Source organism: Patagioenas fasciata, chromosome 27 (assembly GCF_037038585.1).
Source record: "Patagioenas fasciata isolate bPatFas1 chromosome 27, bPatFas1.hap1, whole genome shotgun sequence".
NCBI lineage: Eukaryota > Metazoa > Chordata > Aves > Columbiformes > Columbidae > Patagioenas > Patagioenas fasciata.
Window position 1 is genome coordinate 1,380,126 of NC_092546.1, and position 68,714 is coordinate 1,448,839.

At 50.1% G+C, this 68,714-nt stretch overlaps 1 protein-coding gene and 1 long non-coding RNA gene across 6 annotated transcripts; both read right to left on the minus strand.

Moving 5' to 3' along the window:
- Positions 1–5,073: 5,073 nt before the first annotated feature.
- On the minus strand, positions 5,074–17,763 carry LOC139825679 (coiled-coil domain-containing protein 42-like). 5 transcript variants are annotated; one of them, XM_071799523.1, is made up of 5 exons: positions 17,644–17,763; positions 14,430–16,472; positions 13,466–13,687; positions 12,531–12,781; positions 11,678–12,169 (listed from the first exon to the last, which is right to left on the minus strand). In XM_071799523.1, the coding sequence occupies exons 2-5, from the start codon at positions 14,556–14,558 to the stop codon at positions 12,124–12,126; spliced, it is 648 nt and encodes a 215-aa protein (XP_071655624.1). In that variant the 5' UTR covers positions 14,559–16,472; positions 17,644–17,763; the 3' UTR covers positions 11,678–12,123. The 5 variants fall into 5 exon arrangements, with proteins under 5 accessions (XP_071655626.1, XP_071655624.1, XP_071655625.1 ...); XM_071799524.1 differs by having other exon boundaries at positions 11,718–12,169; positions 12,623–12,781; XM_071799525.1 differs by lacking the exons at positions 11,678–12,169; positions 12,531–12,781 and adding an exon at positions 5,074–5,968.
- Positions 17,764–28,306: 10,543 nt separating this feature from the next.
- Positions 28,307–29,306, minus strand: LOC139825718 (uncharacterized). Its single transcript, XR_011735949.1, has 3 exons — positions 29,236–29,306; positions 28,702–28,784; positions 28,307–28,375 (listed from the first exon to the last, which is right to left on the minus strand). It is a non-coding gene; the product is annotated as an uncharacterized lncRNA (long non-coding RNA).
- Between the last annotated feature and the right edge of the window lie 39,408 nt (positions 29,307–68,714).

A 68,714-nucleotide genomic window follows, 5' to 3' on the forward strand; every position in this document is an offset into this window, starting at 1 on the left:
CCCAGGGCCCATTGTGGCACCATGGGGACCCTCTTTGTCACTGGGGCCCATTGTGACATCCCAGGACCCCACTTTGTCTTAGAAGGTCACTAATCGGACTACTGGTACATCCTGACTCTGCTTTCTCAATAAACATTGAAGAACACCTGGGGTTTGTTTGCTCCAAGGGAAAACTTCCCTGCCACGGTTCCTGGTTCCCGGTCCTGTTTCCCGGTCCGGTTTGGCTTCGCTATCAGAACAGCTGCTGCCTCCACAGCCGCGCTCAAAGTCCCCGTTGTGACACTGGGATGGCGGGAGAAGGGGGGTGGCGGGGGCGGCAGCGGCGGCGATTGGGGGGGGGCAGTCGGGGCTGGGCGGACAAGCGGCGGCTGCTGCGGCTCCTCAGGCAGCGACAGCAGCAGCGATCGGGGGGACGTGGGGGGCGGACAAGCGGCGGCTGCTGCGGCTCCTCAGGCAGCGACAGCAGCAGCGATCGGGGGGACGTGGGGGGGCGGACAAGCGGCGGCTGCTGCGGCTCCTCAGGCAGCGACAGCAGCAGCGATCGGGGGGACGTGGGGGGCGGACAAGCGGCGGCTGCTGCGGCTCCTCAGGCAGCGACAGCAGCAGCGATCGGGGGGACGTGGGGGGGCGGACAAGCGGCGGCTGCTGCGGCTCCTCAGGCAGCGACAGCAGCAGCGATCGGGGGGACGTGGGGGGGCGGACAAGCGGCGGCTGCTGCGGCTCCTCAGGCAGCGACAGCAGCAGCGATCGGGGGGACGTGGGGGGGCGGACAAGCGGCGGCTGCTGCGGCTCCTCAGGCAGCGACAGCAGCAGCGATCGGGGGGACGTGGGGGGCGGACAAGCGGCGGCTGCTGCGGCTCCTCAGGCAGCGACAGCAGCAGCGATCGGGGGGACGTGGGGGGCGGACAAGCGGCGGCTGCTGCGGCTCCTCAGGCAGCGACAGCAGCAGCGATCGGGGGGACGTGGGGGGGCGGACAAGCGGCGGCTCCTGCGGCTCCTCAGGCAGCGACAGCAGCAGCGATCGGGGGGACGTGGGGGGCGGACAAGCGGCGGCTGCTGCGGCTCCTCAGGCAGCGACAGCAGCAGCGATCGGGGGGACGTGGGGGGCGGACAAGCGGCGGCTCCTCCGGCCGCGGCCAGGACGTGGCTTCGCCGGCACCGGGGCCCGAGACCGCGCGCTGTGGGGCTGCGGGGCGGGTGTGGGGCCGGGGGGCTCCGGGGGTCCGAATAGTGACCTTCTAAGACAAAGTGGGGTCCTGGGATGTCACAATGGGCCCCAGTGACAAAGAGGGTCCCCATGGTGCCACAATGGGCCCTGGGAACAAAGAGGGGTCCCCTGAATGTCACAATGGTCCCTGGGGACAAGGGGGGTCCTACCCTGTAGTAATGGGCCCTGGGGACAAACTGGGGTCCTGGGATGTCACAATGGGCCCTGGGGACAAACGGGGTGCCCAGGATGTCATAATGGGCCCAGGGGACAAAGAGTCCCCAGGATGTCACATTAGGCCCTAGGGGAAAGAGGGGTCCCCAGGATGTCACAATGGCCTCTGGGGACTATGAGGGGTCCTGGGACGTCACAATGGGTCCTGGGGATAAAGGAGGTCCCCAGGATGTCACAATAGACCCTGGGGACAAGGGGGGTCTCCAGGATGTCACAATGGGCACCTGAGACAAAGGGGGGGTCCCCATTGTGTCACAATGCATCCCCAGTGACAAGGGGGTTCCCCATGGTGTCACAATGGGCCTTGGGGACAATTGGGGGTCCTGGGATGTCACTATGGGCCCTGGGGACAAAGGGAGGTTGCCAGGATGTCACAATGGGCCCTGGGGACAATGAGGGGTTCTGGGACGGCACAATGGGCCCTGGGCACAACTGGGGGGTCCTTAGATGGGGGGTCCTTATGTGGGGGGTGATGGTTAAAGTGTAAGTATGGAGAAGCTTGGCAGATTGATTATATTACACTTCCACAAACACGCCAAGGTAAGCGTTATGTACTTACAATGGTGGAAGCAACCACTGGATGGTTGGAAACACCTGCCGTACCTCCTGCTACAGCCCGAAATACCATCTTGGGCCTTGAGAAGCAAGTCCTTTGGTGGCCGGGTACGCCAGAAAGAATTGAATCAGACTATGGTACTCATTTCAAAAACAGTATTATAGACAATTGGGCCAAAGAACATGGTATTGAGTGGGTGTATCATATTCCATATCATGCACCAGCCTCTGGGAAAATTGAAAGGTACAATGGTTTGTTAAAAACTACACTAAAGGCACTGGGTGGTGGAGCCTTTAAAAACTGGGATTCACATTTAGCAAAAGCCACTTGGTTGGTCAACACCAGGGGATCAACCAATCGAGCCGGGCCTGCCCAATCAGAAATTCTATGGACTGTAGAAGGAGATAAAGTCCCTGTAGTACACATGGAAAATATCTTAGGAAAGGCAGTCTGGGTTCCTCCTGCCTCAGGCACAGGCAAAGCCCATTCGTGGGATTGTTTTTGCCCAGGGACCTGGCAGCACCTGGTGGGTGATGCTTAAGGATGGAGAAGTTCGGTGTGCACCTCAAGGGGATTTGATTTTAGGTGAAAATATGCAATGCTGAACTGTACGATGTGAATTGCCGCACTAACAATGTTTAATAAGTGTCTTTCAGATCAAGACAATGGTGATGAAACCAGCGCTGGCTTCTTCGAGTGGCGCCCGACACCTTCTTGGAAGTTGGTGTCCTTAACCCACCAACAGGGGTCATGAGATGCACTTGGACCATTTTCCCTGCCCTGGGAGACTGTGGTGACAAAATGAACTTAATGAACTTTTCAAAGGATGGTCCACTGATTAATTACTCCTGTGTATATATGTACATATGTATATATATATAGTAGTAGTGATTAATTAGATTGTATTGATAGATTGTATTGATAAGGTTTAAGTATTCAATGAATGTCATATTATAAGGGGTGGAATGTCCTGGTTTTGTTAAAAACAAGTTTCTCTTTTAGTGAATTTGCGTGTCAGCTAAAGCCTTCATGTCAGCTGCATTTTCCTGGAGAACCCAACACATGTTTTGGTTAAACCCAGCAAGGGAATGCAAACTTATTGATAAGCACGGATGGACATCTCGCGAGGGGGGCAACGAGAAAACTGATGACTGAGAGACTGACCAACGGTGAATAACATTCCGTTCACGTGAATACTTCATATAAAAGTGGGAGATCACGAGGATCTCGGCCTTTTTCCCCTTTTTTTCCTCATGGCCGACATTAGGAGAGGACCTTGCTGGTCGTCCCTGCGAACTGAGGCCAGTGAGAGACTGAATCCAGCTCCAGTTGGCTACAGAGTCTAATCCAGGACTTTGGGTGCTGGCTCTGCAGTTGCTGAGACTTACAAGATTGGTTTTGTATATTTTGTATTATTTTCTCTATTCTTATCAGTAGCATTAGTAGAACATCTTTAACTTTTCCAACTCTCTTCTCTCTGTCCTTCTTTCCCTCTTGATTGCCTGTCCTGAGTGGGAAGGGGGGAGAGGGAGGGGCAAAAGGGGGAAGTGGGGGGGAGAGGAGGTTAACAATACATCTGCCAGGGTTTGATTGTCACCCCGCAATCCTAACCCTCGACAGGCTGGGACAGAGAACAGGATGAGAAGGAAATAAGGCAAGGCAAGGCAAGGCTGGGCCAAAGGACATTTCCTTGGTTACATATTTTGTACCACATTAATCTGGAGACAAGGAGGAAAGCCATCAGACCTGATGGATTAGGCCCAAACAGAAACCCCGGCTACTTGAGACACTTAGACAAGGCTAAAACACAAAGATCCCTCCATAAGGATGGGTTTTATACTCTACTTCCACAATCTGCTGGCAGTACAAAAGAATAAGCGGCAGATCTACTTAGGTTGAGTCATGGTGGTTTTGTGCAGAAGGATATGGAACAAAGGGAGAAAGCAAAGGGAGCAGGACAAAGGGAGGGAAGAGGAAAAACTAGTGCTGAGCTGCAGGACTGAAATGGAGGAGGTTTTGCATTTTCTTGTGATACAGTTGTATAGGTGGCTTCAAGCCTAGACAACACGATTTCACGTTTTTCTTCTGGAGTTATGCATTTGCTGTTCTTTCTTTCGTCTTGTTCTTTTAGCAGGATCATTTTAGCTGAGCATGGCAGTGGCCCTAAAGGCACTTGCTTTGATAGAGCTGTCCAATAAGGTGTTGAACAAGTCCTCGCAGACACGCAATGATGTAGCATGCTATAGAAATCAGTGCTTCTGTTACTTCGATTAAAGAAGTAATTTCTCTCAATATTCCAAACCAAGATTCTAACAATCCCATGAGTGGACTATCTACACCTGAATTCTCAGCCAATTCTTCTGCTGAAGCTGTGGTTAGACATATATCACCTTTTTCTGCCAACATCGTATCTGGGACCATGTTATTTTCCCATGCCATTCTACTAGTAGCATCTAATTGTTTGGTGATTCATTTAACTGCTTGTCTAGTATAACTTATAAATAAATGTTATTTATCCCATCTACATTCTTGTTTGTAGTTACCTACCAAAACAAAAAGGACTCAGAACCCGCAGCTACCTTGACTTCTTGCTTTGTGTTCCTTGGGGACTCCTCTGGGGACCCCAATCTAATTGAAATAAACCCTGTCATCAGAGGAAAGCCCTAAACTCCTTTTTCTGTTGCCCTGATGGATCACAGTGTTCAAATGCCAGGGTAAAAGGAATTTCCAATTGTACGACGTCACAGGTACCTTCCCAGTGGGTGATAAAATGGAATGAAGTGTCATCTTCCCACAGTACCACCAAAGATCCACTCAAGAAGCATTTGAGGACATATGAGGACCAACTTCCCGTGTCTCTGCACACCTACTCATGTTCCTAGGAACTTGGTATCATTCCTGCCGCGTCGTGAGAGACAGGCAGTATGATTTTCAATTATTCCTGAAAATGCCAGGGGGATTTTGATATTTTTCCCTGCAAAGCTGGAAACAGGAGGGAGAGAGTATGACACGACTTACTTCTCCATGCCGTAGAGTCTTGGCATAAGGCTAAGACGCACTCCATCCCCTGTCAATCTTCGCTCCACCCCAGAGGGAAGGGTACCACTTGGGCCACAGGCCTTCCTGCTGCACAGGCATAGCAATTGCTCGTTTAGGCTTTGCACCATATATTTGATCCATTCTACCCAGGCATTTGTACCTCCATATATTTTGAACCTTCCCAGGGCATCTTTTCTACTAATGTCTATTTGTGATCCATAAACCCCACTTACTGAATCATCTGCTCTCTGTCTTGCAATTAGCAAAGGGTTGCACTGCAGAGACTCACATCCTGGGAGAGACTGTCCTTTAGATAGGGTCATTTTTCTTTGCAACTCTATAACCGTTCATTGCTCACTGTCCATCCCCTAAACTCTGTGCTCCAAATAACACTGTACCAGGAGGGGCAATGAGAGACAGTAACAAAAACTGTGCACTTCTTTAAATCATCCTTAGACTCAGTCCCCTTGGACACGTTTCTTTTCATAACTCCATTCTCTTTAGCTCTGTACATCCCCACAGTTAAGGATGTGGCAATCATCTACCCAAATTGTTAGGGAACCTTCAGTTTCAGTGACGTTTGTTAAGTAACCCATTTGTAAATTCTACATACACAGGATTAACAATCCCCAAAGGTTTCATTTCATTTTCATCTCTGTATCTTTAGTCGAAGGGGGTCATCAGTTGTCAATACTTGCCACTCGTCATTGTCCTTTGGAGGTTCGATTGGCTCTTTAATCCGTGTCTAATGAGTCCACCCTTTCTCAGCTGGTCGTACCACTGTCTCGGTGAGCAGCAGAACTTGAAATGCTCCTTCCCAATCTGGCTGAAGCTTCCGTTTCTTTCCAGGATTTGACCAGGACCCAGTTTTCAGGCTGAAACTTGTGAGCTGAAAACTCTAAAGGCAGAGTTTGTGCCAGACGGCCTTGTGCCTGAGAGAAGATAGGCAAGACAACCCGAGTATACAGTTTTTGAGAAATAAATCCTTAGTTTCAAACTGTGGAGGTCCACCTGTTATTAAACTTTTGCTACCACTGCTGCTGCGGCAGTGCTCAGGAGGAAAGCTTCTCCCCAGCTGGCAAGGTGATCAACCAACACTAGTATGTATTTAATTCGACCAGCTACAGGCAAATCACCTTGAATATTTTGAGAGAGTTGTAAACTTGGACCCTGCCCTCCTGCAGGCTGCTTTTTAAGTGCCTTTTTATTTCTTCTTTTACAAACCACCCATCTTTCACAAATTTGCTTGGCTATAGTATAAATTCCCGTATTACGTCACACATTGCTTGTGTTCCCCAATAACTCTCCTGATGTAGAATCGCTAATACCTCCCTCATGATTTGCTTATTTAACATTTCTCTACCATCTGGGAGTACCCATTTCCCACTCTGTTCCCTGGCTCCTAATTCTTGGAGGACTTCTTCTTATTTTTCATCAAAAACTGGAATTTCCTGTGAGGCCAGGACCTCAAGCGTGAGATAACTTACAGTTATCACTTCAGGTTTTAAGGCTGCTTCTCAGGCCATTTCATCTGATAACCAATCTCCCCTGACACAAAAGGAGTTTCCCCTCTGATGTCCCAATGGACATCATGCACTACAGCCACTTCTATTGGTGACATCAGATTATGTAACACTTGTCCAACTGGTTCTTCACAAACCAATTCTTTCCCTTTGCTATTCATTAGACCCCATTCTTCCCAGATTTTCCCAAAGGTGTGCACTACTCCAAATGCATATCTAGAACCGTTACAGATGGTACCTTCTTTTCCATCTAACATTTGCAGTGCCTGATTGACAGCGTATAGCTGGCATGTTTGAGCTGACCAGTTATTAGGTAACCTGCCCGTTTCTTATTTCACCACTCACACCTTCAACGATGGCACACCCATTGTGTCTTTTCCCCTGAATTATCCCTGAAGTCCCATCTATGAGGAGGTGCAGCCCATTGTCATCTCTCCACAGGAAAGCAGCAGGGTTTAATTTCCTGCTTTCTTTCACCAGAAGAGCGGTGACTGCTGCAGTTTGCACACACTCAAGACACTGGCTCTAAGAGCTTAGATAAGTGTGCCACTGGCTGTCGCTTCCCCCCAGCCCACTTGCTGGTGGAGCAGTGTGGGAGGCAGAACAGGCCACCCTGTGCAAGCATTGCTCAACAGTACCAAAAACATCTCTGTATTATCAACACTGGTTTTAGCACGAATCAAAAAACATAGTCCCATACTAGGTACCACAAAGAACATTAACTCCACCCTGGCCAAAACCAACACAAACTTCCAGGTAATAGAATAGCTCTCAAATTTTCTCCTTATCACCCCCCCAGGCAGTAACTGTGCTTCCACACCCAGAGCCTGTAAAACGTTTGTCTCTAACAAATAAGCTGGGGAATCTTCCACTAATATATTCCTTCCCCATACACTTTTAATTCTTATTATCACAGATAGGGCTGGAGCGCCGCTCCCCGCGGCCGCCGTCCTGTCCGCGCCAGAGACCGCCCCGCCGCCATCTCTAGTGAGGGCACAGCGGCCGCGCTCTCCCCGCCCCGCCACAGACACCTCATCAGCCACCGCCCGAACGGCGCCGGTACCCGAGGAGGAGGACTCGAAGGACGTTAACTCCCCCTCCTCGGCGGGGTGCGCCGCCCGCTTCCCAAGAGCGGCTCCCAGAGCGACCAGCTCCCCTCCTCCCCGGCGGCACGGGGCACGGCCTCAGTGCGGCGGCTTCACTGCCCGCGCCGAAGATGGCGGCGCGACGGGAGCGGGAAAGCGTGAGGCGCTGCAGGCGTCAGGCCCGGCCCGGGAGCCCCCAGCCGCTCCTGCTCCCACGCACCCCCCCCGTTTGCTTTACATTTGTGTATCGTATATAAATGCAGGGACAAGGAGCAGCGGCACGGAGCAGGCTGCTGGGTACGAGGTGTTCCCTCAGCACACACACCCACACCCCCCCGTCCCGGGCCGGGCCGGGCCGCTCCGCGCGAAAGGGAAGGTGAGGGAAAAACAAAAACTAAAGGCACAGAGGCGTCCCGGCTGAAGCCGAGCTGTGCTCATCTACCCTTTGAATGACAATTCCAAAGGCACATCCCCACTCACGAAAGCTGGCGGCTCCGCAGGGTCCCCAGCAGACACAACCACCGGCCGGCGGGGCGGGGGGGGCTCTGCCCGGGGAGCTCCCGCAGGGTCCGCAGTCTGAGGACAACGCTCCGCCCGCAGCCCCGCACCGAAACCGCCGGAAGGTCCCACAGCCTCCTTGTCAAGCCCAAGGGAATCCGAGCTGGGCCCGTATACGGTCAGTGCTCCAGAAGCTTCCCCGCTCCCAGGCGTTTCACTAAACGAGGGCCCCGTCTGTCAGCCGAGGGCTGTGGGCGTGACCAGAGCGCCCATCAACCGGAAGTGCCGGGCGCTTTCCTGTGGCTGCAAAGTGCTGCGACATGGGGCTGTGGGCCCCCCGGGGCGGGGCGCGGAGCTGCTGCGTCCCCCCAGTTCTGGCTCCCCCGACCCAGAGCAAAGCGCTCCCCTCCTCCAGCTGCCGACAGTCAGCCCGGCTTCTTGCACAGCCCCCTGGTTACCCCCTCACCCCGTCCCCCCAGTTAGTCCCAGGGGGTGTTTCTGAAGCCCATGGACACCTCAGCCCCACCCGGGGTGCAGGATGGGCCTTTGCTGGCTCTGCCCTGGTGCCCACCGGTTTGCTGCCAGTGCTCCCTCTGGGGGGGCCCTGGGTACCACCGGATCCACCTGGGCACCCCCAAAGTGCCTTTTTAGCGCTTATTTTTCTCCTGAAAAGCAAACACAGTGGGGCTTTCTGCCATCCTGCCCCAGGGACCCCCACTCAGACCGCACCGGCGCTTGGTTGCCCATCGCCATTTATTGCAGCCGCTGCCTGCTCAGCGCCCGGGGCGGTGGGACCGGGGCCGGGACCCCTGTCCTGCCCGGCTGTCAGGGAGTGATTCACTGCGGGGGGGCTGGATGGGCGGCAGCAGACTCGGTGCCAGGGTGAAGCGCCTGGGAGACGGGACTGGTTGGTGCAGCAGCACGGCCAAGAGCAGCGAGGAGGGGGTGCCTGGGGGCGAGGGGCAGGGTCAGCCACAGACACCCACAAACAGGGTCCTTCCCCCACCCTGAAGCACGCAGGCTGTTGTCCCACACTGCCAGCACCACCCGCCATGTCCCCCCAGCTCCCTCCAGCTCCACCACGAGGAGCGGCTGCCCCAGCAGCCCGTGCTGCCCCCACATCCCAGCCCAGACCCCAGACCCCCGTCCCGCCCTGCCCAGCTGCGGGCACAGACCTGTCCCCACAGACAGCAGGGTGTCCTCTGCCCCCCGGTGCCCTGACAGGGCCATACCTGGCCGGCTCCTCGAGGTCGTGGTGTCTGGGGTGGCCCTTGGCGTTGGGGGCGGCTGAGAGCCCCCCATCATGGAGAGCTGCTCGTCCTGCCGGTTCCCATCAGTGCCGTCCTGGCCCGACAGCTGCATCGCGTCCTTCTGGGAAGGGGAGAGCGTGTGACCCAAACACGGGGCCCCGCTCCGCATCCCCCAGCAACCCTCCCCCAGCCAGCTCTCCCTGGAGAAACTGAGGCACGGATGGATCCCCCTGCAGGCTCAGCATCCCCCTCCCCACCTCCGTCATCCCTACCTTGTTGGGGCTGCGGGCGCCGGATGGGGACGGCCGTGGGGTGCTGGGCGGTTGGGGCTGGAAGCGCGGGGGCGTGAGGGTGTGTGGGCCCCCGCAGCTCCGCGGAACAGTGGGGTACCTGCACTCGCCCGTCCGCTCCCTGTGGGACAGGACACGGGGTGCTCAGTGCCCGGCAGGTGGCACCCCATGTGTCACTCGACGCCAGGGAGGGGTCGGGGGCAGTTACTCACGGTCCAGGCGCCAGCGTGTGGAGGGGCCAGTCGCAGGACAGGCAATGGAAACCAGGCAGCAGCTGCCTGGAGAGGGGAGAAAAGGGCTGGGGAGCTCCTGGGGGGCACAGCCCCACCTGCACACCGTCCCCTGCCACAAAAAGCCTCTGCACCCACCCCCCAAGATTGCTTCGGGAGGGCTCCTCCCACACGTGCCCCCTCATTGTGCCCCCTCCATCGCTGGGAAGCTGCAGCTGGCAGGAGCACAAGGCACAGCCACTTGCTCAGCATCCCCAGGGGCGCTGCCCACACGGCTCCCACGCCAGGGTACCACAGCGGCACGAGCTGGGACAGCCAGCAGGAACAGGGCCGGCACTGCGGGTTACAGCCACCCACCTTGATGTCCTTCTGCTCCTGCTGGCCATCCTGCTGGAGGTTTGCAAGGGCCGAGCTGAACTTCTCATAGTCCTTTTGGAGCTGCATGATGCTGGCCTGGAGGCACTTGAGCTGCTCGTCCTGCTGCAGGGACTCAGAGGACAAGGCAGTGCTGAGCCAGGGGGTGGCTGCCCCGCGGGGACAGACCCAGGGCATTTTGGCTGGTGGCCGCGGGCTCTCAGTGCAAGCAGGACATTTGCTCCAAGGCTTTAACTCCCTTCCACGCTGCTGACTCCCACAAGCCAATTAGGGGGGCAGCGAGGGGCTCCCCCACGTTACAGCAAAGCAGAAATGTTGCTTTTTCCATGCAAGACACGGAACCTGACACACCAATGGGATGTTCACAGAGTTCGCTTTATTGTCGGACCGGGCTGGCTTTATAGCAAGGCTGCCCTGTCCACGCGCCTTACAACAACCTGGTTGGTTGTAACTCGTGCTATACAATAACATGATAGGCTGCATGTACTGGCCAGCGCTCTGCACGCATGTGTTCAGCGATTGCTCACTCATTATTACCTTCTAATGGTGCTCCTTCAGTTTCTTTTGCCTCTGGCTTCACCTCTCAGCCAGGCTGGGGACAACCCCATCCCCCCGGGGCAGGGGGGGGCTCTGCCACTACAAATGTCTGTTGGAAGCTTGGCTCCTGGATGATTTCTGCACCTCTGACCTTTGCAGAGAGATGTCTCAGGCTGTGTCACAGCAGGGTGGTTGAAGTGGAACAGAAACAAGATCCTTTGGAGTTCTCTGGTATTGCAAGAGTACAGAGCAGCGAGACATCCAGCCCTTCCATTTCTGGCTCTTGACCTAATGTTTCTCTTTTGGGCCAGGCTGAGAAATCTTTGGAAAGGCAAGAAACTGCCTCCCCAGGTTAATCTCCTTTAATGCTCGAAGCCCTGAAATCTTGATATATTTGTTCACTGATAGCAGCCTTCTGTTCTCAGACTTTCCTGGAGGATGCATTAGCCGAATCCACTGCTCTGGGCTCAGGACAGGAAAAACCACTGGAGAGAAGGGAGCAAGTATGTGATCAATGGTCTCTTTGATGCACAAATCTGTAAGCTTATGTCATTGGGTCTTTGGTGCATTCAAATGTCCTCCCTAACAGACTCTGAGCCCAGCCTGAACTCCACAGTGGGACTCCAGAGCCATTTTTAGGCCTCTTGTTTTGCATTCGTCATGTCAGCCCTCGCCATGAACAGCCAAATGCTCGGTGCAACCGCCCTGGCTGCTTCATCCTTCACCTCTATCCATTCTCCACACCTTCCCAACATCTTGAGGGGGAAGGTGAGTTTTAGTACGCAGCACATGGCTGTGCAGCAAAACCCACATCTGTAGATGTGCTGGGTGGGGTGGTGGAAAATCTCTGAAGCTCTTCCAAAGCACCGGCCCCCCTGCTGTGACGTCCCTCTTCAACATCTCAGAGCTTAGTCTGGCTGGAAGGTCCCAATGTGAACACCAGTACTAATCCTTATTTGAAGCTCCACTCCTGTCCCGGCCTGCTCTCCCTATTTTGCCTGCTTTGCTGGGACACCGTCTCCTGCAACCAGAATCCCACCTGCCAGAAAAGGCACCCCACGGCCTCTGGGGTGAAGATGCTCTGATGCTTCCAACCCTCCCAGGAAACGGAGGGACACTTCAAAATCTTTGGTTATTTTAATAGTATGAACGGGACTCAACAACTGGGCAGGACAAAACAGCTAGAAAGGTTCTGAAACTTCACTGACGTAACACAACATCCATAGGGCTCTCTGTCCTCCTCTTGCCCTTAATGCTCGCGCTTAGCTGCTCGCCGGTGGCTCTCCATGCCCTTCCGTTTCACCTCCGTAACGATGCCTCTGAGGTCCGGGATAGACTGCTGAATCTAAGGTAGGGAAGAGAGATGGTAGAGGTCACAGCAGGGCTGGGAACAGGAGGCAGAGAGGAGCCCATTGGCCCTTTTGGAGTGCAAATTTCACCAACCAAAGTGAGCAGGAGGATGAAGGCAATTGCCCTGCTGGATCTGCACCACCACAATGGGCTTTTACAGGTGACTCAGAGGGGTGAATGAAGCCAGACTATAGCCATGGGTGGATCTGCACCCCCTGCCCCAGCCTGCCCAGCTCCCAACAGGCATCCACCCCCTGCTCTGCCTCCTGGGACGAGACAGGTTTGCCTGGTGTCCTCCGCCCATTCCCCATGCCCAAGAGACAGCCCAGGGGGAAAGGGAAGTGTCTGTTGGGCACCTTGATTTCTCTGGGCTTTCCCCTCCCTTTGGGCAGCTGAGGGTCATTACTGCTCCTCTTTCTGGGCAGGGAGGGGTCTGGCTTGGCTCTACCATGTCCAGCTGTCTGAGGCTGTCATCCTCCGGCACATGCACTTTGGCTTTCAGCTGCGTGTTCACGCACTGGAAGAGGTTGTGGACGGCCATCTTCATCGTCGTCAGCATCAGGGCATTCTTGGCATTCCTGTTCTGGATGTCGGCCCAGCGAGCAGTCTGAGGAGCAGAGGAGAAGGAGAGACACACAGCATGGTGATATGTCCCAGCAAAGATGCTGCTTCAGTGCTGGAGAGCCTGGCTTCCGCACTCCTTTGTTTTGCTAGGAAGAACCTGTCCTCACCCAGGGCTATGCTGGAGCTGGTTCAGCTTGGTGTGGTGGAAGCAGATCCAGGAACTACCACAGCTGCTCCTTGAGCAGCCCCATCTCTCTGCCAGCTCCTGCACCCCTCATGCCAGTGGGTCCTCCAGATACCCCGATAGCTGACACCCTGGGGGCAGCGCATCCCACCACCACCCGCCCAGACCACGCGCTTTCCAGCTTTGCCTGGTGGGACTCAACTCCTGCAGCCTGGAGTATCCAGGAAGGGAATTTGGCAAGGCCCCCTCAGAGTGATGCAAAGGGAACAGAGGCCAGCAGAGCTGCGCGCGTTTCTACACATTCATGTGCCTTGGTACAGCCCAGATGACCACCAGTTGGGTCACTGTTGGACTTGTTTTAAGCCCTGACATAACCTGCTCCAGACCTGGTCTGTCATTTGTCATTCTGCAGCCCCCTGCTGCAGGGATGAAATGAGGCATCTCCTCCAATTACAAAGTCTGCCACTGTGCCTTGCCATGACCCTGTGGCTTCACCCAGCCAGGCCTTGGAGATCTTCCCCTGCCCATCCCGCAGTTCCTCACCCAGAAGCGGACATCACTTTGAGCCTGCGCAAAACGTCGTTGGAGCTGCTCCAGCTCATTTCGGCACTGCAGGATCTCAGCTGCTTTCTCTGCCTCGTACTGATCCAGGAGCACCTTGGCTTGCTCCATCATTTCCCTGTCCTTCTCTTGGGACTGTTGCAGGTCCTTGCGCGTCCTCACCAGCAGCTTGTAGCGGGAAATGACGTCCTGGATGTCCTCAAACTGCAGCACAAGGATCCTGGGTTTAGTAATGCCCCTGCCCTCCCCTCATGACTGCAAGTCTCATGCTGTTTGGCACCCTGTCCTGACCAGGGACAACACCTCCCCCAGCTGAAAGATTTCCCCTCTTGGCGAGCCTGCTGCCCCAGTTGGTTTGTGAGCGTCGCCACATTCCCTGTTTGATGGCCCCATTGTGCCGGTCCCAGAGCTGCCACTGCCAGCAGCAAGGGGAGATGTCGTACCACCCCCCAGTGCTCTGATAGGAAACAAAGCACAAGTGCAGCTGCCAGGGCCCAGTCACCCAGCCATGGGAGTGGGGCAGCCGGGCCGCAGGAGTGCGAGCGGTGCAGGGAGGGACGCCCGCACACCCTTGAGAAGGGCTCAGCTTTCCCGACAGCTGCCTGGGCTCCCATTCTCGGGCAGCTTGGCCCTTCTCCCAAACCATCCATGTCACGTGAAACAGTGACACAAAGGGGTCCCCATGCCCCTCAGCTCTGTGCTGTTCCCCCTTCTAACACTTTTTCTTTGGTTTTCTCAAGCTTTTGTCTCCTTTTCTGCTTTTCCTCCCCTCACTCTGGTCCCCTTGGCTCACCTGGCTTGCAGGGAACCTCCTCCCATCCCACCTGAGGTCTCTGGGTTTGACCAAGTGTCATGATTTCCCTGGACTTGCCTTATCTCCTCCAGGTTTAACATCCACATACAGCCCTCCCTGAGGCCATGATCTGTCTCTCATGTCCAAACTCACCTGTGGGGAGATCTTCACCACATCCTCCAGGTAGTTTTTGAAGATGGAGTGCTTCTGCACTTGGCTGCTGAGCTTCTGGTGTTCCTTTTTCAGGGCTTCGAGTTTCTTCTTAGCCCTCAAAAGCTCCATCTCCTTTTGTGTTTTCTCCTCTCTTTCTCTCACGGCTTTCTTCAGAGCCTGGACTCGCAGCTGATCGTCTTCCTAGTGATGTTTCCCCCACCAATACACACACACACAGAAGGAAAGGAAGGCAAGGGCAGATGGAGCTGGGTCACCCAGCAGCACTGGGAGGAGATACACTCACAGGGGACAGAGCAGTGCTGCAGCACCCCGGGGAACATCTTCCACATCTTTCCACACAAGCAGAGCTGTGGAGCCCTGTGTGTCCTTGTCTGCAGTGGCTGTGCTGCTCTGGCTGAAAACGAGTTCATTTCCTTCCTGCAGTTAGAAACCTTTCTTTATCACAGCTAGCACGCTCATTATTTGGAAGGCATCCAAATGCACCCAAAGCATTTCAAGATGAAAGAAACCTGTGAGCGTCCCCAGGTCATGAGCAAGGGAAAGAACACGTTTCAGAGCCAATATATTCCTATTGCTTCACTGAGGTTATACCGCCCATGACACAAACTCCGTGCTGTCAGACCACAGACTAGTGCAGAGATCATTGCTAAAAATGCAGTTGCAACCAAAGAAAGATTTTCTAAAACTTGATTCCTATGTCTTATCTTGATTTCAGAATTGAAATAGTTGCTTTTAAAGGAAATTATCAAACTTAAAAAAAAACATGTAGGAAGATACATCACAGGTGACAATCTGTCACTACAGTGGTACTAATCAAGGTGAAATTAAGCCGTATTCAGTGTAAAGCACACACACACATATTTATATGAAAAGAATTGCAACCATCATTTCTATGTTTCTTTTTAATGAAATATTTTCTTCTATTTTGTGGTTCTTCTATGTGAGCCACAATCTACCTCCATGTCACACGTTCAATGTGATTTTGTTAGTCTGCAGAAAGACACAGGGCAATACTCATCCTTCAAAATCTCCCCGGAAACATCAATGGCTCTTTCAAAAGAAAAAGCTACTTTCCTGTTTTAATTAAATGCTTCAGAAGCATTCAGCGAGATTTAACCTGAAGAACATGAAAGCATAAAACTCCTTCAGCGGTTGCATAAAACAGATCTAAATCGGCACAGGAAGGGACTTTTCTGCTGTTTGTCTTTGACCCCGGATATCTGAGCATCTCAGAGTCCCAAACGCATTTGTCAGCAAAGCAGCCGCCTGTGCCGCAGCCGGGCTGCACGCGGCTCTTCCAACGCAGGCACACAGATATTCAAGATGAAGGGTCTTTTTTCCGAAGTTTCCCAGTACCCAAGCACGCAGCAGGTGAACTCCGCACTTTTGGGGAACACTTTCCTGCCCTTTTTCATGTGTCTGTGAAAACTCACCCGAAATCTAAACAGTTCTGAAAATCCAGGCTAAAGCAATTTGCTGAAGGTCACTTAAGAAGGTCTGAGAGTACGAAATGTGGAACAGAGCACAACTCTGCATGTCCAAAGCAAAAAGCTTAACCATTTGACTTCTATATTTATCACTGCATGCTACATTGGGATAGATGCAAACAGATATTTTACTTTATATACAGATTACAGCCAATCAGAGAATCCTGCATCACTTCTAGACATACCTTTGTACTGGGATGCAGCTGCCACCAGCTCCACCAGCAGTAGCAGCTTCAACAACACAGAGACCAACCTGCATCCCTGAAGATGGGCAGAGCAGGCAGGATGGTCTCCTGGAGATACAGGCCGAGTCTCTTGGGAAAGAGAGCGGTTCAAACACAGCATCTCCCCTGCCGCTGGGAGGAAGAGCAGCACGGCCGCTTGCCTTTCAGGGCTGCTGCAGGCCCAGGCTGCAGGTCACAAAGCAGGGGCCACACGTTTCAGTGAGTTTTGCCAGGTCACAGGACAGGCTCGGCAGCTGTGCACATATCCCTCACCCAAAACAGGGCACGGGAGGAGCTCTGCACATGAAGAGCTGGTGAGGGGCTGGAGCACAAGTGTGATGGGAGCGGCTGAGGGACCTGGGGGTTCAGCTGGAGAACAGGAGCTGAGGGGAGACCTTCTGATCTCTGAACTGCCTGAAAGGAGCTTGGAGCCTGGGGTTCGGGCTCTGCTCCCCAGGAACAAGCGATGGGATGAGAGGAAACGGCCTCAAGTTGCGCCAGGGGAGGCTGAGGTTGGATCTGGGGAACAATTTCTTCCCCAAAGGGCTGTGGGGCATTGGAACAGGCTGCCCAGGGCAGTGCTGGAGTCACTATCCCTGGAGGGGTTGAATAGATGGAGATGACACTCTCAGTGACATGGGGCAGTGCCAGGGTGGGTTAACTGTTCGACTTGATGATCTTGAGGGGCTCTTCCAACCAAATGATTCTGTGATTCTATGATAATGGTGCCTTTGTGTGCAAGAGGGGGAGCTTGAGTCAGCAGAATCAGCTGCTAGAACCAGCTCCAACACCACCGCCTGGCAGGGCAGAGCTCAAGCACCAGTCAGTCTCCTGCAGCCCTGTTCCATTGCTCAGAGGAAGAACTGGCTCGCTCGGAGCTGACAGCCAGTGCAGAAGCCAAAATGCAAAGCATTAAGGGCAATTAAGGCACTGGATGTGAGCTGGGGCTCCAGCTAGTGTGAACAGAAGCCATCATCTCTCAGTGTCTTATCTGTGAAGTAGTGACAAGGGCATTGCCCCTGCAGAGGACTAGGAGGCTGCGTATTTTGAAGATACAATAGACTGCAATGCATAGCGATGGACTGATAATGGAGACATGCGCTGCTTTTTTAGAGCTTTTCACTATTAACTTTTCATAATTTCTAAACCTGCAAAGCTACTGGCATATTCCTGTCTTTTTTTTTTTTTAATGATACGATTTTTGAGTAATATAGTTTTGGCTCATCAGTACTTGATCAAGCTTTTAAGTAACAAAAAGGAGATGAGACCTGTGAAGAGGGTATAGCAATACGAGCAGTGCCTACCCTGATGTATGAAAACAGCCAATGCAAAATCATTTTCATTACTGAAACTTGCTGCAGTGCAGGAAACATATTCCAAAAAAATGAGAGGATGTAACGTGCTGTGCGCACGTGGTTCGCATCTCAGCAGCACCTGGTACCTCCCATTCATGCCACCAGAGCTGCATCTGCTGACACTCACCAGTCGATTCGCAAGAGCAATGGTACACGCTGTCGCTTCGGCTTCTTGCTGACACTTGAGTTTGTCGGAAGTGGCCTTCTCAAACTTGGCTGTGAGCTTCCTCAGGTTCTCGTTGAGGCGCTGTACATGAGAAAAAAAATAAAAGGAGAAAATCACAGCACAGTTTTAAGGCAAAGGACGGGGACCAAGCTGCCAGAGCACTCAGGCCTTGCACCAACACAGGGGATGAGAAGGAGAGTGTGGAGTGGAATGAGAACAGCTCTGGAAGAACAAGAACTGGTGCTCCCTGAAAGTTCTGCCGTGCTGGACTCCATTCCCTCCAGCCATGCACACAGGAACTGTCCCTGCATCTCCCAACAGGCCTTGGTGAAAGGTTCTCAGGACAAAATACCTGCTGCAAGACCTTGTCATTTGTTTCAACACACATAGAGCCCAGCTCCTCATTTACACAGCCACTCAGTCAGGAAGTCACTGCATCCTTGAGCTCCCGGTTCCTCATGCTGTAGATGAGGGGGTTCAATGCTGGAGGCCCCAATGAGTAGAGAACTGTCATCCCCAGGTGCAGGGATGGGACGGAGAACGAGGGGGGCTTCAGATTGGCAAACATGGCAGTGATCAAAACCAGGGAGGCCACGGCCAAGTGAGGGAGGCACGTGGAAAAGGCTTTGTGCCGTCCCTGCTCAGAGGGGATCCTCAGCATGGCCCTCAAGATCTGCACATAGGACACCACACAAAACAGCCAAAGAACAAAAAGGCACTAATCACAAGATGATGAGGCCATTGCCCAGGAGGGCAGCCAGATAGATGCCCAGGAAGAGCCAGAAGTGCAAGAGCTGCAGCTCCCACGTGTCTGTGCACACCAGGAGGAGGAACTGAGTGATGGAGCTGCTGTTGAACATTTATATGGGCGTTTACACTCTAAGGCTTGATAGCCCATCCACAAGCACATACCTAAGTGGTTTAGATAAGCGTGGTCTTGCACAAGTCACCCTTTGTGTCCCCCGGAGCCATGGACACAGGGTTTGTCTTCCAGAGAGCGGCAGAGGCTGGATCCCCTTCTCAGGACAGACCCCTTGCCAGAAAGACACAGGCACGGGGGTAACTCTGGGTAACTCATTCAGATGAAAAACATCTGAACGACAACGCAGTCATTGGTCCCAGCCAGCGCGGGTTCGTGAGGAGATGTGGGGTTTATGGTCAACAGCAAGTTGAACAAGAGCCACCATTGTCCCTGGCAGCCAGGACATTCTCTGATTCCGTTATTCCACCAGGGCGCAGGATCGGGCCCAGGGCAGGCAGCACTTCACTCAGGCTCCCGGTGACGCAGCTCCTGGGAGAGCTCAAGAAACGGCAACAGTTGCCCATAAGTGCTATTTTCGGTCTCTCCCCAACATTCAGGGGGTGAGGAATCGGGTTTGCAAATCTTCTACACCGATCTGAACCAACACATCATTTTTTATTTTTTGACTTTGCTTCTGCTCTGGTTTCAGCTCAGGCTTTCTGGTTTTGCCGTCTTCCCGTGAACCTGCAGTCGATAAATGCAGGTATACTTCGGGTTTCCCCAGTTGCTCTTGATAAGAAATTTGACATATGAAAAGGCTCTGGGAAGTGCCTGTGAAGAAAAGAGGGAAAAGGAAAGGGAGGCGTTAAGAGCCAGAGTGCAGTCAATGGATCTGCCCCTGCCAGCCCGGCTCCTGCGCAGGAACCAGCTCCCAAAAGTGCTGCGGGCCCCTGTGCCCAGCGAGAAAGCGTTCACGCTCTTCCTGCTGCGGACTTGCGGGCAAACCTGCTTTGCTCCCTGGCACCTTTCCCCCGCGTGCGGACCGTACCTTCAGAGGGAACGTCTGGATGGGCTCTTTCGCCACGTTGTACATGAACGTCCCCAGCAGCGTTTCCTCTTCTCTGTCCGCATCCAGTCCCTCAGGGGCAAAGCACAAGGAGAGCAGCTCAGACTCATCCCAGCACCGCGGGGACGTACGCGCTGGATCAGCCCCGTCGTGTTCCCAGCCTCTCCTGGGACCCCAGCGCCCGTCTGGTACTGATTGGGCTGGAGCTCAGTCTCCGCCTGCAGTTTTGGTGAAGAACCCTGAGTTGCCCTGACCAGACTAAGTCTGGAGAGGGAGGAAACCTCTCGAGCCCTTGAGGTATCACACCAGGGCACGGCCGGGCTCAGGAGAGAGCGGGACACAAACCTCCGAGGATGCACAAAGTCGCTGTCATGGCTTTGCCCCAGGGCAGAAGCGCCCAGCAGACACTTACAAAGACGGCGACGTCTCTGGGGGCGCTGATGACGGTCCCAGAGGGAGAGGCTTCCTTGGAGATGTGCTGCACAGTGACGGCGCTCAGGTGGACTCGAGCTGGCAACCGGATGACCACCTGGCCCTGACGGCCTTGGAAAGGCCAGCAGTTCCCTGGGGAAACATCCGGCTGCAACCAGAACCGCAGAGAAATGAAGCGTGAGAGAGCGCTGGGGCCAACACAACTGCTCCTGGAGCTTGCAGCGCAGGCACCGGGGTGTCTGTGGGGCCTACCGCAGCTGGGAAATGCCCCTGAGCTCAGCCCCCAACTTCCCAGGCAGGAAGGAAGGAAACCAGCACTGAGGATTTCTGCTGCCATACCTGCAGAACAGCCTCAGGAGAGTTGGCAGCACGAAACAGCTGTATAACGCTGCAGAGCCAATTCCCTTGGCAGCCGTAGGTCTGGGAAGTTCTCTGCGTGTCGATGGTGGCACCTGGAAGGAAGCGGGGGCAGATGACTGCAGGCGGAGGACTCGGTGCTCAGACGCGACCCGTGAGGCCGCTGCCAGCCCCTCGTTTTCCAGTCCTGTCCTCATCACCAGTTTGGAGAGCAGCGCCGGGAGCGCGGCTGGGCTGCTTGTGTCCGTACCAGCGCTCTGCAGGGCCCAGTCAGACATCTCCACAGAGACTTGCGAAGCCGCCTCGGACGCTGCCTGGTTGAGGAACAGCACGGTCAGCAGTCCAAGCCCACCAACAACCCCAAGGAGGCTTTCTCGGGGGTTCTGCCCAGCCAAACCTCCTTCCCCAAATGCACGCTCACCTTCCTCGCACCGATGACCTGCACCCTCAGCTGAGCCACCTCCTGCAGCAGACGCCGCATCTTTAGAGTTTGTACCGCCAGCAAAGCCTGGTAATCGCTGAAGGACCAGGAAAGCAGATCTCGTCAGAGAGATGTCCATCCCCTCTGGGGAGCGTCGGAGCTCAGCACGGAGCACAGACACGTGTGCTCGCCCGGCTTTGCCAGCGCTTCCCTCCTCACCAGGCCGAGCAATGCAAAGGCCAGAGGGAAGGACGGGAGCCCTGGCTTTTGGAGAATGGGTGCAGGTAGCATGAGGTGTGGGCTGAGGCTTCTGCACAAACCCAGTTCCAGCTCAGAAAACATCTCTTACCTCCGGATCTTCCGCTCGATCGCAGACCCACATATCTGCTCCTGAAAGGGAACAGTTCCCCGTTAGAGTCTCCACCACCAGAGCTGCTGGGGTTCCCCGGGGGAGTCTTCCCCAGGAGACACAGCACAAGCTGCTCTTTCTTCGGGTTGCCCTGCACGGAAGCAGAAGAGCCCCTGATTTCTCCAGCTGCTGTCAGCACTGCTGCCTTGCAGGAGTCACCCACCTCCATCCATCCCTTTGCCCGTGCAGTCCACCCTGGCATCGAGGTCGCAGAGTGAATGCCAAGAGCCACCATGAACAACAGGAGGATGACTCGGAAGAACCTCGTGTCCCTCAAGAAGTGCATCCTCTGCCTGTCCATCACAAACCACTTCTTTTTTGGGACCATCTTGTGCCTGAAAAAGAGGGAGTCCAGGGGCTGTCAGGGAACCAAGTCTCGAGCCAACCCCTTCACAGCTGGATTTGCATTCTTAGGCTGAAAAGCTGGAGGAAAATGATCTCTGTCCACACTGCTCAACACTGCCGGCAGCTCTTCCCCAGAGGAAGAGCCGCAGGAGCACCTTCTGAAAGAGAAGGAAAATAACCCATAAAGAGCAAATGAAGACACTTGTCAGCAGCCTTGTGGTGTGGACCTTGCTCTCTCTTTGGCTGAGAAACCAGGACTGTTCTCACATAGAATCAAAGAATAGTTTGGGTTGGAAAGCACATTGAGTGCAACCTCCTGCCATGAGCAGGGACATCCTCACCCTGACCGGGTTGCTCAGGGCCCCGTCCAGCCTGGCCTGGGTTGTCTCCAGGGATGAGACAACTACCACCTCTCTGGGTACCTGGGCCAGGCTCTCACCACCCTCAGGGGCAACAATTTCTGCCTCATGTCTGGGCTGGGGAACGCGCCCTGTTCTCCCCTTTGCTTGCACTGGCCCTGGACATCCCCTTTCCCCCGTCCGCAGCAGAAACCTGCACTACGTACACGGCAAAGACGGACACACTCAGCAGACGTGTCCACAGAGAGACCAGGGCTCCTGCCCCACGGCAAGTGAGGCTGAAGACCATCCCTGGGCAAAAAAAAGAGGGAAAAGTCAGGCCTGTCTCTTGAGGTCTCCTCTCCAGGAGTTCACCCCCAAGCACTTCACAGTGAGCAGCAGTGGCTGAGCTTACATGCAATTTTTGTGGCCTCATTGCGCCACGTTGCAAATCCCTGAGTGGCCGAGCCGGGACTTGACTTCCACAGTCGCGTCACCAGCTCCAACCTCGTGCCGGCGCTCCTGCGGGAGGACAAAGGGAGATGCCGCTTGCCCACCAGCCCCACGCTGTGTGAGCAGAGGCCCTGGCCAGAGCTCGGCCTCGGGAAGCCTCGCAGGGGACGTCCCAGCTGCGGGGACAGAGGCAGCCCCTTCCCCAGCTCCGTTTCTCTCTCCAGAAGCCTCTGTCATCTTCCCCACGCTGCTCCCCACCCCACGGGTCGTGTCCGACCGCGTCCCAGCTCCTGCCCCAACCCGCTGCCCCGGGCAGGAGCAGCCAATTCTTACCCACTCGTGTGGCAGCGGCTCGGCCCCGCTGCCTCCCCTGCCGGCTCCTGGTCGGCCTTGGCCTCCAAGGAGCCTTTGGAGGCCTCTCGGCGTCTTCTCTGGGGTGCCTTTCTCCTGGCCATGGCTGGCAAAGGGGGGCTCCCCGCTCAGCGCAGCACTTGGCCTGTCCAGGCACCAACAGCTCGAGCAGCCCAACAGCACGCGCAGCAGGAGCTGCCTGCCCAGGGCCGCAGCCAAATGGCAGCTGGGGCTCCGTCCCCAGGCGAGAAGGCCACGCTGCCTACTCTGACATCACAGTGGCGGCTCTGACGTCACACTGGGGTCCCCAGGGCCTGGGGCTCAGTTTGGCCATGATCTCCCTGGGCCGGGCTGGGTCGGGATGGGCTCTGCTGGAAAACCCGACGTGTGACCTTTGCCAATGCGGACAGAGCCCTCGTGTGGGAAGCAAAGATCCTGCACACCCAGCCCGGCTGGGAAATCAAACTGCACACAGAAACGATCACGGAATGATCCTGAATAATACGACTCCACCACTGCCCTGGGCAGCCTGTTCTGATGCCCGACAGCTAAGACAATTAAATTAAACAGTATTCCCTGAAAATAAAACAAACAGTTTCAGAACAAATATGAGGCCTTGGTACTTATTTAAAAAATGTTCTTTCAGCTCCTTGCGGGAGGAAGCTGTCCCCCAGAGGCTCTGAGCCCCCTCACGTCTGACTGGAAGGGCTGCAGCATCCAAGCTCTCCCTTCCATCCCCTGTGACAGCTCCACCTCGCCTGCCCTGCCCACCCCTCCTGCCCAGCACTGCAGGCGTGGGACTCGTCCCACCAAGTCCCCCCATGCCAAGGATGTCCCAGCTCTGGGAACGGCCCAAGGCTTCCAGCCAAAGGCACTTGCACCCCAGTCCCCGGGAGTCGCCCATGGAGGCCGGGGGAAGCCCAGCCCCCCTGAACCCTTTCCCTGGCCAGGAGGAGCTGGGGAGGCTCTTGGGCTGGGGCAGAACACGGGGAGCCCCAACATTCCCTGCTGCCCCAAAGAGTCCTTATATACCAACGGCCGGAAGGACCGTGGCGCAGCCACCACTGCGGCTCCCAGTGCGCGGCCCCCGGCCCCCCCGGTTCTGCAGCTCCTGCAGCCGTTTGTGGTCCCCCAGAGCTTCTGCGCCCCAGGTAGGGACCCACCCCGACCCCTTCAGCCCGGGACGCTCCTGGGGGCAAGAGCGGAGGTGAGCGCCGGCCATGGCTCCTGCCTCTCTTGCAGGCTCAGCCCCCCTGTGCCCACTGCCCGGGCAGGAGCAGCCCTTCCCCGCAGCCTGGGCACCCCCGGGCCCCCAGGCCCCACCAGCAGGTACGGCACCCCTGGCTGCTCGGACACCCCGGCACCTTCGGCCCCTTCGCCATCCCCAACCCCGGGCACTCCCAGCACCCACCACCCCTGCCCTGGCCTGGCTGATGCGTGCCCAGAAAATCCCATTTCCAGAGAATTTCCCCCATCCCTGGGGCCATCTCTCCCGTTTCCTCTCCCAGAAGTGAGTCTCCTCACCCTTTGCAGCCCCGTTCCTTGCTCAGCAGCTCACCCCATGGGGATGCCCATGTGCCTGGGCAGAGCCGGGGGCTGTTGGCGATGGGGGTTGGCGCAGGGGGTGCCCATGGAGAGTCCCCCCGGCCCAGCACGGCTCCCACTCCCCCACACAGGGGGAGTGCAGAGAGCACCGTGCGGCTGCTGCTTTGGTCCCAGGGTGTTCCACATGCAGTGGAGACCTGGAGACGGGGGCTCTAGAACATGGGGGTGGCCGAGGGGGAGGCGAGGGAGGGGGGACAGAAGCCCTGGGCCTGGGGCCGGGGCTGCTTGGCCTTTCCTCTAGGCAGCTGCCTGGGACTGAACCCTTGCTTCTCCCATCAAAAGATTGGTCAGAAAGCCTGTCAATCATCCATCCATACTCTCCTTCGAGGTATGATTGGTGGAGCCAGCATGGCCTGCCCTTCACAGTGCCCAGCCTTTCAACCCTTGCCACCACCCCTACAGCCTCAAAGTTTATTGGTTGGTTACATATCAATCACGGACCTTCTCCCCACCTCCTCAAATGCCATTGGCTGTCCTGACTCCCACACTGACTTCTGGGGGGTTGTTGCCAGGCAACGAGGTCCACTTAAAAATGAAGCTGTGAGCTCTAAGCAAAGGCCGTGAGTGATGGAAGACATGCCAGGACCCTAAAAGTGAGGGTTTGGGCTCTAAGAAGGAGGCTCTGGGCACTCAAAAGGACGGGCAGATGCTACAGATGGCGCTTTGGGCCCTGAACACAATGGGAAACCGGTGGTTCCCACCCAAGCTGGGTTTGGTGCCCATGACCCCACGAGAATCAGAATAAAACTGGGAAAACTTGTGGGTTGAGATCAAAAGCGTTGAATAATTGAAGTGAAATAATGATAATAATTACAAATTGTAATGAAAAGGCAAATAGAGAAATAAAACCCAAGAAAGACAAGTGATGCAGCTGGCAATGAAGTATTTGCAGTTGGAGCGTGCTGGAGCGCCAGGGCAGCTGCTGGCAGTACTCTGCTGAGATTTCCGCTCTAACGTGTTGAATTCCTGTCAATGAGCAGTCTTCTCCTGAAACTCATTGGTACAGAAGCCGGGTGGCACGTGGCTGCCGTCTGGTGGCACGGCCCGGGATACTGACTGTGTGAGCGGGTGGCTGCCGTGCAGACGGGGGCTCTAGAACATGGGGGTGGCCGAGGGGGAGGTGAGGGAGGGGGGACAGAGGCCCTGGGCCTGGGGCTGGGGCTGCTTGGCCTTTCCTCTGGGCGGCTGCCTGGGACTGAACCCTTGCTCCTCCCATCAAAAGATTGGTGAGAAAGCCTGTCAATCATCCATGTGCCACTCTCCTTCCAGGTATGATTGGTGGAGCCAGCATGGCCTGCCCTTCACAGTGCCCAGCCTTTCAACCCTTGCCCCCTCCCCTGCAGCCTCAAAGTTTATTGGTTGGTTACATATCAATCATAGACCTTCTCCCCACCCCCTCAAATGCCATTGGCTGTCCTCGGTGCAAAAAGGAATAAAAGGGTGACAGCGGCAACTTCCCTGAGACACTTTTGCTGTGTCCCATAGAGCCCAGCGCAGCCGGCTCCAAGACAGACCTGGCCAAGGCTGAGCCAATCAGCGGTGCCACCTCTGTGATGGTGTGTTTAAGAAAAGGGGGAAAACAACAAAAAGAACAACAGACTGCAGCAGTCAGGAGAGGGCCAGAAGCTGCTTGAACCTGTAGGACGCTCCAATATCATCCTCAAGACTCATCACTGTTGTCTTTTTTCCCCAGCACTACTGTCCATGTTTGCCAGGAGAACGCAAGCACCTGAGTCTCTAATCGAGCAGCTCTGGAGATGCTCTGTGCTTCGGCACATTTGCACTGAGAACTCTACATGCTAACTTAATATGCTCAGCAGCTGTAGAAAGCTTCTGCCCTTCTAGCTCACAAGGCTGCTTGCATCGATGAAGTCTGAAATTTAAAAAACTTAAATAAGTAAACAACCAAACAAAACCCAAATCAAGCTCCTCCATTCTTTCCTGAGTCGTCAAACTCTCTAGGGAAATCAGATGCGCCACTTAGGACCGGGTTTGGCTATGATGGCAATTTTATTGTGGTCAGCATCCTCTTGAGAATGTTTGTCTGTGGCTTCTGACGGTCTCTTGCCAGTTTCGATGGTAATTTCAGTCACGAGTACTGAACGCTTCTGTCCATAAGCCGTGCACTGGAACACCTGGCAGAGAGGCTGGCAACATTGCCAGGTGAGGCTGCAAACGCAGCCTCCTTTGCAGTCCTCCTCTCCAGTGCTCTCTTTGGATTTCATGATCTTCTTCCCTTTCTGGCATTTCCCTTTCAAGGCTGGATCACCAGAGGGCTCATTTCTGTCCTTCGCCGCTTTCTCTCGGGCGCACTTTCACCCTCCTCTGCACAGGAGAGTTTTCTCTTTCTGCACGGTGGTTTTTCGATTGCAGCCTCTGGGCGAACGGGCACTGGGGGGAGCACACGTTGTTTTTCAAGGGAGTCTTTCCCAGGCTGCTGCTCCCGTCGCGACCCAGGGTGCCCGTCTGCTCGGCGGCCGCTCGAGCCGTACAGCCTTTCCCAAATGGATCTTCTGCCATAAGCAGAGCTGTTTCTGTCCCTGTGGGAAGAGCGGCGCAGGATCCCACGGCCACGCCGCAGCTGACGGGGAGCGCGCTTCTGCGTTTGCACAGGGCCGGCGCACCTGCGCTTGGCAGGCGGACAGTCTGGGTGGCTCCCGTCCAGCTTCTCCCCCTCCTCAGTGGCAGAGTGCCCTCTCTTCGTGGGGCAGCGCTGAGGGCGAGGCGCTGCCCAGTCCCGTGGGCTTCCGTTCCTGTGGGTCCTCTGCGTATTTCCTTCATCTTCCGGCTTTCTTGGTGCCATGAAGCCTTCAGAAAATGGACTCTTCGGCTCTTGAACCGACTTTGCCAACCCAGTGCTCTGAGTCTCTTGGCGTTCAGCGCCCGCTCCAGGGGTCAAATCGTGGTGCCTGGAGAAACAACAGGGATCTTAGTCTAGGGTTGTTCTGGCAGCCTCCACGTGGCTTCACTCTCATCCTGGCATCTTCTGGCAGCACTTGATATGACACACAGAAGACTGAACCCAGACTGGAAGCTGGAAATTAGATGGTGCTCTGCCAGTCAGAGCAGGAATTCATCTTTCCACCCGCTCGGACCCCCGTTTCACCTCTTTTCACAGCCAGCCAGGCCCAGAGAGCAGACAGATAGCAATTTACGCAAGCACAACAGATTAGTGCCAAACAAGGAAGAAGAAGAAAGGACGGGGCCAACTGCAGAGCAGACAGAACTCAGCTCAGTCTTTCTCTCTTAGGACAGAAAGCAAAACCCGCCGGAGAAGAACAGCAACGACAAGATCAGTAGCAGGAGAGGGAGTGTATTCTGAACACCCTTTCACGCTTGTTCTTACCTGACATAGAAGAGTAAATATGCGCGCTGGCCGAGAACCGTCCGGATGTCACACGGAACCACAGACGCATCGTCCATCTTGTACCACCGTCCATCGCTGGCCTGCAAAGCAAAGCAATTCTGTCTTCAGATGAACGGCAGGCTTTTTAAAACAAAAACACAGGCAGTACATCACTGAAGGACACGATAGACCAATGCAAACCACACTTTTACCTTTACAAAGCAGTAATAGTGTCCTTGCTGACAGCTGCGGCCTTCATGGACCAGGACGGCATACAAGGAGTAGAGGAGTGGTCCTCCATCTGCTTCAGATGTGTATTTGCCAAGGTCCAAATATTCTGGGTACCGCACGACCTAAGGAGAGACCAAGAGGATTCCCAAATTATCCTGAGAGTCTTTGGGAAGCAGCCTGAGAAAATCCTGTCAAAGGATCTTCTCATTTCATCAGAAACAGGTGTTGCCGTGTTATCACCAAAGTGGCAGAAAACTGTTCTCGGCCAAACCAGCTCTTTATGAGCGCCCAGGTGCTCATCTTCACCCTGGAACTTTCCTCTGGCCACAAGGGAAGAGCAGGGCAGAGCTGTTGCAATTCTTTTTCTCAGACAGCTGCACTCCATAGCCATCGTGTGCAGACACAAACAACTTCCAAAACAAGCATTCTCCTTTGGGAAAGGACTCCTTCCAAGCAGACAACGTGGCCGTGCGTTGTTTACATACCTTGCTAATCTTTCTGGCAGAGAGAGGATCGAATCTCTTCAAGCACACGGTCAGGACATTGGAGGACTGATGGATTGTAAGCCTCTTGGATGCACTGACCCGCTGTTCACACCTTGAAAACACAGACCCAACGGTTGCAACCTGTCTTGCCCACACTCCACCCCCCATCCACGTAGGGTTGAGTTAAGGCTTGTTTTGCCCAGTTCAGGCAGAAGGGAAGAAAAATGTACCCATCTTAGAAACAAATTCATTTTATTCCAAGTTGTGGATGATTCAGGAGGTTTAGTTGTACGGTGAAGAAAACCAAACAAACAGAAAAAACCCCAAGCTGTGTCACGACTGGGTTTCTCAGTGATGTCCAAACCTAACGACTGCTTCCAGACGTGCAAAACCGTAACCCAGTATCTACTATGAAGGTGTCATTAGTAAAGATCTTACTTGCTACATTTATAGCTGTTTTCGCCATCCAGATGCTCGGGTCTGACAAAGTCCTCCAGAGCTCCGGTGACAGATGAGGCTGCCTGGATGAGAAAGAAAGGAGAGCACTGAGCTCCTGGAAACTCAAAATCCCAAGAAATAGCTCCCCATGTGGTGCCAGCGTCAACCCAATAAACAGCTGCTCCTGGGCAGCACCAGCGTGTCCTGTGCTCTGCCTGGTCAAAACCAGCAAAAGCCACAAAAGCCACCCGTCCAGCAATCACGTGCGTACTGAGGAGTCCAAAGCAGGGCGGTAGGACAGCGTCATCATGGCTGTCGACAGCATCCTTGCTCTTTGCCCAGCTGGCACCCAGCACAGGGAGACCATTTACAGGGCTTCTACGGAAGGAGCACACAAGTCCAGTTCCCTTCCCATCCACCACCATCTTGCGTGGTAACAACCCGCAGTTTGAAGGCAACGGAGTTTTCTGGAGATAAACGAGGCCCCTGCAGGGACCTTGAAACATTTTGCACCACCATTTCCAAACATCTTACCTTGATATCCAAAGGAATATCAAGGAATGCCTCATAGGTGTCTGAAACAGCTTTGCAGCTCCAGCATGTTACTGGAAGGCAAGGAGAAAAGGTTCTCAGGTTGGGACGGACACTGACTCTGCCCATGTAATTGACCAGTGCAGCCTGGACATGCTGCTGCCTGCAAAAAGCAGTTTAACACAAAGAGAGGAGGAGCCACAGACCGTTCTAAGGACAGGGATGTTTTTTAAAATTACCTCTGGATCTTAGAAGTCCTCCAAAGACCTGGTCAATGACTGTGCTGCCTTGAGATGTGTCCCAGCTGGAAAGAAACGGTAATCGCGGCTCAGAAGGTGGAAGGCAGAGAGCTCGCTCTTGCAAGAGTTTTCCTTGTTAGGAGAGCCCCGGAGAGCGGGTTTCGCTGGCGATTTAAAGGAAGGAGTCGAGAGGGCGAGAGAACATTTCCATGGTTATGTGCTCAAGCTTACTCGTTGCTGCTGCTCAAACAAGCTGTCTGCATGGCGCCCACGGCACAGCCGAAGAATTCGTGCGCGTCTTCCTGGGCGCCAAACCGGAAATCTCCTATTTCTGAGGAGGAAGAAGAAGGTTTTCACATTAATCTCACCAAAAAAGGAAAGAAAACTGACCCTTCTAAAAGCTCTCCTCCTTAACTGGAACCCGGAAAAAACAGTTACACACGGGGTTCTTCAGCAATGAAAAATACCTCCACATGAAACCGTCTGAAATGACTCACGTGGCAGCTCGCTGACAACATCCACAGGTGCCACGGCACTGCCCGAGCAAGACAGGACCTTCTCCACGTGCACTTCCATCGTACACATCATGCAGAAGCCTTCGTTTGCACCTAAGAGGGGAGGGAAAGAAGGAAGCAGTCCAAGTGAAATACACACGGCTGGGAAAATCTTCAAGGAAGAAAAACACCAAACCACCCCAAAGGTTACAGGTACGAGTCCGCTCTCCCTTCTCCATCCTCTACATCTCGTCCTCAGAGCTGTTTTCCCAGAGTCGCTGTGGTTTCTTCATCATTTAGAGCTGCCCAAGTGGTGTAAAAGAACGCGTAGCAAGGACTCACAGGACTGGCTGTGCTGGCGAGACAGCAAGTAGTTGGCCAGCGGTGGGGTGTACGTCAAACACTGCAGGACGGAATTGAGGAAGCAGGTATTGTTCAGGTTGTAGAGGCCTCCTCCAACCCTGCGTGTTTGCTGCCAGGCCGCGCAAATCTTCTGCGGAGAGTACAGGTCCCTTTCTGGCAGAGCCATTCTGACACCGGTGCCTGCAAGGAAATCAGATTTTAAAGGAGATCTCCTTGTTTGGATAAGGAAAGCCCTCGAGTGGTGAGCCTAGACTTGGCCCTCTTTGGGTGTGCTACAGAAAAGATAACTAGGAAACAGGAATTACGCTGACAGCCTGCATCTACCCAAACCCCAACGGGAGAGCCCAGTGGACACCGAGGAAGGTACAGGCCAACCCACACTTCTACCCTCTCTCTCTCTACGCCATCCCCTGTCTCAAGGGAAACGAAGCATTACCTTTTCCACAAACTGGAGTTGTCAGGAAGGGGGGAGGGAGAAAAAAAAGGACGTAATTTTGCAGAAGAAAAGAAGAATATAGAAGGAATCGCAGACAGCGAGGAGCTGAGTGGCTCCGCCGTCGAGCTCAGCCCGCGCTCACGCTCGCCAGCACAGCCGCCAGCTCAGTGCGAGAGCACAGCAGGAGCTGCCGGGGGACGCCCCTTATGAGCACCCGGCCCTGGGACCCCCTTTGTGACACGGGGCCGTGCGGGGCCGCGCAACAATGGGGCTGGCACCGCCCGGCACCTCCCGCAGCTGCGGCTGCGGGGCCTCCCCAGGCACCAGCCGCGGGGCAGGGGCTCCTCCCCGGCAGAGCGCGCACCTCTGCCCACACCAGGGGCTCAGAAAGAGGCCAGAAGGCGCTCCAGCCTTTTGGACACCGCACGATCCACTTCAAGACTCATCACTCTTGTCCTTTTTCCGCCAACACTACTGCGCGAGGCTGGCAGGAAAGTCAACTTCTTCACTGAAACAAGGGAGGAGAAGGAGTGTGTTTGCAGTGCTGGGAGCTCCCAGAGAGGAGCATCGAGCTCTGGCAAATCTGCCAAGTTCTGAGTCCCCCACGCAGGGCGAGGTGCGCATTGGAAGGCTGAGTAGCAGTTTCTACTGTCGCCCTCTTCTCCTTTCAGGAGTTTTCCATAAGCGCTGAGTGCTAATGTAACGTCGAGCAGCTCCTGGTACTCGGTCGGTTGCTGCTGCATCTGGTCCCTCATGTCTGTCATCTCCCTCTCCTTTGCATCCAGCATCTTCCTGAACTTCTCCCGCTCGCCAGCCATCATTTCCTCCAGCTCGCCAATGCGATCTTCTGTGGCGCTGGCCTGTGAAAAACAGAGTTGGCATCTATGTGGGTACAATAAAAACATTCAAAAATCCATCTCCCTCCCAAACGAACGTCAAGATTTCTCTTCACAAAATTCAGGGAACACAAAGGGACGGAAATGTCAATCCATGCAAACACCACAGTGATCTGGATTAGCTATGAGAGCAAATGTAGTGCCTTTACCTATTTCTGAAGGCCAGAGAGCCGGTAGCTGAGAGCTTCTATTCTCATTCGAGCCTCTTTCAGCTCCTCTCGCGCCGCACCGGCCGCTTTGTCGTTTTGGTCAGAGGACAGTTTGGCGTTTTCCAGCTGGAAGGCAAGTTTGATACACGTCACTTGCACCGAGTCGGATATTCTGCAAATATCCTTTCAGTCAAAAATAGAAGCTATTTAATCTCTAATGATTTAAAATGGAAATCTGGGAAGTTCATTACAAGAATTGCCTAATGTTAAGGAAATGTCCCAAGGACCAGGAAAATCTATGTCAGTCCTATTCCTATAGGATTTGCTTATATAGTCACTACCTAGATCACATCTAACAGGGGACTGGTGCTGCCCGGAGATGCCCCCACGGTGGCTGAAGTGCCCGGGATGTTCAGCACTGCCCACTGCCCATCAACAGTCATTGGCAGCTCCAGAGGTGATGGGGCCACCGCACTCCCCTCTGTGCCGCTGTCACCCAGGTCCCCAGGCACGGGGCTGCTGTCTGGACCATCCTGGCTGGACTCCACTGCTGTCAGGGAGCAGCCGAGTAGCTGCAGGGCCTCTTGGAGCAGCTCATCCTCCGGTACGGCCAGTTCAGCTGCCAGGTCTGCAGAGGCTGGTTCGGCAGCAGAGGCGCTGGATGGAGCGTCGCTGCCCAGGGGTGTCGCCAGGGGGGTGTCCACCGCGTTCCCCTCTCCACTGCTGTCACCCGTGTTCCCAGGTGTGGGGTTGCTTCTCGGACCATCCTCAGTGACCCGCACTGTAGCTGGTGTGACACCAAACAGCCGATGGGCTTCATTGAGCAGGGCAGCAGAGGGGCTGCTCCGGGGGATGTTCCTGCCCCCAGGTGCCCCCGCGGCGGTGGCCGTGCTGGGAACGCTGATCGGTGCCCATTGCCCCTGGATGTGCGGGTAGCCGGGGATGGACGTTGGCAGCACCAGAGGAACTGGGGCCACTACTGTGCCCTGGTGGCCGTAGGGGATGGTCCACTGGATGTGGAACACCCGGGGATCAAACCAGCAGCCACACGGTGCTCTCTGCAGCCCTGTGTGGGAGCGAGGGAGCCATGCTGGGCCGGGGGAGGCTTTCATGGGCACCCCCGAGCTGGTGCCCATCACCAGCAGCCCCTGGTTCTGCCCAGTGCCGTATGCGCCGGGGCACAGGGGTGGTGGGTGCTGGGAGTGCTGTCAACTGCGATGCTGGGCAGGAGGTTCTGGGCTGGGCAGGAGGGCTGGGCACGGCAGGCGAGGTCGAGCTGTCGCACGGGATGGAAGGGAGAGCTTGGATGCTGTAGCACCGGGGGGGCTGGGGCCACCGGTGTGCCCTGGTGGCCTTAGGGGATGGTCCACTGGATGTGGAACACCCTGTGGTCAAACCACCCAATTAAAACCAAAAGCCCTCTGTGCCTTTTTACGTTGAGTTCTTCGAGTAAAGTAGGTAGGAATTCCTGCAAAGAAGCTCTAACAGTCACATGCAAACTTGAGTGGAGAAGCCTGATGTAAAGAAAAGTGATGTAAACCTCAGAGAGCGGCTACCACGGTGGTATCACCAGCTCGGGTGAAACCACAACAGAAGTGCATGCTCACATCTCATCTGCACAATGCAAACACGGACTTCTGACCTACTCATTCAGCGTCCCTCCATGGAAGGACAAAGGACCTCTCGGAGCTGGGGTGAGAGGCTGGTGTTAAAAATGGTGTCTGTGAGGGACTGGTCCATGACGATGCCCTAAGGCAGATTTCCCAGGGCGTCCAGCACACACGTGCACAGCCCAGACCCTGCTCTGCTGGTCCTGCAGGTCTCTTGCAGAAGGCCTGGCTGTGAGAGGACACTGCTGTGTGCCCCAGCCTGCACACCCGCACTGCTTAACTGTACCCTGCTGTTTGCAACTCTGGGCCATTTAAGTGGGCATTTTCTTAAGAAAAAATTTGAAAAAAGACCTAAGCCTCCAAGCACTGCCCTGAGGAGACCAACCTTCTTTACAGAAAGGCTGTTGTGAGGCCAGCTCTGTCACAGCAGTGCCCACTGCCTGTCCCTGCCTGCACTCACAGCACTGACACGCAGCAGGACGGGGACCAAGCTGCCAGAGCACTCAGGCCTTGCACCAACACACGGGATGAGAAGGAGAGTGTGGAGTGGAATGAGAACAGCTCTGGAAGAACAAGAACTGGTGCTCCCTGAAAGTTCTGCCGTGCTGGACTCCATTCCCTCCAGCCATGCACACAGGAACTGTCCCTGCATCTCCCAACAGGCCTTGGTGAAAGGTTCTCAGGACAAAATACCTGCTGCAAGACCTTGTCATTTGTTTCAACACACATAGAGCCCAGCTCCTCATTTACACAGCCACTCAGTCAGGAAGTCACTGCATCCTTGAGCTCCCGGTTCCTCATGCTGTAGATGAGGGGGTTCAATGCTGGAGGCCCCAATGAGTAGAGAACTGTCATCCCCAGGTGCAGGGATGGGACGGAGAACGAGGGGGGCTTCAGATTGGCAAACATGGCAGTGATCAAAACCAGGGAGGCCACGGCCAAGTGAGGGAGGCATGTGGAAAAGGCTTTGTGCCATCCCTGCTCAGAGGGGATCCTCAGCATGGCCCTCAAGATCTGCACATAGGACACCACACAAAACAGCCAAAGAACAAAAAGGCACTAATCACAAGATGATGAGGCCATTGCCCAGGAGGGCAGCCAGATAGATGCCCAGGAAGAGCCAGAAGTGCAAGAGCTGCAGCTCCCATGTGTCTGTGCACACCAGGAGGAGGAACTGAGTGATGGAGCTGCTGTTGAACATTTATATGGGCGTTTACACTCTAAGGCTTGATAGCCCATCCACAAGTACATACCTAAGTGGTTTAGATAAGCGTGGTCTTGCACAAGTCACCCTTTGTGTCCCCCGGAGCCATGGACACAGGGTTTGTGGGTTAGTTTTAGATTTGGGGTTAGGGGTTGGGGTTAGTTTTAGATTTCGGGTCAGGTTTAGATTTGGGGTTAGGGTTTAGGGTTAGGTTTCGATTGGGGATTAGGGGTTGGGGTTAGGTTTAGATTTGGGGTTAGGTTCAGATTTGGGGTTAGGGGGTTGGGGTTACGTTTAGATTTGGAGTTAGGGGTTGGGGTTAGGTTTAGATTTGGGGTTAGGGGTTGGGGTTAGTTTTAGATTTGGGGTTAGGGGTTGGGGTTAGGTTTAGATTTGGGGTTAGGTTTAGATTTGGGGTTTAGATTTGGGGTTAGGTTTAGATTTAAGGTTAGGGGTGGGGTTTAGGTTTAGATTTGGGGTTAGGTTTAGATTTGGGGTTTAGATTTGGGGTTAGGTTTAGATTTGAGGTTTAGATTTGGGGTTAGGTTTAGATTTGGGGTTAGGTTTAGATTTGGGGTTTAGATTTGGGGTTAGGTTTAGATTTGGGGTTAGGGGTTGGGTTTAGGTTTAGATTTGGGGTTAGGTTTAGATTTGGGGTTTAGATTTGGGGTTAGGGATTGGGGTTAGGTTTAGATTTGGGGTTTAGATTTGAGGTTAGGGGTTGGGGTTAGGTTTAGATTTGGGATTAGTTTTAGATTTGGGGTTAGGGGTTGGGGTTAGTTTTAGATTTGGGGTTTACATTTGGGGTTAGGTTTAGATTTGGCGTTAGGGGTTGGGGTTAGTTTTAGATTTCGGGTTTAGATTTGGGGATAGGGGCTGGGGTTAGGTTTAGATTTGGGGTTAGGGGTTGGGGTTAGTTTTAGATTTGGTGTTAGGGGTTAAGGTTAGGTTTAGATTTGGGGTTAGTTTTAGATTTGGGGTTAGCGGTTGGGGTTAGGTTTAGATTTGGGGTTAGGGGTTGGGGTTAGTTTAGATTTGGGGTTAGGGGTTGGGGTTAGTTTTAGATTTGGGGTTTAGATTTGGGGTTAGGTTTAGATTTGGGGTTAGGTTTAGATTTGGGGTTAGGGGTTGGGGTTAGTTTTAGATTTGGGGTTTAGATTTGGGGTTACGGGTTGGGGTTAGGTTTAGATTTGGGGTATAGATTTGGGGTTAGGGGTTGGGGTTAGGTTTAGATATCGGGTTAGTTTTAGATTTGGGGTTAGGGGTTGGGGTTAGGTTTAGATTTGGGATTAGGGGTTGGGGTTAGGTTTAGATTTGGGGTTAGGTTTAGATTTGGGGTTTAGATTTGGGGTTAGGTTTAGATTTGGGGTTAGGTTTAGATTTGGGGTTTAGATTTGGGGTTAGGGGTTGGGGTTAGGTTTAGATTTGGGGTTAGTTTTAGATTTGGGGTTTAGATTTGGGGTTTAGATTTGGGGTTAGGTTTAGATTTGGGGTTAGGTTTAGATTTGGGGTTTAGATTTGGGGTTAGGTTTAGATTTGGGGTTTAGATTTGGGGTTAGGTTTAGATTTGGGGTTGCGGTTGGGGTTAGGTTTAGATTTGGGGTTACGTTTAGATTTGGAGTTAGGGGTTGGGGTTAGGTTTAGATTTGGGGTTTAGATTTGGGGTTAGGTTTAGATTTGGGGTTAGGGGTTGGGGTTAGTTATAGATTTGGGGTTTAGATTTGGGGTTAGGTTTAGATTTGGGGTTAGGTTTAGATTTAGGTTTAGGGGTTGGGGTTAGGTTTAGATTTGGGGTTAGGGGTTGCGGTTAGGTGTAGATTTGGGGTTAGGGGTTGGGGTTAGGTTTAGATTTGGGGTTAGGTTTAGATTTGGGGTTAGGGGTTGGGGTTAGGTTTAGATTTGGGGTTAGGTTTAGATTTGGTGTTAGGGGTTAGGGTTAGTTTTAGATTTGAGGTTTAGATTTGGGGTTACGGGTTGGGGTAAAGGTTTAGATTTGGGGTTAGGTTTAGATTTGGGGTTTAGATTTGGGGTTAGGGGTTGGGGTTAGGTTAAGATTTGGGGTTAGTTTTAGATTTGGGGTTAGGGGTTGGGGTTAGTTTTGGATTTGGGATTAGGGGTTGGGATTAGGTTTAGATTTGTGGTTAGGTTTAGATATGGGGTTTAGATTTGGGGTTAGGTTTAGATTTGGGGTTTAGATTTGGGGTTAGGGGTTGGGGTTAGGTTTAGATTTGGGGTTAGGTTTAGATTTGGGGTTTAGATTTGGGGTTAGGTTTAGATTTGGGGTTTAGATTTGGGGTTAGGTTTAGATTTGAGGTTTAGATTTGGGGTTAGGTTTAGATTTGGGGTTAGGGGTTGGGGTTAGTTTTAGATTTGGGTTTTAGATTTGGGGTTAGGGGTTGGGGTTAGGTTTAGATTTGGGGTTAGGGGTTGGGGTTAGTTTTATATTTGGGGTTTAGATTTGGGGTTAGGTTTAGATTTGGGGATAGGTTTACATTTGGGGTTTAGATTTGGGGTTAGGGGTTGGGGTTAGTTTTAGATTTGGGGTAAGGTTTAGATTTGGGGTTAGGTTTAGATTTGGGGTTTAGATTTGGGGTTAGGGGTTGGGGTAACGTTTAGATTTGGGGTATAGATTTGGGGTTAGGGGTTGGGGTTAGGTTTAGATTTGGGGTTAGGTTTAGATTTGGGGTTATGGGTTGCGGTTAGGTTTAGATTTGGGGTTAGGTTTAGATTTGGGGTTAGGGGTTGGGGTTAGGTTTAGATTTGGGGTTAGGGGTTGGGGTTAGTTTTAGATTTGGGGTTTAGATTTGGGGTTAGGGGTTGGGGTTAGTTTTAGATTTGGTGTTAGGGGTTGGGGTTAGTTTAATATTTGGGGTTTAGATTTGGGGTTAGGTTTAGATTTGGGGATAGGTTTACATTTGGGGTTTAGATTTGGGGTTAGGGGTTGGGGTTAGTTTTAGATTTGGGGTTAGGTTGAGATTTGGGTTTAGGGGTTGGGGTTAGTTTTAGATTTGGGGTTTAGATTTGGGGTTAGGTTTAGATTTGGGGTTTAGATTTGGGGTTAGGGTTTGGGGTTAGGTTTAGATTTGGGGTTTAGATTTGGGGTTAGGGGTTGGGGTTAGGTTTAGATTTGGGGTTAGGTTTAGATTTGGGGTTAGGGGTTGTGGTTAGGTTTAGATTTGGGGTTTACATTTGGGGTTAGGTTTAGATTTGGGGTTAGGTTTAGATTTGCGGTTAGGGGTTGGGGTTAGCTTTAGATTTGGGGTTTAGATTTGGGGATAGGGGCTGGGGTTAGGTTTAGATTTGGGGTTAGGGGTTGGGGTTAGTTTTAGATTTGGGTTTAGGGGTTGGGGTTAGGTTTAGATTTGGGGTTAGTTTTAGATTTGGGGTTAGCGGTTGGGGTTAGGTTTAGATTTGGGGTTAGGGGTTGGGGTTAGTTTAGATTTGGGGTTAGGGGTTGGGGGTTAGTTTTAGATTTGGGGTTTAGATTTGGGGTTAGGTTTAGATTTGGGGTTAGGTTTAGATTTGGGGTTAGGGGTTGGGGTTAGTTTTAGATTTGGGGTTTAGATTTGGGGTTACGGGTTGGGGTTAGGTTTAGATTTGGGGTTAGTTTTAGATTTGGGGTTAGGGGTTGGGGTTAGGTTTAGATTTGGGGTTAGGGGTTGGGGTTAGGTTTAGATTTGGGGTTAGGTTTAGATTTGGGTTTTAGATTTGGGGTTAGGTTTAGATTTGGGGTTAGGTTTAGATTTGGGGTTTAGATTTGGGGTTAGGGGTTGGGGTTAGGTTTAGATTTGGGGTTAGGTTTAGTTTTGGGGTTTAGATTTGGGGTTAGGTTTAGATTTGGGGTTTAGATTTGGGGTTAGGTTTAGATTTGGGGTTACGGGTTGGGGTTAGGTTTAGATTTGGGGTTAGGTTTAGATTTGGGGTTTAGATTTGGGGTTAGGTTTAGATTTGGGGTTAGGGGTTGGGGTTAGGTTTAGATTTGGGGTTAGGGGTTGGGGTTAGGTTTAGATTGGGGTTAGGTTTAGATTTGGGGTTGCGGTTGGGGTTAGGTTTAGATTTGGGGTTACGTTTAGATTTGGAGTTAGGGGTTGGGGTTAGGTTTAGATTTGGGGTTTAGATTTGGGGTTAGGTTTAGATTTGGGGTTAGGGGTTGGGGTTAGTTATAGATTTGGGGTTTAGATTTGGGGTTAGGTTTAGATTTGGGGTTAGGTTTAGATTTGGGGTTTAGATTTGGGGTTAGGGGTTGGGGTTAGTTTTAGATTTGGGGTTAGGTTGAGATTTGGGTTTAGGGGTTGGGGTTAGTTTTAGATTTGGGGTTTAGATTTGGGGTTAGGTTTAGATTTGGGGTTAGGTTTGGATTTGGGGTTTAGATTTGGGTTTAGGGGTTGGGGTTACGTTTAAATTTGGGGTTTAGATTTGGGGTTAGGGGTTGGGGTTAGGTTTAGATTTGGTGTTAGGTTTAGATTTGGGGTTTAGATTTGGGGTTAGGTTTAGATTTAAGGTTAGGGGTTGGGTTTAGGTTTAGATTTGGGGTTAGGTTTAGTTTTGGGGTTTAGATTTGGGGTTAGGTTTAGATTTGAGGTTTAGATTTGGGGTTAGGTTTAGATTTGGGGTTAGGTTTAGATTTGGGGTTAGGGGTTGGGTTTAGGTTTAGATTTGGGGTTAGGTTTAGATTTGGGGTTTAGATTTGGGGTTAGGGGTTGGGGTTAGGTTTAGATTTGGGTTTTAGATTTGAGGTTAGGGGTTGGGGTTAGGTTTAGATTTGGGATTAGTTTTAGATTTGGGGTTAGGGGTTGGGGTTAGTTTTAGATTTGGGGTTTACATTTGGGGTTAGGTTTAGATTTGGGGTTAGGGGTTGGGGTTAGTTTTAGATTTCGGGTTTAGATTTGGGGATAGGGGCTGGGGTTAGGTTTAGATTTGGGCTTAGGGGTTGGGGTTAGTTTTAGATTTGGGGTTAGGGGTTGGGGTTAGGTTTAGATTTGGGGTTAGTTTTAGATTTGGGGTTAGCGGTTGGGGTTAGGTTTACATTTGGGGTTAGGGGTTGGGGTTAGTTTAGATTTGGGGTTAGGGGTTGGGGTTAGTTTTAGATTTGGGGTTTAGATTTGGGGTTAGGTTTAGATTTGGGGTTAGGTTTAGATTTGGGGTTAGGGGTTGGGGTTAGTTTTAGATTTGGGGTTTAGATTTGGGGTTACGGGTTGGGGTTAGGTTTAGATTTGGGGTATAGATTTGGGGTTAGGGGTTGGGGTTAGGTTTAGATATCGGGTTAGTTTTAGTTTTGGGGTTAGGGGTTGGGGTTAGGTTTAGATTTGGGATTAGGGGTTGGGGTTAGGTTTAGATTTGGGGTTAGGTTTAGATTTGGGGTTTAGATTTGGGGTTAGGTTTAGATTTGGGGTTAGGTTTAGATTTGGGGTTTAGATTTGGGGTTAGGGGTTGGGGTTAGGTTTAGATTTGGGGTTAGTTTTAGATTTGGGGTTTAGATTTGGGGTTTAGATTTGGGGTTAGGTTTAGATTTGGGGTTTAGATTTGGGGTTAGGTTTAGATTTGAGGTTTAGATCTGGGGTTTGGTTTAGATTTGGGGTTTAGATTTGGGGTTAGGTTTAGATTTGGGGTTAGGGGTTGGGGTTAGGTTTAGATTTGGGGTTAGGTTTAGATTTGGGGTTTAGATTTGGGGTTAGGTTTAGATTTGGGGTTAGGGGTTGGGGTTAGGTTTAGATTTGGGGTTAGGGATTGGGGTTAGGTTTAGATTTGGGGTTAGGTTTAGATTTGGGGTTGCGGTTGGGGTTAGGTTTAGATTTGGGGTTACGTTTAGATTTGGAGTTAGGGGTTGGGGTTAGGTTTAGATTTGGGGTTTAGATTTGGGGTTAGGTTTAGATTTGGGGTTAGGGGTTGGGGTTAGTTATAGATTTGGGGTTTAGATTTGGAGTTAGGTTTAGATTTGGGGTTAGGGGTTAGGGTTAGTTTTAGATTTGAGGTTTAGATTTGGGGTTACGGGTTGGGGTAAAGGTTTAGATTTGGGGTTAGGTTTAGATTTGGGGTATAGATTTGGGGTTAGGGGTTGGGGTTAGTTTTGGATTTGGGATTAGGGGTTGGGGTTAGGTTTAGATTTGGGGTTAGGTTTAGATATGGGGTTAAGATTTCGGGTTAGGTTTAGATTTGGGGTTTAGATTTGGGGTTAGGGGTTGGGGTTAGGTTTAGATTTGGGGTTAGGTTTAGATTTGGGGTTTAGATTTGGGGTTAGGTTTAGATTTGGGGTTTAGATTTGGGGTTAGGTTTAGATTTGAGGTTTAGATTTGTTGTTAGGTTTAGATTTGGGGTTAGGGGTTGGGGTTAGTTTTAGATTTGGGTTTTAGATTTGGGGTTAGGGGTTGGGGTTAGGTTTAGATTTGGGGTTAGGGGTTGGGGTTAGTTTTATATTTGGGGTTTAGATTTGGGGTTAGGTTTAGATTTGGGGATAGGTTTACATTTGGGGTTTAGATTTGGGGTTAGGGGTTGGGGTTAGTTTTAGATTTGGGGTAAGGTTTAGATTTGGGGTTAGGTTTAGATTTGGGGTTTAGATTTGGGGTTAGGGGTTGGGGTTACGTTTAGATTTGGGGTATAGATTTGGGGTTAGGGGTTGGGGTTAGGTTTAGATTTGGGGTTAGGTTTAGATTTGGGGTTATGGGTTGCGGTTAGGTTTAGATTTGTGGTTAGGTTTAGATTTGGGGTTAGGGGTTGGGGTTAGGTTTAGATTTGGGGTTAGGGGTTGGGGTTAGTTTTAGATTTGGGGTTTAGATTTGGGGTTAGGGGTTGGGGTTAGTTTTAGATTTGGGGTTAGGGGTTGGGGTTAGTTTAATATTTGGGGTTTAGATTTGGGGTTAGGTTTAGATTTGGGGATAGGTTTACATTTGGGGTTTAGATTTGGGGTTAGGGGTTGGGGTTAGTTTTAGATTTGGGGTTAGGTTGAGATTTGGGTTTAGGGGTTGGGGTTAGTTTTAGATTTGGGGTTTAGATTTGGGGTTAGGTTTAGATGTGGGGTTAGGTTTGGATTTGGGGTTTAGATTTGGGTTTAGGGGTTGGGGTTACGTTTAAATTTGGGGTTTAGATTTGGGGTTAGGGGTTGGGGTTAGGTTTAGATTTGGAGTTAGGTTTAGATTTGGGGTTTAGATTTGGGGTTAGGTTTAGATTTAAGGTTAGGGGTGGGGTTTAGGTTTAGATTTGGGGTTAGGTTTAGATTTGGGGTTTAGATTTGGGGTTAGGTTTAGATTTGGGGTTAGGGGCTGGGGTTAGGTTTAGATTTGGGGTTAGTTTTAGATTTGGGGTTAGGGGTTGGGGTTAGTTTCAGATTTGGGGTTTAGATTTGGGGTTAGGTTTAGATTTGAGGTTTAGATTTGAGGTTTAGATTTGGGGTTAGGTTTAGATTTGGGGTTTAGATTTGGGGTTAGGTTTAGATTTGGGGTTAGGGGTTGGGTTTAGGTTTAGAATTGGGGTTAGGTTTAGATTTGGGGTTTAGATTTGGGGTTTAGATTTGGGGTTAGGTTTAGATTTGAGGTTTAGATCTGGGGTTTGGTTTAGATTTGGGGTTTAGATTTGGGGTTAGGTTTAGATTTGGGGTTAGGGGTTGGGGTTAGGTTTAGATTTGGGGTTAGGTTTAGATTTGGGGTTTAGATTTGGGGTTAGGTTTAGATTTGGGGTTAGGGGTTGGGGTTAGGTTTAGATTTGGGGTTAGGGGTTGGGGTTAGGTTTAGATTTGGGGTTAGGTTTAGATTTGGGGTTGCGGTTGGGGTTAGGTTTAGATTTGGGTTTACGTTTAGATTTGGAGTTAGGGGTTGGGGTTAGGTTTAGATTTGGGGTTTAGATTTGGGGTTAGGTTTAGATTTGGGGTTAGGTTTAGATTTGGGGTTTAGATTTCGGGTTAGGGGTTGGGGTTAGGTTTAGATTTGGGGTTAGGTTTAGATTTGGGGTTAGGTTTAGATTTAGGTTTAGGGGTTGGGGTTAGGTTTAGATTTGGGGTTAGGGGTTGCGGTTAGGTGTAGATTTGGGGTTAGGGGTTGGGGTTAGGTTTAGATTTGGGGTTAGGTTTAGATTTGGGGTTAGGGGTTGGGGTTAGGTTTAGATTTGGGGTTAGGGGTTGGGGTTAGGTTTAGATTTGGGGTTAGGTTTAGATTTGGCGTTAGGGGTTGGGGTTAGGTTTAGATTTGGGGTTAGGGTTTGGGGTTAGTTTAGATTTCGGGTTAGGTTTAGATTTCGGGTTAGGTTTTGATTTGGGTTTAGGTTTAGATTTGGGGTTAGGGGGTTGGGGTTAGGTTTAGATTTCGGGTCAGGTTTAGATTTGGGGTTAGGGTTTGGGGTTAGGTTTAGATTGGGGATTAGGGGTTGGGGTTAGGTTTAGATTTGGCGTTAGGTTCAGATTTGGGGTTAGGGGGTTGGGGTTAGGTTTAGATTTGGGGTTAGGTTCAGATTTCGCGTTAGGAGTTGGGGTTAGGTTTAGATTTGGGGTTAGGTTTAGATTTGGGGTTACGGGTTGGGGTTAGGGGTTGGGTTTAGGTTTAGATTTGGGGCTAGGGGGAGGCGCTGAGCGGGGAGCCCCCCTTTGCCAGCCATGGCCAGGAGAAAGGCACCCCAGAGAAGACGCCGAGAGGCCTCCAAAGGCTCCTTGGAGGCCAAGGCCGACCAAGAGCCGGCAGGGGAGGCAGCGGGGCCGAGCCGCTGCCACACGAGTGGGTAAGAATTGGCTGCTCCTGCCCGGGGCAGCGGGTTGGGGCGGGAGCTGGGACGCGGCCGGACACGACCCGTGGGGTGGGGAGCAGCGTGGGGAAGATGACAGAGGCTTCTGGAGAGAGAAACGGAGCTGGGGAAGGGGCTGCCTCTGTCCCCGCAGCTGGGACGTCCCCTGCGAGGCTTCCCGAGGCCGAGCTCTGGCCAGGGCCTCTGCTCACACAGCGTGTGGCTGGTGGGCAAGCGGCATCTCCCTTTGTCCTCCCGCAGGAGCGCCGGCACGAGGTTGGAGCTGGTGACGCGATTGTGGAAGTCAAGTCCCGGCTCAGCCACTCAGGGATTTGCAACGTGGCGCAATGAGGCCACAAAAATTGCATGTAAGTTTAGATTTGGGGTTAGGGGTTGGGGTTAGGTTTAGATTTGGGGTTAGGGGTTGGGGTTAGTTTTAGATTTGGGGTTTAGATTTGGGGTTAGGTTCAGATTTGGGGTCAGGTTTAGATTTGGGGTTAGGGGTTGGGGATAGTTTTAGATTTGGGGTTTAGATTTGGGGTTAGGGGTTGGGGTTAGTTTTAGATTTGGGGTTTAGATTTGGGGTTAGGTTTAGATTTGGGGATAGGTTTACATTTGGGATTTAGATTTGGGGTTAGGGGTTGGGGTTAGTTTTAGATTTGGGGTTAGGTTTAGATTTGGGGTTAGGGGTTGGGGTTAGTTTTAGATTTGGGGTTTAGATTTGGGGTTAGGTTTAGATTTGGGGTTTAGATTTGGGTTTAGCGGTTGGGGTTACGTTTAGATTTGGGGGTTAGATTTGGGGTTAGGGGTTGGGGTTAGGTTTAGATTTGGGGTTAGGTTTAGATTTGGGGTTATGGGTTGGGGTTAGGTTTAGATTTGGGGTTAGGTTTAGATTTGGGGTTAGGGGTTGGGGTTAGGTTTAGATTTGGGGTTAGGGGTTGGGGTTAGGTTTAGATTTGGGGTTAGGGGTTGGGATTAGGTTTAGATTTGGGGTTAGGTTTAGATTTGGGGTTTGGGGTTGGGGTTAGGTTTAGATTTGGGGTTAGGGGTTCGGGTTAGGTTTAGAATTGGGTTTAGGTTTAGATTTGGGGTTTAGATTTGGGGTATAGGTTTAGATTTTGGGTTAGGGGCTGGGGTTAGGTTTAGATTTGGGGTTAGTTTTAGATTTGGGGTTAGGGCTTGGGGTTAGTTTTACATTTCGGGTCAGGTTTAGATTTGGGGTTAGGGTTTGGGTATAGGTTTAGATTGGGGATTAGGGGTTGGGGTTAGGTTTAGATTTGGGGTTAGGTTCAGATTTGGGGTTAGGGGGTTGGGGTTACGTTTAGATTTGGGGTTAGGTTCAGATTTCGCGTTAGGAGTTGGGGTTAGGTTTAGATTTGGGGTTAGGTTTAGATTTGGGGTTACGGGTTGGGGTTAGGGGTTGGGGTTAGGTTTAGATTTGGGGCTAGGGGGAGGCGCTGAGCGGGGAGCCCCCCTTTGCCAGCCATGGCCAGGAGAAAGGCACCCCAGAGAAGACGCCGAGAGGCCTCCAAAGGCTCCTTGGAGGCCAAGGCCGACCAAGAGCCGGCAGGGGAGGCAGCGGGGCCGAGCCGCTGCCACACGAGTGGGTAAGAATTGGCTGCTCCTGCCCAAGGCAGCGGGTTGGGGCGGGAGCTGGGACGCGGCCGGACATGACCCGTGGGGTGGGGAGCAGCGTGGGGAAGATGACAGAGGCTTCTGGATAGAGAAACGGAGCTGGGGAAGGGGCTGCCTCTGTCCCCGCAGCTGGGACGTCCCCTGCGAGGCTTCCCGAGGCCGAGCTCTGGCCAGGGCCTCCGCTCACACAGCGTGGGGCTGGTGGGCAAGTGGCATCTCCCTTTGTCCTCCCGCAGGAGCGCCGGCACGAGGTTGGAGCTGGTGACACAATTGTGGAAGTCAAGTCCCGGCTCAGCCACTCAGGGATTTGCAACGTGGCGCAATGAGGCCACAAAAATTGCATGTAAGTTTAGATTTGGGGTTAGGAGTTGGGGTTAGGTTTAGATTTGGGGTTAGGGGTTGGGGTTAGTTTTAGATTTGGGGTTTAGATTTGGGGTTAGGTTCAGATTTGGGGTTAGATTTAGATTTGGGGTTAGGGGTTGGGGTTAGTTTTAGATTTGGGGTTTAGATTTGGGGTTAGGGGTTGGGATTAGTTTTAGATTTGGGGTTTAGATTTGGGGATAGGTTTACATTTGGGATTTAGATTTGGGGTTAGGGGTTGGGGTTAGTTTTAGATTTGGGGTTAGGTTTAGATTTGGGGTTAGGGGTTGGGGTTAGTTTTAGATTTGGGGTTTAGATTTGGGGTTAGGTTTAGATTTGGGGTTTAGATTTGGGTTTAGCGGTTGGGGTTACGTTTAGATTTGGGGTTTAGATTTGGGGTTAGGGGTTGGGGTTAGGTTTAGATTTGGGGTTAGGTTTAGATTTGGGGTTATGGGTTGGGGTTAGGATTAGATTTGGGGTTAGGTTTAGATTTGGGGTTAGGGGTTGGGGTTAGGTTTAGATTTGGGGTTAGGGGTTGGGGTTAGGTTTAGATTTGGGGTTAGGGGTTGGGATTAGGTTTAGATTTGGGGTTAGGTTTAGATTTGGGGTTAGGGGTTGGGGTTAGGTTTAGATTTGGGGTTAGGGGTTGGGGTTAGGTTTAGATTTGGGGTTAGGTTTAGATTTGGGGTTTAGATTTGGGGTTAGGTTTAGATTTGGGGTTAGGGGTTTGGGTTAGGTTTAGATTTGGGGTTAGGTTTAGATTTGAGGTTTAGATTTGGGGTTAGGTTTAGATTTGGGGTTTAGATTTGGGGTTAGGTTTAGATATGGGGTTTAGATTTGGGGTTAGGTTTAGATATGGGGTTTAGATTTGGGGTTAGGGGTTTGGGTTAGGTTTAGATTTGGGGTTAGGTTTAGATTTGAGGTTTAGATTTGGGGTTAGGTTTAGATTTGGGGTTTAGATTTGGGGTTAGGGGTTAGGGTTAGGTTTAGATTTGGGGTTAGGTTTAGATTTGGGGTTTAGATTTGGGGTTAGGGGTTGGGGTTAGGTTTAGATTTGGGATTAGTTTTAGATTTGGGGTTAGGGGTTGGGGTTAGTTTTAGATTTGGGGTTTAGATTTGGGGTTAGGTTTAGATTTGGGGTTAGGGGTTGGGGTTAGTTTTAGATTTGGGGTTTAGATTTGGGGTTAGGGGTTGGGGTTAAGTTTAGATTTGGGGTTAGGGGTTGGGGTTAGGTTTAGATTTGGGGTTAGGGGTTGGGGGTAGGTTTAGATTTGGGGTTAGTTTTAGATTTGGGGTTAGGGGTTGGGGTTAGGTTTAGATTTGGGGTTAGGGGTTGGGGTTAGGTTTAGATTTGGGGTTAGGGGTTGGGGTTAGTTTTAGATTTGGGGTTTAGATTTGGGGTTAGGTTTAGATTTGGGGTTAGGTTTAGATTTGGGGTTAGGGGTTAGGGTTAGTTTTAGATTTGAGGTTTAGATTTGGGGTTACGGGTTGGGGTAAAGGTTTAGATTTGGGGTTAGGTTTAGATTTGGGGTATAGATTTGGGGTTAGGGGTTGGGGTTAGGTTAAGATTTGGGGTTAGTTTTAGATTTGGGGTTAGGGGTTGGGGTTAGTTTTGGATTTGGGATTAGGGGTTGGGGTTAGGTTTAGATTTGTGGTTAGGTTTAGATATGGGGTTTAGATTTGGGGTTAGGTTTAGATTTGAGGTTAGGTTTAGATTTGGGGTTTAGATTTGGGGTTAGGGGTTGGGGTTAAGTTTAGATTTGGGGTTAGGTTTAGATTTGGGGTTTAGATTTGGGGTTAGGTTTAGATTTGGGGTTAGGTTTAGATTTGAGGTTTAGATTTGGGGTTAGGTTTAGATTTGGGGTTTAAATTTGGGGTTAGGGGTTGGGGTTACGTTTAGATTTGGGGTTTAGATTTGGGGTTAGGGGTTGGGGTTAGGTTTAGATTTGGGGTTAGGTTTAGATTTGGGGTTATGGGTTGCGGTTAGGTTTAGATTTGGGGTTAGGTTTAGATTTGGGGTTAGGGGTTGGGGTTAGGTTTAGATTTGTGGTTTAGATTTGGGGTTAGGGGTTGGGGTTAGTTTTAGATTTGGGGTTAGGGGTTGGGGTTAGTTTAATATTTGGGGTTTAGATTTGGGGTTAGCTTTAGATTTGGGGATAGGTTTACATTTGGGGTTTAGATTTGGGGTTAGGGGTTGGGGTTAGTTTTAGATTTGGGGTTAGGTTGAGATTTGGGTTTAGGGGTTGGGGTTAGTTTTAGATTTGGGGTTTAGATTTGGGGGTTAGGTTTAGATTTGGGGTTAGGTTTGGATTTGGGGTTTAGATTTGGGTTTAGGGGTTGGGGTTACGTTTAAATTTGGGGTTTAGATTTGGGGTTAGGGGTTGGGGTTAGTTTTAGATTTGGGGTTTAGATTTGGGGTTAGGTTTAGATTTGGGGTTAGGTTTAGATTTGAGGTTTAGATTTGGGGTTAGGTTTAGATTTGGGGTTTAGATTTGGGGTTAGGTTTAGATTTGGGGTTAGGGGTTGGGTTTAGGTTTAGATTTGGGGTTAGGTTTAGATTTGGGGTTTAGATTTGGGGTTAGGGGTTGGGGTTAGGTTTAGATTTGGGGGTTTAGATTTGGGGTTAGGGGTTGGGGTTAGGTTTAGATTTGAGATTAGTTTTAGATTTGGGGTTAGGGGTTGTGGTTAGTTTTAGATTTGGGGTTTACATTTGGGGTTAGGTTTAGATTTGGGGTTAGGTTTAGATTTGGGGTTAGGGGTTGGGGTTAGTTTTAGATTTGGGGTTTAGATTTGGGGATAGGGGCTGGGGTTAGGTTTAGATTTGGGGTTAGGGGTTGGGGTTAGTTTTAGATTTGGGGTTAGGGGTTGGGGTTAGGTTTAGATTTGGGGTTAGGTTTAGATTTGGGGTTTAGATTTGGGGTTAGGTTTAGATTTGAGGTTTAGATCTGGGGTTTGGTTTAGATTTGGGGTTTAGATTTGGGGTTAGGTTTAGATTTGGGGTTAGGGGTTGGGGTTAGGTTTAGATTTGGGGTTAGGTTTAGATTTGGGGTTTAGATTTGGGGTTAGGTTTAGATTTGGGGTTAGGGGTTGGGGTTAGGTTTAGATTTGGGGTTAGGGGTTGGGGTTAGGTTTAGATTTGGGGTTAGGTTTAGATTTGGGGTTGCGGTTGGGGTTAGGTTTAGATTTGGGGTTACGTTTAGATTTGGAGTTAGGGGTTGGGGTTAGGTTTAGATTTGGGGTTTAGATTTGGGGTTAGGTTTAGATTTGGGGTTAGGGGTTGGGGTTAGTTATAGATTTGGGGTTTAGATTTGGGGTTAGGTTTAGATTTGGGGTTAGGTTTAGATTTGGGGTTTAGATTTCGGGTTAGGGGTTGGGGTTAGGTTTAGATTTGGGGTTAGGTTTAGATTTGGGGTTAGGTTTAGATTTAGGTTTAGGGGTTGGGGTTAGGTTTAGATTTGGGGTTAGGGGTTGCGGTTAGGTGTAGATTTGGGGTTAGGGGTTGGGGTTAGGTTTAGATTTGGGGTTACGTTTAGATTTGGGGTTAGGGGTTGGGGTTAGGTTTAGATTTGGGGTTAGGGGTTGGGGTTAGGTTTAGATTTGGGGTTAGGTTTAGATTTGGCGTTAGGGGTTGGGGTTAGGTTTAGATTTGGGGTTAGGGTTTGGGGTTAGTTTAGATTTCGGGTTAGGTTTAGATTTCGGGTTAGGTTTTGATTTGGGTTTAGGTTTAGATTTGGGGTTAGGGGGTTGGGGTTAGGTTTAGATTTCGGGTCAGGTTTAGATTTGGGGTTAGGGTTTGGGGTTAGGTTTAGATTGGGGATTAGGGGTTGGGGTTAGGTTTAGATTTGGCGTTAGGTTCAGATTTGGGGTTAGGGGGTTGGGGTTAGGTTTAGATTTGGGGTTAGGTTCAGATTTCGCGTTAGGAGTTGGGGTTAGGTTTAGATTTGGGGTTAAGTTTAGATTTGGGGTTACGGGTTGGGGTTAGGGGTTGGGTTTAGGTTTAGATTTGGGGCTAGGGGGAGGCGCTGAGCGGGGAGCCCCCCTTTGCCAGCCATGGCCAGGAGAAAGGCACCCCAGAGAAGACACCGAGAGGCCTCCAAAGGCTCCTTGGAGGCCAAGGCCGACCAAGAGCCGGCAGGGGAGGCAGCGGGGCCGAGCCGCTGCCACACGAGTGGGTAAGAATTGGCTGCTCCTGCCCGGGGCAGCGGGTTGGGGCGGGAGCTGGGACGCGGCCGGACACGACCCGTGGGGTGGGGAGCAGCGTGGGGAAGATGACAGAGGCTTCTGGAGAGAGAAACGGAGCTGGGGAAGGGGCTGCCTCTGTCCCCGCAGCTGGGACGTCCCCTGCGAGGCTTCCCGAGGCCGAGCTCTGGCCAGGGCCTCTGCTCACACAGCGTGGGGCTGGTGGGCAAGCGGCATCTCCCTTTGTCCTCCCGCAGGAGCGCCGGCACGAGGTTGGAGCTGGTGACGCGATTGTGGAAGTCAAGTCCCGGCTCAGCCACTCAGGGATTTGCAACGTGGCGCAATGAGGCCACAAAAATTGCATGTAAGTTTAGATTTGGGGTTAGGGGTTGGGGTTAGGTTTAGATTTGGGGTTAGGGGTTGGGGTTAGTTTTAGATTTGGGGTTTAGATTTGGGGTTAGGTTCAGATTTGGGGTCAGGTTTAGATTTGGGGTTAGGGGTTGGGGATAGTTTTAGATTTGGGGTTTAGATTTGGGGTTAGGGGTTGGGGTTAGTTTTAGATTTGGGGTTTAGATTTGGGGTTAGGTTTAGATTTGGGGTTTAGATTTGGGTTTAGCGGTTGGGGTTACGTTTAGATTTGGGGGTTAGATTTGGGGTTAGGGGTTGGGGTTAGGTTTAGATTTGGGGTTAGGTTTAGATTTGGGGTTAGGTTTAGATTTGGGGTTAGGGGTTGGGGTTAGGTTTAGATTTGGGGTTAGGGGTTGGGGTTAGGTTTAGATTTGGGGTTAGGGGTTGGGATTAGGTTTAGATTTGGGGTTAGGTTTAGATTTGGGGTTTGGGGTTGGGGTTAGGTTTAGATTTGGGGTTAGGGGTTCGGGTTAGGTTTAGAATTGGGTTTAGGTTTAGATTTGGGGTTTAGATTTGGGGTATAGGTTTAGATTTTGGGTTAGGGGCTGGGGTTAGGTTTAGATTTGGGGTTAGTTTTAGATTTGGGGTTAGGGCTTGGGGTTAGTTTTACATTTCGGGTCAGGTTTAGATTTGGGGTTAGGGTTTGGGTATAGGTTTAGATTGGGGATTAGGGGTTGGGGTTAGGTTTAGATTTGGGGTTAGGTTCAGATTTGGGGTTAGGGGGTTGGGGTTACGTTTAGATTTGGGGTTAGGTTCAGATTTCGCGTTAGGAGTTGGGGTTAGGTTTAGATTTGGGGTTAGGTTTAGATTTGGGGTTACGGGTTGGGGTTAGGGGTTGGGGTTAGGTTTAGATTTGGGGCTAGGGGGAGGCGCTGAGCGGGGAGCCCCCCTTTGCCAGCCATGGCCAGGAGAAAGGCACCCCAGAGAAGACGCCGAGAGGCCTCCAAAGGCTCCTTGGAGGCCAAGGCCGACCAAGAGCCGGCAGGGGAGGCAGCGGGGCCGAGCCGCTGCCACACGAGTGGGTAAGAATTGGCTGCTCCTGCCCGGGGCAGCGGGTTGGGGCGGGAGCTGGGACGCGGCCGGACATGACCCGTGGGGTGGGGAGCAGCGTGGGGAAGATGACAGAGGCTTCTGGAGAGAGAAACGGAGCTGGGGAAGGGGCTGCCTCTGTCCCCGCAGCTGGGACGTCCCCTGCGAGGCTTCCCGAGGCCGAGCTCTGGCCAGGGCCTCCGCTCACACAGCGTGGGGCTGGTGGGCAAGTGGCATCTCCCTTTGTCCTCCCGCAGGAGCGCCGGCACGAGGTTGGAGCTGGTGACACAATTGTGGAAGTCAAGTCCCGGCTCAGCCACTCAGGGATTTGCAACGTGGCGCAATGAGGCCACAAAAATTGCATGTAAGTTTAGATTTGGGGTTAGGAGTTGGGGTTAGGTTTAGATTTGGGGTTAGGGGTTGGGGTTAGTTTTAGATTTGGGGTTTAGATTTGGGGTTAGGTTCAGATTTGGGGTTAGATTTAGATTTGGGGTTAGGGGTTGGGGTTAGTTTTAGATTTGGGGTTTAGATTTGGGGTTAGGGGTTGGGATTAGTTTTAGATTTGGGGTTTAAATTTGGGGATAGGTTTACATTTGGGATTTAGATTTGGGGTTAGGGGTTGGGGTTAGTTTTAGATTTGGGGTTAGGTTTAGATTTGGGGTTAGGGGTTGGGGTTAGTTTTAGATTTGGGGTTTAGATTTGGGGTTAGGTTTAGATTTGGGGTTTAGATTTGGGTTTAGCGGTTGGGGTTACGTTTAGATTTGGGGTTTAGATTTGGGGTTAGGGGTTGGGGTTAGGTTTAGATTTGGGGTTAGGTTTAGATTTGGGGTTATGGGTTGGGGTTAGGATTAGATTTGGGGTTAGGTTTAGATTTGGGGTTAGGGGTTGGGGTTAGGTTTAGATTTGGGGTTAGGGGTTGGGGTTAGGTTTAGATTTGGGGTTAGGGGTTGGGATTAGGTTTAGATTTGGGGTTAGGTTTAGATTTGGGGTTAGGGGTTGGGGTTAGGTTTAGATTTGGGGTTAGGGGTTGGGGTTAGGTTTAGATTTGGGGTTAGGTTTAGATTTGGGGTTTAGATTTGGGGTTAGGTTTAGATTTGGGGTTAGGGGTTTGGGTTAGGTTTAGATTTGGGGTTAGGTTTAGATTTGAGGTTTAGATTTGGGGTTAGGTTTAGATTTGGGGTTTAGATTTGGGGTTAGGTTTAGATATGGGGTTTAGATTTGTGGTTAGGTTTAGATATGGGCTTTAGATTTGGGGTTAGGGGTTTGGGTTAGGTTTAGATTTGGGGTTAGGTTTAGATTTGAGGTTTAGATTTGGGGTTAGGTTTAGATTTGGGGTTTAGATTTGGGGTTAGGGGTTGGGGTTAGGTTTAGATTTGGGGTTAGGTTTAGATTTGGGGTTTAGATTTGGGGTTAGGGGTTGGGGTTAGGTTTAGATTTGGGATTAGTTTTAGATTTGGGGTTAGGGGTTGGGGTTAGTTTTAGATTTGGGGTTTAGATTTGGGGTTAGGTTTAGATTTGGGGTTAGGGGTTGGGGTTAGTTTTAGATTTGGGGTTTAGATTTGGGGTTAGGGGTTGGGGTTAAGTTTAGATTTGGGGTTAGGGGTTGGGGTTAGGTTTAGATTTGGGGTTAGGGGTTGGGGGTAGGTTTAGATTTGGGGTTAGTTTTAGATTTGGGGTTAGGGGTTGGGGTTAGGTTTAGATTTGGGGTTAGGGGTTGGGGTTAGGTTTAGATTTGGGGTTAGGGGTTGGGGTTAGTTTTAGATTTGGGGTTTAGATTTGGGGTTAGGTTTAGATTTGGGGTTAGGTTTAGATTTGGGGTTAGGGGTTAGGGTTAGTTTTAGATTTGAGGTTTAGATTTGGGGTTACGGGTTGGGGTAAAGGTTTAGATTTGGGGTTAGGTTTAGATTTGGGGTATAGATTTGGGGTTAGGGGTTGGGGTTAGGTTAAGATTTGGGGTTAGTTTTAGATTTGGGGTTTAGATTTGGGGTTAGGGGTTGGGGTTAAGTTTAGATTTGGGGTTAGGTTTAGATTTGGGGTTTAGATTTGGGGTTAGGTTTAGATTTGGGGTTAGGTTTAGATTTGGGGTTTAGATTTGGGGTTAGGGGTTGGGGTTAAGTTTAGATTTGGGGTTAGGTTTAGATTTGGGGTTTAGATTTGGGGTTAGGTTTAGATTTGAGGTTAGGTTTAGATTTGGGGTTTAGATTTGGGGTTAGGGGTTGGGGTTAAGTTTAGATTTGGGGTTAGGTTTAGATTTGGGGTTTAGATTTGGGGTTAGGTTTAGATTTGGGGTTTAGATTTGGGGTTAGGTTTAGATTTGAGGTTTAGATTTGGGGTTAGGTTTAGATTTGGGGTTTAGATTTGGGGTTAGGGGTTGGGGTTACGTTTAGATTTGGGGTTTAGATTTGGGGTTAGGGGTTGGGGTTAGGTTTAGATTTGGGGTTAGGTTTAGATTTGGGGTTATGGGTTGCGGTTAGGTTTAGATTTGGGGTTAGGTTTAGATTTGGGGTTAGGGGTTGGGGTTAGGTTTAGATTTGTGGTTTAGATTTGGGGTTAGGGGTTGGGGTTAGTTTTAGATTTGGGGTTAGGGGTTGGGGTTAGTTTAATATTTGGGGTTTAGATTTGGGGTTAGCTTTAGATTTGGGGATAGGTTTACATTTGGGGTTTAGATTTGGGGTTAGGGGTTGGGGTTAGTTTTAGATTTGGGGTTAGGTTGAGATTTGGGTTTAGGGGTTGGGGTTAGTTTTAGATTTGGGGTTTAGATTTGGGGTTAGGTTTAGATTTGGGGTTAGGTTTGGATTTGGGGTTTAGATTTGGGTTTAGGGGTTGGGGTTACGTTTAAATTTGGGGTTTAGATTTGGGGTTAGGGGTTGGGGTTAGGTTTAGATTTGTGGTTAGGTTTATATTTGGGGTTATGGGTTGGGGTTAGGTTTAGATTTGGGGTTAGGTTTAGATTTGGGGTTAGGGGTTGGGGTTAGGTTTAGATTTGGGGTTAAGGGTTGGGGTTAGTTATAGATTTGGGGTTTAGATTTGGGGTTAGGTTTAGATTTAAGGTTAGGGGTGGGGTTTAGGTTTAGATTTGGGGTTAGGTTTAGATTTGGGGTTTAGATTTGGGGTTAGGTTTAGATTTGGGGTTAGGGGCTGGGGTTAGGTTTAGATTTGGGGTTAGTTTTAGATTTGGGGTTAGGGGTTGGGGTTAGTTTTAGATTTGGGGTTTAGATTTGGGGTTAGGTTTAGATTTGGGGTTAGGTTTAGATTTGAGGTTTAGATTTGGGGTGAGGTTTAGATTTGGGGTTTAGATTTGGGGTTAGGTTTAGATTTGGGGTTAGGGGTTGGGTTTAGGTTTAGATTTGGGGTTAGGTTTAGATTTGGGGTTTAGATTTGGGGTTAGGGGTTGGGGTTAGGTTTAGATTTGGGGTTTAGATTTGGGGTTAGGGGTTGGGGTTAGGTTTAGATTTGGGATTAGTTTTAGATTTGGGGTTAGGGGTTGTGGTTAGTTTTAGATTTGGGGTTTACATTTGGGGTTAGGTTTAGATTTGGGGTTAGGTTTAGATTTGGGGTTAGGGGTTGGGGTTAGTTTTAGATTTGGGGTTTAGATTTGGGGATAGGGGCTGGGGTTAGGTTTAGATTTGGGGTTAGGGGTTGGGGTTAGTTTTAGATTTGGGGTTAGGGGTTGGGGTTAGGTTTAGATTTGGGGTTAGTTTTAGATTTGGGGTTAGCGGTTGGGGTTAGGTTTAGATTTGGGGTTAGGGGTTGGGGTTAGTTTAGATTTGGGGTTAGGGGTTGGCGTTAGTTTTAGATTTGGGGTTTAGATTTGGGGTTAGGTTTAGATTTGGGGTTAGGTTTAGATTTGGGGTTTAGATTTGGGGTTAGGTTTAGATTTGGGGTTAGGGGTTGGGGTTAGGTTTAGATTTGGGGTTAGGGGTTGGGATTAGGTTTAGATTTGGGGTTAGGTTTAGATTTGGGGTTAGGGGTTGGGGTTAGGTTTAGATTTGGGGTTAGGGGTTGGGGTTAGGTTTAGATTTGGGGTTAGGTTTAGATTTGTGGTTGCGGTTGGGGTTAGGTTTAGATTTGGGGTTACGTTTAGATTTGGAGTTAGGGGTTGGGGTTAGGTTTAGATTTGGGGTTTAGATTTGGGGTTAGGTTTAGATTTGGGGTTAGGGGTTGGGGTTAGTTATAGATTTGGGGTTTAGATTTGGGGTTAGGTTTAGATTTGGGGTTAGGTTTAGATTTGGGGTTTAGATTTCGGGTTAGGGGTTGGGGTTAGGTTTAGATTTGGGGTTAGGTTTAGATTTGGGGTTAGGTTTAGATTTAGGTTTAGGGGTTGGGGTTAGGTTTAGATTTGGGGTTAGGGGTTGCGGTTAGGTGTAGATTTGGGGTTAGGGGTTGGGGTTAGGTTTAGATTTGGGGTTAGGTTTAGATTTGGGGTTAGGGGTTGGGGTTAGGTTTAGATTTGGGGTTAGGGGTTGGGGTTAGGTTTAGATTTGGGGTTAGGTTTAGATTTGGCGTTAGGGGTTGGGGTTAGGTTTAGATTTGGGGTTAGGGTTTCGGGTTAGTTTAGATTTCGGGTTAGGTTTAGATTTCGGGTTAGGTTTTGATTTGGGTTTAGGTTTAGATTTGGGGTTAGGGGGTTGGGGTTAGGTTTAGATTTGGGGTTAGGTTTAGATTTGGGGTTTAGATTTGGGGTTAGGTTTAGATTTGAGGTTTAGATCTGGGGTTTGGTTTAGATTTGGGGTTTAGATTTGGGGTTAGGTTTAGATTTGGGGTTAGGGGTTGGGGTTAGGTTTAGATTTGGGGTTAGGTTTAGATTTGGGGTTTAGATTTGGGGTTAGGTTTAGATTTGGGGTTAGGGGTTGGGGTTAGGTTTAGATTTGGGGTTAGGGGTTGGGGTTAGGTTTAGATTTGGGGTTAGGTTTAGATTTGGGGTTGCGGTTGGGGTTAGGTTTAGATTTGGGGTTACGTTTAGATTTGGAGTTAGGGGTTGGGGTTAGGTTTAGATTTGGGGTTTAGATTTGGGGTTAGGTTTAGATTTGGGGTTAGGGGTTGGGGTTAGTTATAGATTTGGGGTTTAGATTTGGGGTTAGGTTTAGATTTGGGGTTAGGTTTAGATTTGGGGTTTAGATTTCGGGTTAGGGGTTGGGGTTAGGTTTAGATTTGGGGTTAGGTTTAGATTTGGGGTTAGGTTTAGATTTAGGTTTAGGGGTTGGGGTTAGGTTTAGATTTGGGGTTAGGGGTTGCGGTTAGGTGTAGATTTGGGGTTAGGGGTTGGGGTTAGGTTTAGATTTGGGGTTACGTTTAGATTTGGGGTTAGGGGTTGGGGTTAGGTTTAGATTTGGGGTTAGGGGTTGGGGTTAGGTTTAGATTTGGGGTTAGGTTTAGATTTGGCGTTAGGGGTTGGGGTTAGGTTTAGATTTGGGGTTAGGGTTTGGGGTTAGTTTAGATTTCGGGTTAGGTTTAGATTTCGGGTTAGGTTTTGATTTGGGTTTAGGTTTAGATTTGGGGTTAGGGGGTTGGGGTTAGGTTTAGATTTCGGGTCAGGTTTAGATTTGGGGTTAGGGTTTGGGGTTAGGTTTAGATTGGGGATTAGGGGTTGGGGTTAGGTTTAGATTTGGCGTTAGGTTCAGATTTGGGGTTAGGGGGTTGGGGTTAGGTTTAGATTTGGGGTTAGGTTCAGATTTCGCGTTAGGAGTTGGGGTTAGGTTTAGATTTGGGGTTAGGTTTAGATTTGGGGTTACGGGTTGGGGTTAGGGGTTGGGTTTAGGTTTAGATTTGGGGCTAGGGGGAGGCGCTGAGCGGGGAGCCCCCCTTTGCCAGCCATGGCCAGGAGAAAGGCACCCCAGAGAAGACGCCGAGAGGCCTCCAAAGGCTCCTTGGAGGCCAAGGCCGACCAAGAGCCGGCAGGGGAGGCAGCGGGGCCGAGCCGCTGCCACACGAGTGGGTAAGAATTGGCTGCTCCTGCCCGGGGCAGCGGGTTGGGGCGGGAGCTGGGACGCGGCCGGACACGACCCGTGGGGTGGGGAGCAGCGTGGGGAAGATGACAGAGGCTTCTGGAGAGAGAAACGGAGCTGGGGAAGGGGCTGCCTCTGTCCCCGCAGCTGGGACGTCCCCTGCGAGGCTTCCCGAGGCCGAGCTCTGGCCAGGGCCTCTGCTCACACAGCGTGGGGCTGGTGGGCAAGCGGCATCTCCCTTTGTCCTCCCGCAGGAGCGCCGGCACGAGGTTGGAGCTGGTGACGCGATTGTGGAAGTCAAGTCCCGGCTCAGCCACTCAGGGATTTGCAACGTGGCGCAATGAGGCCACAAAAATTGCATGTAAGTTTAGATTTGGGGTTAGGGGTTGGGGTTAGGTTTAGATTTGGGGTTAGGGGTTGGGGTTAGTTTTAGATTTGGGGTTTAGATTTGGGGTTAGGTTCAGATTTGGGGTCAGGTTTAGATTTGGGGTTAGGGGTTGGGGATAGTTTTAGATTTGGGGTTTAGATTTGGGGTTAGGGGTTGGGGTTAGTTTTAGATTTGGGGTTTAGATTTGGGGTTAGGTTTAGATTTGGGGATAGGTTTACATTTGGGATTTAGATTTGGGGTTAGGGGTTGGGGTTAGTTTTAGATTTGGGGTTAGGTTTAGATTTGGGGTTAGGGGTTGGGGTTAGTTTTAGATTTGGGGTTTAGATTTGGGGTTAGGTTTAGATTTGGGGTTTAGATTTGGGTTTAGCGGTTGGGGTTACGTTTAGATTTGGGGGTTAGATTTGGGGTTAGGGGTTGGGGTTAGGTTTAGATTTGGGGTTAGGTTTAGATTTGGGGTTATGGGTTGGGGTTAGGTTTAGATTTGGGGTTAGGTTTAGATTTGGGGTTAGGGGTTGGGGTTAGGTTTAGATTTGGGGTTAGGGGTTGGGGTTAGGGGTTGGGATTAGGTTTAGATTTGGGGTTAGGTTTAGATTTGGGGTTTGGGGTTGGGGTTAGGTTTAGATTTGGGGTTAGGGGTTCGGGTTAGGTTTAGAATTGGGTTTAGGTTTAGATTTGGGGTTTAGATTTGGGGTATAGGTTTAGATTTTGGGTTAGGGGCTGGGGTTAGGTTTAGATTTGGGGTTAGTTTTAGATTTGGGGTTAGGGCTTGGGGTTAGTTTTACATTTCGGGTCAGGTTTAGATTTGGGGTTAGGGTTTGGGTATAGGTTTAGATTGGGGATTAGGGGTTGGGGTTAGGTTTAGATTTGGGGTTAGGTTCAGATTTGGGGTTAGGGGGTTGGGGTTACGTTTAGATTTGGGGTTAGGTTCAGATTTCGCGTTAGGAGTTGGGGTTAGGTTTAGATTTGGGGTTAGGTTTAGATTTGGGGTTACGGGTTGGGGTTAGGGGTTGGGGTTAGGTTTAGATTTGGGGCTAGGGGGAGGCGCTGAGCGGGGAGCCCCCCTTTGCCAGCCATGGCCAGGAGAAAGGCACCCCAGAGAAGACGCCGAGAGGCCTCCAAAGGCTCCTTGGAGGCCAAGGCCGACCAAGAGCCGGCAGGGGAGGCAGCGGGGCCGAGCCGCTGCCACACGAGTGGGTAAGAATTGGCTGCTCCTGCCCAAGGCAGCGGGTTGGGGCGGGAGCTGGGAGCGGCCGGACATGACCCGTGGGGTGGGGAGCAGCGTGGGGAAGATGACAGAGGCTTCTGGAGAGAGAAACGGAGCTGGGGAAGGGGCTGCCTCTGTCCCCGCAGCTGGGACGTCCCCTGCGAGGCTTCCCGAGGCCGAGCTCTGGCCAGGGCCTCCGCTCACACAGCGTGGGGCTGGTGGGCAAGCGGCATCTCCCTTTGTCCTCCCGCAGGAGCGCCGGCACGAGGTTGGAGCTGGTGACACAATTGTGGAAGTCAAGTCCCGGCTCAGCCACTCAGGGATTTGCAACGTGGCGCAATGAGGCCACAAAAATTGCATGTAAGTTTAGATTTGGGGTTAGGAGTTGGGGTTAGGTTTAGATTTGGGGTTAGGGGTTGGGGTTAGTTTTAGATTTGGGGTTTAGATTTGGGGTTAGGTTCAGATTTGGGGTTAGATTTAGATTTGGGGTTAGGGGTTGGGGTTAGTTTTAGATTTGGGGTTTAGATTTGGGGTTAGGGGTTGGGATTAGTTTTAGATTTGGGGTTTAGATTTGGGGATAGGTTTACATTTGGGATTTAGATTTGGGGTTAGGGGTTGGGGTTAGTTTTAGATTTGGGGTTAGGTTTAGATTTGGGGTTAGGGGTTGGGGTTAGTTTTAGATTTGGGGTTTAGATTTGGGGTTAGGTTTAGATTTGGGGTTTAGATTTGGGTTTAGCGGTTGGGGTTACGTTTAGATTTGGGGTTTAGATTTGGGGTTAGGGGTTGGGGTTAGGTTTAGATTTGGGGTTAGGTTTAGATTTGGGGTTATGGGTTAGGGTTAGGATTAGATTTGGGGTTAGGTTTAGATTTGGGGTTAGGGGTTGGGGTTAGGTTTAGATTTGGGGTTAGGGGTTGGGGTTAGGTTTAGATTTGGGGTTAGGGGTTGGGATTAGGTTTAGATTTGGGGTTAGGTTTAGATTTGGGGTTAGGGGTTGGGGTTAGGTTTAGATTTGGGGTTAGGGGTTGGGGTTAGGTTTAGATTTGGGGTTAGGTTTAGATTTGGGGTTTAGATTTGGGGTTAGGTTTAGATTTGGGGTTAGGGGTTTGGGTTAGGTTTAGATTTGGGGTTAGGTTTAGATTTGAGGTTTAGATTTGGGGTTAGGTTTAGATTTGGGGTTTAGATTTGGGGTTAGGTTTAGATATGGGGTTTAGATTTGGGGTTAGGTTTAGATATGGGGTTTAGATTTGGGGTTAGGGGTTTGGGTTAGGTTTAGATTTGGGGTTAGGTTTAGATTTGAGGTTTAGATTTGGGGTTAGGTTTAGATTTGGGGTTTAGATTTGGGGTTAGGGGTTGGGGTTAGGTTTAGATTTGGGGTTAGGTTTAGATTTGGGGTTTAGATTTGGGGTTTAGATTTGGGGTTAGGGGTTGGGGTTAGGTTTAGATTTGGGGTTAGGGGTTGGGGTTAGTTTTAGATTTGGGGTTTAGATTTGGGGTTAGGTTTAGATTTGGGGTTAGGGGTTGGGGTTAGTTTTAGATTTGGGGTTTAGATTTGGGGTTAGGGGTTGGGGTTAAGTTTAGATTTGGGGTTAGGGGTTGGGGTTAGGTTTAGATTTGGGGTTAGGGGTTGGGGGTAGGTTTAGATTTGGGGTTAGTTTTAGATTTGGGGTTAGGGGTTGGGGTTAGGTTTAGATTTGGGGTTAGGGGTTGGGGTTAGTTTTAGATTTGGGGTTTAGATTTGGGGTTAGGTTTAGATTTGGGGTTAGGTTTAGATTTGGGGTTAGGGGTTAGGGTTAGTTTTAGATTTGAGGTTTAGATTTGGGGTTACGGGTTGGGGTAAAGGTTTAGATTTGGGGTTAGGTTTAGATTTGGGGTATAGATTTGGGGTTAGGGGTTGGGGTTAGGTTAAGATTTGGGGTTAGTTTTAGATTTGGGGTTAGGGGTTGGGGTTAGTTTTGGATTTGGGATTAGGGGTTGGGGTTAGGTTTAGATTTGTGGTTAGGTTTAGATATGGGGTTTAGATTTGGGGTTAGGTTTAGATTTGAGGTTAGGTTTAGATTTGGGGTTTAGATTTGGGGTTAGGGGTTGGGGTTAAGTTTAGATTTGGGGTTAGGTTTAGATTTGGGGTTTAGATTTGGGGTTAGGTTTAGATTTGGGGTTTAGATTTGGGGTTAGGTTTAGATTTGAGGTTTAGATTTGTGGTTAGGTTTAGATTTGGGGTTTAGATTTGGGGTTAGGGGTTGGGGTTACGTTTAGATTTGGGGTTTAGATTTGGGGTTAGGGGTTGGGGTTAGGTTTAGATTTGGGGTTAGGTTTAGATTTGGGGTTATGTGTTGCGGTTAGGTTTAGATTTGGGGTTAGGTTTAGATTTGGGGTTAGGGGTTGGGGTTAGGTTTAGATTTGTGGTTTAGATTTGGGGTTAGGGGTTGGGGTTAGTTTTAGATTTGGGGTTAGGGGTTGGGGTTAGTTTAATATTTGGGGTTTAGATTTGGGGTTAGCTTTAGATTTGGGGATAGGTTTACTTTTGGGGTTTAGATTTGGGGTTAGGGGTTGGGGTTAGTTTTAGATTTGGGGTTAGGTTGAGATTTGGGTTTAGGGGTTGGGGTTAGTTTTAGATTTGGGGTTTAGATTTGGGGTTAGGTTTAGATTTGGGGTTAGGTTTGGATTTGGGGTTTAGATTTGGGTTTAGGGGTTGGGGTTACGTTTAAATTTGGGGTTTAGATTTGGGGTTAGGGGTTGGGGTTAGGTTTAGATTTGGGGTTAGGTTTAGATTTGGGGTTATGGGTTGGGGTTAGGTTTAGATTTGGGGTTAGGTTTAGATTTGGGGTTAGGGGTTGGGGTTAGGTTTAGATTTGGGGTTAAGGGTTGGGGTTAGTTATAGATTTGGGGTTTAGATTTGGGGTTAGGTTTAGATTTAAGGTTAGGGGTGGGGTTTAGGTTTAGATTTGGGGTTAGGTTTAGATTTGGGGTTTAGATTTGGGGTTAGGTTTAGATTTGGGGTTAGGGGCTGGGGTTAGGTTTAGATTTGGGGTTAGTTTTAGATTTGGGGTTAGGGGTTGGGGTTAGTTTTAGATTTGGGGTTTAGATTTGGGGTTAGGTTTAGATTTGGGGTTAGGTTTAGATTTGAGGTTTAGATTTGGGGTTAGGTTTAGATTTGGGGTTTAGATTTGGGGTTAGGTTTAGATTTGGGGTTAGGGGTTGGGTTTAGGTTTAGATTTGGGGTTAGGTTTAGATTTGGGGTTTAGATTTGGGGTTAGGGGTTGGGGTTAGGTTTAGATTTGGGGTTTAGATTTGGGGTTAGGGGTTGGGGTTAGGTTTAGATTTGGGATTAGTTTTAGATTTGGGGTTAGGGGTTGTGGTTAGTTTTAGATTTGGGGTTTACATTTGGGGTTAGGTTTAGATTTGGGGTTAGGTTTAGATTTGGGGTTAGGGGTTGGGGTTAGTTTTAGATTTGGGGTTTAGATTTGGGGATAGGGGCTGGGGTTAGGTTTAGATTTGGGGTTAGGGGTTGGGGTTAGTTTTAGATTTGGGGTTAGGGGTTGGGGTTAGGTTTAGATTTGGGGTTAGTTTTAGATTTGGGGTTAGCGGTTGGGGTTAGGTTTAGATTTGGGGTTAGGGGTTGGGGTTAGTTTAGATTTGGGGTTAGGGGTTGGGGTTAGTTTTAGATTTGGGGTTTAGATTTGGGGTTAGGTTTAGATTTGGGGTTTAGATTTGGGGTTAGGTTTAGATTTGGGGTTAGGGGTTGGGGTTAGGTTTAGATTTGGGGTTAGGGGTTGGGATTAGGTTTAGATTTGGGGTTAGGTTTAGATTTGGGGTTAGGGGTTGGGGTTAGGTTTAGATTTGGGGTTAGGGGTTGGGGTTAGGTTTAGAATTGGGTTTAGGTTTAGATTTGGGGTTTAGATTTGGGGTTAGGTTTAGATTTGGGGTTAGGTTTAGATTTGGGGTTAGGGGTTGGGGTTAGTTTTAGATTTGGCGTTTAGATTTGGGGTTAGGTTTAGATTTGGGGTTAGGTTTAGATTTGGGGTTTAGATTTGGGGTTAGGGGTTTGGGTTAGGTTTAGATTTGGGGTTAGGTTTAGATTTGAGGTTTAGATTTGGGGTTAGGTTTAGATTTGGGGTTTAGATTTGGGGTTAGGGGTTGGGGTTAGGTTTAGATTTGGGGTTAGGTTTAGATTTGGGGTTTAGATTTGGGGTTAGGGGTTGGGGTTAGGTTTAGATTTGGGATTAGTTTTAGATTTGGGGTTAGGGGTTGGGGTTAGTTTTAGATTTGGGGTTTAGATTTGGGGTTAGGTTTAGATTTGGGGTTAGGGGTTGGGGTTAGTTTTAGATTTGGGGTTTAGATTTGGGGTTAGGGGTTGGGGTTAGGTTTAGATTTGGGGTTAGGGGTTGGGGTTAGGTTTAGATTTGGGGTTAGGGGTTGGGGGTAGGTTTAGATTTGGGGTTAGTTTTAGATTTGGGGTTAGGGGTTGGGGTTAGGTTTAGATTTGGGGTTAGGGGTTGGGGTTAGTTTTAGATTTGGGGTTTAGATTTGGGGTTAGGTTTAGATTTGGGGTTAGGTTTAGATTTGGGGTTAGGGGTTAGGGTTAGTTTTAGATTTGAGGTTTAGATTTGGGGTTACGGGTTGGGGTAAAGGTTTAGATTTGGGGTTAGGTTTAGATTTGGGGTATAGATTTGGGGTTAGGGGTTGGGATTAGGTTAAGATTTGGGGTTAGTTTTAGATTTGGGGTTAGGGGTTGGGGTTAGTTTTGGATTTGGGATTAGGGGTTGGGGTTAGGTTTAGATTTGGGGTTAGGTTTAGATATGGGGTTTAGATTTGGAGTTAGGTTTAGATTTGAGGTTAGGTTTAGATTTGGGGTTTAGATTTGGGGTTAGGGGTTGGGGTTAAGTTTAGATTTGGGGTTAGGTTTAGATTTGGGGTTTAGATTTGGGGTTAGGTTTAGATATGGGGTTTAGATTTGGGGTTAGGTTTAGATTTGAGGTTTAGATTTGGGGTTAGGTTTAGATTTGGGGTTAGGGGTTGGGGTTAGTTTTAGATTTGGGGTTTAGATTTGGGGTTAGGGGTTGGGGTTAGGTTTAGATTTGGGATTACTTTTAGATTTGGGGTTAGGGGTTGTGGTTAGTTTTAGATTTGGGGTTTACATTTGGGGTTAGGTTTAGATTTGGGGTTAGGTTTAGATTTGGGGTTAGGGGTTGGGGGTTAGTTTTAGATTTGGGGTTTAGATTTGGGGATAGGGGCTGGGGTTAGGTTTAGATTTGGGGTTAGGGGTTGGGGTTAGTTTTAGATTTGGGGTTAGGGGTTGGGGTTAGGTTTAGATTTGGGGTTAGTTTTAGATTTGGGGTTAGCGGTTGGGGTTAGGTTTAGATTTGGGGTTAGGGGTTGGGGTTAGTTTAGATTTGGGGTTAGGGGTTCGGGTTAGTTTTAGATTTGGGGTTTAGATTTGGGGTTAGGTTTAGATTTGGGGTTAGGTTTAGATTTGGGGTTTACATTTGGGGTTAGGTTTAGATTTGGGGTTAGGTTTAGATTTGGGGTTAGGGGTTGGGGTTAGGTTTAGATTTGGGGTTAGGTTTAGATTTGCGGTTTAGATTTGGGGTTAGGTTTAGATTTGGGGTTAGGGGTTGGGGTTAGGTTTAGATTTGGGGTTAGGGGTTGGGGTTAGGTTTAGATTTGGGGTTAGGTTTAGATTTGGGGTTTTGATTTGGCGTTGCGGTTGGGGTTAGGTTTAGATTTGGGGTTTTGTTTAGATTTGGAGTTAGGGGTTGGGGTTAGGTTTAGATTTGGGGTTTAGATTTGGGGTTAGGGTTAGATTTGGGGTTAGGGGTTGGGGTTAGTTATAGATTTGGGGTTTAGATTTGGGGTTAGGTTTAGATTTGGGGTTAGGTTTAGATTTGGGGTTTAGATTTGGGGTTAGGGGTTGGGGTTAGGTTTAGATTTGGGGTTAGGTTTAGATTTAGGGTTAGGGGTTGGGGTTAGGTTTAGATTTGGGGTTAGGGGTTGCGGTTAGGTGTAGATTTGGGGTTAGGGGTTGGGGTTAGGTTTAGATTTGGGCTAGGTTTAGATTTGGGGTTAGGGGTTGGGGTTAGGTTTAGATTTGGGGTTAGGGGTTGGGGTTAGGTTTAGATTTGGGGTTAGGTTGAGATTTGGGTTTAGGGGTTGGGGTTAGGTTTAGATTTGGGGTTAGGGGTTGGGGTTAGGTTTAGATTTGGGGTTAGTTTTAGATTTGGGGTTAGCGGTTGGGGTTAGGTTTAGATTTGGGGTTTAGATTTGGGGTTAGGTTTAGATTTGGGGTTAGGTTTAGATTTGGGGTTTACATTTGGGGTTAGGTTTAGATTTGGGGTTAGGTTTAGATTTGGGGTTAGGTTTAGATTTGGGGTTAGGGGTTGGGGTTAGGTTTAGATTTGGGGTTAGGTTTAGATTTGCGGTTTAGATTTGGGGTTAGGTTTAGATTTGGGGTTAGGGGTTGGGGTTAGGTTTAGATTTGGGGTTAGGGGTTGGGGTTAGGTTTAGATTTGGGGTTAGGTTTAGATTTGGGGTTTTGATTTGGCGTTGCGGTTGGGGTTAGGTTTAGATTTGGGGTTTTGTTTAGATTTGGAGTTAGGGGTTGGGGTTAGGTTTAGATTTGGGGTTTAGATTTGGGGTTAGGGTTAGATTTGGGGTTAGGGGTTGGGGTTAGTTATAGATTTGGGGTTTAGATTTGGGGTTAGGTTTAGATTTGGGGTTAGGTTTAGATTTGGGGTTTAGATTTGGGGTTAGGGGTTGGGGTTAGGTTTAGATTTGGGGTTAGGTTTAGATTTAGGGTTAGGGGTTGGGGTTAGGTTTAGATTTGGGGTTAGGGGTTGCGGTTAGGTGTAGATTTGGGGTTAGGGGTTGGGGTTAGGTTTAGATTTGGGCTAGGTTTAGATTTGGGGTTAGGGGTTGGGGTTAGGTTTAGATTTGGGGTTAGGGGTTGGGGTTAGGTTTAGATTTGGGGTTAGGTTGAGATTTGGGTTTAGGGGTTGGGGTTAGGTTTAGATTTGGGGTTAGGGGTTGGGGTTAGGTTTAGATTTGGGGTTAGTTTTAGATTTGGGGTTAGCGGTTGGGGTTAGGTTTAGATTTGGGGTTAGGTGTTGGGGTTAGTTTTAGATTTGGGGTTTAGATTTGGGGTTAGGTTTAGATTTGGGGTTAGGGGTTGGGGTTAGGTTTAGATTTGGGATTAGGGGTTGGGGTTAGGTTTAGATTTGGGCTTAGGTTTAGATTTGGGGTTAGGTTTAGATTTGGGGTTTAGAGTTGGGGTTTAGATTTGGGGTTAGGTTTAGATTTGGGGTTTAGATTTGGGGTTAGGTTTAGATTTCAGGTTTAGATTTGGGGTTAGGTTTAGATTTGGGGTTTAGATTTGGGGTTAGGTTTAGATTTGGGGTTAGGGGTTGGGGTTAGGTTTAGATTTGGGGTTAGGTTTAGATTTGGGGTTTAGATTTGGGGTTAGGTTTAGATTTGGGGTTAGGGGCTGGGGTTAGGTTTAGATTTGGGGTTAGGGGTTGGGGTTAGGTTTAGATTTGGGGTTAGGTTTAGATTTGGGGTTTAGATTTGGGGTTGCGGTTGGGGTTAGGTTTAGATTTGGGGTTACGTTTAGATTTGAAGTTAGGGGTTGGGGTTAGGTTTAGATTTGGGGTTTAGATTTGGGGTTAGGTTTAGATTTGGGGTTAGGGGTTGGGGTTAGTTATAGATTTGGGGTTTAGATTTGGGGTTAGGTTTAGATTTGGGGTTAGGTTTAGATTTGGGGTTTAGATTTGGGGTTAGGGGTTGGGGTTAGGTTTAGATTTGGGGTTAGGTTTAGATTTAGGGTTAGGGGTTGGGGTTAGGTTTAGATTTGGGGTTAGGGGTTGCGGTTAGGTGTGGATTTGGGGTTAGGGGTTGGGGTTAGGTTTAGATTTGGGGTTAGGTTTAGATTTGGGGTTAGGGGTTGGGCTTAGGTTTAGATTTGGGGTTAGGGGTTGGGGTTAGTTTTAAATTTGGGGTTAGTGGTTGGGGTAAGGTTTAGATTTGGGGTTAGGTTTAGATTTGAGGTTTAGATTTGGGGTTAACCCCAACCCCTAACCCCAACCCCCAACCCCAACCCCTAACCCCAAGTCTAAACCTAACCCAACCCCTAACCCAAACCACTAACCCCAAATCTAAACCTAACCCCAACCCCTAACCCCAAACCCTACCTCCAAATCTAAACCTAACCCCAACCCCTAACCCCAAATCTAAACCTAACCCTAATTCTAAACCTAACCCCAACCCCTAACCCCAAATCTAAACCTAACCCCAAATCTAAACCTAACCCCAACCCCTAACCCCAAATCTAAACGTAACCCCAAATCTAAAGCTAACCCCAACCTCTAACCCCAAATCTAAACCTAACTTCAAATCTAAACCTAACCCCAACCCCTAACCCCAAATCTTAACCTAACCCCAAATCTAAACCTAACCCCAAACTCTTAACCAAAATCTAAACCTAACCCCAAATCTAAACCTAACCCCAACACCTAACCCCAAATCTAAACCTAACCCCAACTCCTAAACCCAAATCTAAAGCTAACCCCAAATCTAAAGCTAACCCCAAATCTAAACCTAACCCCAAACCCTAACCCAAACCTGTAACTCCAACCCCTAACCCCAAATCTAAAGCTAACCCCAACCGCTAACCCCCAAATCTAAACCTAACCCCAAATCTAAACCTAACCCCAAGCCCTAACCCCAAATCTAAACCTAACCCCAAATCTAAACCTAACCCCAACCCCTAACCCCAAATCTAAACCTAACCCCAAATCTAAACTTAACCCCAACCCCTAGCCCCAAATCTAAACCTAACCCCAAATCTAAACCTAACCCCAACCCCTAACCCTAAATCTAAACCTAACCCCAAATCTAAACCTAACCCCAACCCCTAACCCCAAATCTAAACCTAACCCCAAATGCTAAGCCCAAATCTAAACCTCAACCCCAACCCCTAAGCCCAAATCTAAACCTAACCCCAAATCTAAACCTAACCCCAAACCCTAACCCATTCCCCTAACCCCAATCCCTAACCCCAACCCCTAACCTCAAATCTAACGTAACCCCAACCCCTAACCCCAACCCCTAACCCCAAATCTAAACCTAACCCCAACCCCTAACCCCAACCCCTAACCCCAAATATAAACCCAACCCCAACCCCTAACCCCAAATCTAAACCTAACCTCAACCCCTAACCCCAACCCCTAACCCCAAATCTAAACCTAACCCCAACCCCTAACCCCAAATCTAAACCTAACCCCAAATCTAAGCCTAACCCCAACTCCTAAACCCAAATCTAAACCTAACCCCAAATCTAAACCACAAATCTAAACCTAACCTCAAATCTAAACCTAACCCCAACCCCTAAGCCCAAATCTAAACCTAACCCCAAATCTAAACCTAATCCCAACTCCTAACCCCAAATCTAAACCTAACCCCAAATCTAAACCTAACCCCAACCCCTAACCCCAACCCCTAACCCCAAATTTAAACCTAACCCCAACCCCTAACCCCAAATCTAAACTCAACCCCAACCCCTACCCCCAACCCCTAAACCCAAATCTAAACCGAACTCCAAATCTAAACCTAACCCCAACCCCTAACCCCAAATCTAAACCTAACCCCAAATCTAAACCTAACCCCAACCCCTAACCCCAAATCTAAACCTAACCCCAAACCCTAACCCCAACCCCTAACCCCAACCCCTAACCCCAAATCTAAAGCTAACCCAAACCCCTAACCCCAAATCTAAACCTAACCCCTAACCCCAAATCTAAACCTAACCCCAATTCCTAACCCCAACCTATAACCCGAAATCTAAACCTAACCCCAACCCCTAACCCCAACCCCTAACCCCAAATCTAAACCTAACCCCAAATCTAAACCTAAGCCCAAATCTAAACCCCAAATCTAAACCAAATCCCAAATCTAAACCTAACCCCAACCCCTAACCCCAAATCTAAACCTAACCCCAAATCTAAACCTAACCCCAAATCTAAACCTAACCCCAACCCCTAACCCCAAATCTAAACCTAACCCCAACCCCTAAACCAAATCTAAACCTAACCCCAACCCCTAACCCCAAATCTAAACCTAACCCCAAATCTAAACCTAATCGCAACCCGTAAACCCAATCCCTTACCCCAAGCCCTAACCCCAAATCTAAACCTAACCCCAAATCTAAACCTAACCCCAACCTCTAATCCCAAATCTAAACCTAACCCCAAA

What these genes read in the sequence shown, in the direction of transcription:
- LOC139825679 (XM_071799521.1), bottom strand. Translation starts at nt 14,558, where the DNA reads ATGGAGCTTTTGAGGGCTAAGAAGAAACTCGAAGCCCTGAAAAAGGAA. An exon ending in TGGTGAAGATCTCCCCACAG is followed by an intron (nt 13,688 to 14,429) that starts GTGAGTTTGGAC and finishes CTTGTGCTGCAG; the next exon opens with TTTGAGGACATCCAGGACGT. An exon ending in AAAGTGATGTCCGCTTCTGG is followed by an intron (nt 12,782 to 13,465) that starts GTGAGGAACTGC and finishes TCTGCTCCTCAG; the next exon opens with ACTGCTCGCTGGGCCGACAT.